This window comes from Meles meles, chromosome Y (assembly GCF_922984935.1).
Source record: "Meles meles chromosome Y, mMelMel3.1 paternal haplotype, whole genome shotgun sequence".
Taxonomy (NCBI): Eukaryota; Metazoa; Chordata; class Mammalia; order Carnivora; family Mustelidae; genus Meles; species Meles meles.
The window spans coordinates 9,219,677-9,291,765 of NC_060088.1; the positions used below are offsets into that span (position 1 = coordinate 9,219,677).

A 72,089-nucleotide genomic window follows, 5' to 3' on the forward strand; every position below is an offset into this window, starting at 1 on the left:
ACAGACTTTTTAATTTTTTATTATGATCATGTATTTTGTTTCTGTTTCAGCTATTTGATTTGATGGATTATACTAATTGACTATTCAATCCTGACATACCTGCTGCATATCTGACTTCGTTGTGGTGTATAATTCTTTGAATACATCATTACCAAAATTTTATTGAAGATATTGCACTAACAATTATGTGATATTTGGTCCAAAATTTTCTTGTAAGTACTTGGCTGTAGTATTAACATAGTGCTGTCCATGCAGCATGGGTTGAAAAGTATATCCTCTGATTCCATATTGTAAATAAGATTGTAGATAATTTGTATAATTTCTTCATTTAAAGGTTGGAAGCATTCATTTTTGAGCTCATTATAAGCTTGGTGTTATCTGTTTTAGAAAGTTATTATATATTGATTCAATTACTTTAATAATATTCATTAAGATTAATTCAATAAGATTCAATAAGATTAATAAGATACTTTAAAAAGATTCAAAATATCTATTCTTACGTGTTTTAGGCAGATGGTGACTTTCAAGGAATCAGTCCATTCAACTACTTTATCAGTTGTGGATATAGGATAGTTTATTATCCTTTACTTTCCTGTGGGATTTTTAGTGATAACCTCTATTTCATTTCTGATTTTAGTAATTGATGTCTTTTTATTTACCTTAGTAAGCTCAGGCTTATAACCGTCTGTTGACCTTTTCAAAGAATCAGCTTTTAGTATTGTTGATACTCTGTACTCATTCTTTACTCTAATTTTATAATAAAAGTGATAATTATTATTATTATTTTATTATTTTTAGATTGATTTAGAGAGTCTAACGTTGATTGATAAAGGAAACTACTGTTGGGCAAAAACAAGTTTTTGTGTTATTAAGCCATACAATGATAAATAAATATGATAACACACATAATTTTATATACATGGAGAAGTGCCCCAAATTTGAGAATTCAATAGCATTTTTTCAAATTGTTTAATCAAAATTTGTCAATTTCAACATCACTGTATAAAATACAGTTTTACTATAAATGAAGCATTTTAATTCCTGGTGTTAAAGGTTTTGATGAGTCCGAGTACTTAGCATTCATGGGAGGGGTTGGAAGTTAGATAGTCGATATACCAGTGGACAATGGCCAAATTATTCATGACCGTAAAATTCTGACCCAGAACTTCTGCAGCAACCAGTCAAGGAATACAAACTACAACCACAGCGATCAGCCTAGAAACAGCTAGAGTGGTCATTGCCTGTCATGTCCCTAAACTCTGCCCTGATTTTCAGGACAGCACTAATAATCAGAGAAACTCAAATATGTTTCCTAAACCAAGCACCTGAATGTCCTGACCCCCACTTCCAGCCTTCTCCATGCCAAGAACCTGTAATCAAAACACAGCTAAAACCTTCCCTCTTTAACTATAAAGTTGTCTCACTCTTCTACCTGCCTTAATCCTCTGTCAAATACAAGTGATGGATGACTTTTTTTTTTTTTTTTTTTGCAAGTTCTCAGTAAGTGGCTTCTGATTGTTTTCCTTTGGATGGTCTTTATTTTCACAAAATCAATGAGCAGATACTTTTAAATCAAATAAGTTAGACTCAAAAGCACAACAGCTTGGTTTAAAACATGATTCAACTATTTTTTTAATATTGTATTTATTTATTTGAGAGATAGAGCATGAGCACAGCAGAGGAAGCTATGGTGAGAGAGTAGAATGGAGAAGCAGACTCTCCCTGAGCAGGAAGCCCAATGTGGGGCTCAATCCCAGGCCCCTGGGATCATGACCTAAGCTGAAGGCAAACGCTTCACTGACTGAGCCACCCAGGTGCCCCAATTCAACTATTTTGTAGCAAGTTATGTGACTGTGTTTAAGAGAATCTAGTTATTAATTATTATTTTCATCATCACTTTATTTTATTTTTTATTTTTATTTATTTTATTTCAGATTGCTCCCCTTTTAATTTCCGAAGGTGGAAGTAAGATTATTGATTGTTTTTTTTTCTTTTCTTTTCTAATATACACATTGAAAATATCCCTTTAGGCATTCCTTTTGCTGCATTCCACACATGTTGCATTACTCTCAAAGTATCCATTTCTCATGACATTTTCTCCTTGACAGAAATGTAATTTTGTGTTTGGTTTAACCTTTATGTTTTGGGGTTTTTTCAAGTTTCCTCTCTGTTATGGATATCCAGATTAATTCCTTTGGATTGGGAGTAGGTATGACATTATTTCTATTCCTTTTGGGTCCCTTTTTTGTCTTATGGACAGAATTTGAAGTTGCCTATAGATGTCAAGTATACCTATTTCATTAATGGTGCTGCTGGGTTCAACTGTGGCTTTAGTGATTTCATGTCTGTTGGATCCATCCATCCATCTTTGACAGAGGGATGATGGAATCACCGATTATGATAGTGGCTTCAGAAGTCTACCACTTCTACCAGTCTTATCCTTTGTATTTTCAAGTCTTGTTAGAAGCACATACATTATCCCATTGTGTGTGCGTGTGTGTGTGTGTGTGTGTGTGTGTGTATGTGTGTGTGTGTGTATGGTGTATATATATATTGTGTATATATCCCATATATCATATATATATATATATGTGTGTGTGTCTGTGTGTGTATTTACACATATATATATGTACTGATTAGATGGATTGAATGAACATCTTTATGTGATATATATATACATATACATGTATATACACATATATATATACACACACACATACATATACATGTATATGTATATATATCACATAAAGATGTTGATCCATTCATCAACCCATGGACTTTTGGGCTGCTTCCATAGTTTGAATACTGTAAGTAATGCTGCCATTAGCAAAGGGGTGCATGTATCCCTTTACATTAGAATTTCTGTTTTATTCTTTGGGTGTTGAGTTTGCTAAGTTCCTTATAGATTTTGGATACTAGCCCTTTATCTGATATGTCGTTTGCAAATATCTTCTCCCATTCTGTCAGTTGTCTTTTGGTTGTTAGCTGTTTCCTTTGCTGTGCAAAAGCTTTTGATCTTGATGAAATCCCAATAGTTCATTTTTGCCCTTGCTTCCCTTGCCTTTGCCGTTGTTCCTAGGAAGATGTTGCTATGGCTGAGGTCGAAGAGGTTGCTGCCTGCATTCTCCTCAAGGATTTTGATGGATTCCTTTCTCACATTGAGGTCCTTCATCCATTTGGAATCTATTTTCGTGTGTGGTGTAAGGAAGTGGTCCAATTTCATTTTTCTGCATGTGGCTGTCCAATTTTCCCAGCACCATTTATTGAAGAGGCTGTCTTTTTTCCATTGGACATTCTTTCCTGCTTTGTCGAAGATTAGTTGACCATAGAGTTGAGGGTCGATTTCTGGGCTCTCTATTCTGTTCCACTGATCTATGTGTCTGTTTTTGTGCCAGTACCATGCTGTCTTGATGATGACAGCTTTGTAATAGAGCTTGAAGTCCGGAATTGTGATGCCACATGGGGGGGTAGGGGGATAGGAGAAGAATAAATGAAACAAGATGGGATTGGGAGGGAGACAAACCATAAATGACTCTTAATCTCACAAAACAAACTGGAGGTGGGATTGGGAGAGGGGGAGCGGGCTATGGACATTGGGGAGGGGAGGCGAACCATAAGAGACTATGGACTCTGAAAAACAACCTGAGGGTTTTGAAGGGTCAGGGGTGGGAGGTTGGGGCAACCTGAGGGTTTTGAAGGGTCAAGGGTGGGAGGTTGGGGGAACAGGTGGTGGGTAATGGGGAGGGCACATTTTGCATGGAGCACTGGGTGTTGTGCAAAAAGAATGAATACTGTTACGCTGAAAAAATAAATAAAATGGAAAAAAAAATTAAAAAAAAAAAAGAATTTCTGTTTTATTGGAGTAAATACTGTGTAGCACAATTATTGGACCTTAGGACAGTTCTACTTTTAACATCTTTGAGGAACCTCCATACTGTTACCACAATAGCTGCATAAGTTTGCAGTCCCACCAACAAAAGTTTCCTTTTTCTCTACATCCTCACCAACACTTTTTCCTTGTCTTGTTGATTTTGCTCTTCTGAAGTGTGAGATGATATCTCATTGTAGTCTTGATTTGCTTTTCCCTGATGATTAATGATGGTGACCATCTTTTCATGTATCTGTGGCCAAGTATGTCTTCTTTGGGAAAATGTCAGTTCATGCCTTCTGCCCATTTTTTAATTGGATTATTTGCAGATGGTGTTGAGTTACATCAGCTCTTCATATATTTTTGCTACTAACCATGTTCAGATATGTCATCTTCAGATATCTTCTCACATTCAGTAGGTTCCCTTTTTGTTGTATTGTTTCCTTAGCTGTGCAAAAGTTGTTCTTTTTTTCTTATTTGATATAGTCCCAATAGTTTATTTTTGCTTATTCCCTAGCCTCAGGATACAGATCTAGAAAAATGTTGCTACAGTCAATGTCACAGACATTTCTGCCTGTGTTTCTTCTCAGATTTTGAAGGTTTCCTGTCTCACATTTAGGTCTTCAGCCCATTTGGAGTTTACTTTTGTGTATGCTGTAAGAAAGTGGTCCAACTTCATTCCTTTGCATGTTGTTGTCCAGTTTTCTCAACACCATTCAATGAAAAGACTGTATTTTTCCCAATACCATATTCATTATTTCCTGCTTTATTAAAGATTAATGCACCGAATAATTGTGAGATCATTTCTGGGTGTTCTATTCTGTTCTATTGAGCTACATACCTTTTTGTGCTGGCACCATACTGTTTTGAACGACAGCTTTGTAATATAATTTGAAATCTAGAATTGTGATGCCTCCAGATTTGATTTTCTTTTTCAAGGTTACTCTAGCTGTTTGGGGTCTGTTGTGGTTCCCTACAAATTTTAGGATTTTTCATTCCAGTTCTGTGAAAAATGCAGTTGGTATTTGGTTAGGGATTGTATTAAATATGTAGATAGCATTCAGTAGTATGGTCACTTTAACAATATTTGTTCCTGCAGTTCATGAACATAGAATATCTTTCCATTCCTTTGTATGGTCTTCAATTTCTTTCATTCCTGTTTTCTGGTTTTCAGGGTGCTCGTCTTTCACCAATTTGGTTAGATTTATTTCTATGTATCTTACTGTGTTTGATGCAATTGCAAGTGGAATTATTTCCTTTACTTTTCTTTCTACTACTTCATTATTAGTGTACAGAAATGTAACAGATTTCTGCACATTGGTATTATATCCTGTGATACTGAATTCATCTATCAGTCCTGGGAGTTTTGTGGTGGCATCTTCTAGGTTTTCTATACAGTGTATCATGCTACCTGCAAACACTGAAAGTTTTATTTCTTCCCTACAAATTCAAATGTCTTTTTTTTTTTTTTGTCTGACTGCTACAGGTAGGACTTCTAGTACTAAGTTGACTTTAAGACATGAGAGTGAATATCCCTGACCTGTTCTTGATCTCTGAGGAAATATGTGTTCTCAGTTTTCATCATTAAGTATGGTAGCTGTGATTTTGTCACATATGGCCCTTATTATGTGGACATATATTCCCTCTAAATCTACTTTGCTGGGGGGTTTTGTCATGAGTGGATATTGTACTTTGTCAAACGCTTTTTCTGTGTCTATTGAAACAACCATATATATTTTAATCTTTCTCTTATTGATGTGGTGTATCATACTGATTGAATTGCAAGTATTGAACTACCCTTGCATCCTGGGAATAAGACCCACTTTACTGTGGTGAATGATTTTTTTTTATGTATTGTTGGATTTAGTTCACGAATATTTTGTTGAAGTTTCTTGCATTAAACATCATCATACATATTAGCTTCTAGTTCTCCATTTTTTGTTTTGTTTTATGGTGTCTTTATGTTGTTTAGGTATCAAGGTCATACTGGTCTCAGAAAATGAATTTAAAGGTCCTTCTTCTTTCTCTGGGGTTGGTTGGTAATAGACATGAACTCTGAATGTTTGGAAGAATTCACCTGTGGAGCCATCTGACCCTGGACTTTTTGTTTGTTGGGAGATTGTCATTTCAATCTCCTTGTGGAATATTGATCTCGTCAAATTTTTTTTTTTCTTCCTGATTCAGTTTTGGCAGGCTATATTTCTAGGAATTCATCAATTTCTTTTAGGTTAATTTGTTGGCATATTTTTTTCATAATATTCTCTTACAGTTGTATTTCTGTGATATTGGTTATTTCTCCACTTTATGATTTTGAGTCCCTTCTTTCCTTCTATCATTCTATCCTTCCTTCCTCACTCTCTTCCCCCCCCCCCCCTTGGCCTTTCTTTCCTTTCTCTTTCTTTTATGAGTCTTGCTGGAGATTTATCAATTTTGTTGATCTTTTCAAAGAAACTGTTCCTGATTTCAATGATCTTTTCTATTTTGTTTAGTATTTTTATCATTTATTTCTGCTCTAATTGTATTATTTATTTCCTTCTGCTGGTTTGGGTTTTGTTTGTTGTTCATTTTCTGAGAAATGAATGAATACATTTCTGAGAAATGTAGAAGGTTAGGTTGTTTATATGAGATTTGTTTTGCTTCTTAGGGTAGGTCTATATTACTATATACTTCACCCCTAGGACCACTTTTGTTGCATCTCAAAGGGTTTGGTTGTTTGCATTTTAATTTTTGCTTGTTTTCATATACTTTTCAATTTCTTCTTTGATATATTTGTTGACTCATTTATTGTTTATTAGCATGATATTTAACCTCCATGTACTTGTGGTCCTTCCAGATTTCTTCTTGTGTTTGATTTCTGGTTTCATTGCATTATGGTGGGGAAAAAAAAAAAAAACAACACGGTATGATTTCTATATATCTGAATTTGTTGAAGATGGCTTGTGACCCAGTATGTCATCTATTCTGGAGAATGCTCCATGTCCACCTGAAAAGAATGTGTATTATGCCTTTTCAGGATGGAATATTCACAGTATACCTCTTAAGTTCATTTGGTCCAATGTATCATTCAATGTCATTGTCCCCTTGTTGATTTTCTGTTTGGGTAATGTGTCCACCTAGATAAGTCAGGTGTTGAATTCCCCTACTACTATTGTACTATAAAGGGTTAGTTCCTTTATGTTTGTTATTAACTGCTTTTGTCTTGGGGGTGCTCCCATGTTGAGTGCATAAATATTTACAATTGTTCTATAAATTCTTGTTGAACTCTCTCCTTTATTATTACTTAGTGTCCTTTTTTGTCCCTGTTTAGAGTTTTTGTTTTAAAGTGTGCTTTGTCCAATGCAAGTATTGTTGCTCCAGCTATGTTTTGATGTTCTTTGCACAAATGTTTATCTACCCTGTCGCTTGCAATCTTCAGGCATCTGTGGGAGGCCGCAATAAGGCTTGGGATGAGGACCACACCAGGCCCTGACTTGCATCTCCTTTAAAGTCCAAATAGCCTAACAAAAGGCTTAGGATGAAATAACTGAGTAGCACTGAGAAAGGGTCTGTGCTATGTGTTGTGCGCTCACCTACATGACTTCCCACATGTAGTTAGCTTTAAACACAATTCAGACGGGGTTATAAATCCTTAACTGGTCCTTGACGTCCCAGTACAAGCTTGTAAATTACTCTCGGGTTTGTTGTTACTTCTTGAATCAATATTGAAACAATGTTTTAGCTCCAGCCTTTTGGCGTCATGAAGTCTGTGTGTAGTCATTTACGAGATTGATTAGGGGAACTGATTACGGGAACCTGTGGTTGTTTAGCTAGACACAGATGCATTGCTTCTCTTATTGTAGAACTACTATATATATATGGCCATAATGCCTCTAATAAACTCAGCACTGTTGGACATCCTCCTCAGTGCTCCTCCTGCCCCCATCTCTTTGTTTCTTTGTCTCTCTCTCACCATCCTCTTACCCTCTTGTTCCTGTTCGTGTTGTCACGCCGGCCGCGACAGGCGTCCTTAAGTCTAAAATAAGTCTCTTCTGGGCAGCATATTTTAGAGTCTTACTTTTGTATCTCACTGTCACCATATGTCTTTTGATTGGAGCAGTTTGTCCATTCACATTCAAAGTAACTATGGGTAGGTATTTATTGTTGTCATTTAAAACTATGGAGCTCTTCATAAATTTTGGTGTCATCCTTGTGTAGGGGTATGCTAATCTTCTCTGTATTTTCTAATTTTAGTGTGTGTGCTGCCAAAGCAATCACCATTTTGTTTCTTAAATGACTCATTTCTTCCCTTCCTTAGTATATTGCATTTTAACATATACTGTATTTCTCTATATATTACATATGGGATATAAAAATAGTGGTTTTATGTATATTTGCATACATGTTGTATATTGTTCTATTTTGTACTTTCTTTTGGGGTTTGCATTAGAGTCTGCAATATACATTGACAATTCATATGACTCTACTTTCAAATAATGTATTCACTTCACAGGTCTTACAAATTCTTTATGAAAAATTTCCCAATTCCTCCCTCTCATCTCTAGTACCAGTATTCTCCTTCATTTAACTTATACACTAGCTTACATAATCATATATACTATCACTATTATTATTTTGGCCAAACTGTTATCTGTTATACAGTTTTGAAAAATGAGTTATTTTACCCTCACTTATCCACTTCATATTATCTTCTAATACTCTTACTTTGTGTGTAACTGTTTCAGACATATATCATTTTTCATATTAAAAAAAAACTTCTTTTTTAAAAAATCATCCAAGGTAGATCTACTGAGAACTACTTTCAATTTTTAAGAAAATATTTCCCCTTTACTTTTGAAGAATTTCACATGGCACAAAATTCTAGTTTGGTGGGACTTCTTTATTCTTGCATGGTTGCTGAGAAGATGAATGTAATTCTTATATTACTCCTCTATCGTTAATTCTGCCCTCTGGCTTCTTCAATAATTTTTATCTTTAAATTTTTGCAGTTAAATATAATGGGCCTAGAATTAGGCTCAGGGCACTTTGGGACTTTTGGTCTTGTGTCTGGCATTAATGGGGGGGGGGTGCACAAGTTACATCGTAATTATTTCAAATATTGCTTGTGATCCTTTTCCCCAACCTGACCCTTTATCTGGTATTCCCTTTATACCTAAGTTATACCTTATCTGTTCACCTGTTTACTTATTGGTTTTCTAACCCTGTGTCATCCACACTGATTGTCCAGGAACTTTTTAACTGTAGTACAGTTTTTCCTACCTTAACACTGGTTTCCAAAGTAGTTTGTTTTTATGGGATTTACCCCAATAAGTTGTCATTTTCTGCATGTGCCTATTTCTAATGTTTTCCGTGGTAGACTGGTCTGTGACCTTGTTTCTCTGAGGGATCTATGAAGAGGTGATGGTTTTTCAGTCTGTCCAGTTTTTTATGTGTTGGCATGAAGTGGTGAGTAGAATTTTCCCTTTTTGGAGACTGAATATGAACAAAATATTTAAGCACAAATTCCTTGAAGAGGTTATAATGAGAGCCAGCCATATACTTACTAAGCTAATCCTTAATAGATTTCCAAGAACATAAATCAGAGGTCAACCATAAATGGCCACACCCAACCCACCACCTGATTTTTCTAAGTATAATCTTAGAGCAATGACGACATGCTGATTTTTACAACGTATGGTGGTGGTTGTTTTCACATTAACAAAGGCAGAGTTGAGCAGATATGACAGAGAGCCTTCATATGCCCTGTAAAAGATAACAGATAATTTCAATATGACCTTTTAGAGACAAAGGTCTCTGGACCCTTGATCAAAAATTTTAGTGATATACCCGGGAAATGATTGTGGAAAGGACAAGAAATGAGAGAAAATTACTTTTTCATCTTTACACGTTATTATCTTATATAAAGAAACATGATATTGACCCTTTAGTGGCACTCAGCTTTCCTATAATGTGTCAGATGATAACATAAAAATCTCTGAGACAAGTCTGTAGATACTGGTGGAATAACTCAATTTTGTATACATATACATGGATGTATTTATTTATTTATTTATTCCATTTTCACTTTTTTAAAATTTCTTTTCAGCATAACAGTACTCATTGTTTTTGCACCACACCCAGTGCTACATTCAATACGTGCCCTCCCTATTACCCACCACCTGGTTCACCAACATCCCACTCCCTGCCCCTTCAAAACACTCAGGTTGTTTTTCAGAGTCCATAGTCTCTCATGGTTCATCGCCCCTTCCAATTTCCCACAACTCCTTCTCCTCTCCATCTCCCCATGTCCTCCATGTTCTTTGTCATGCTCCACAAATAAGTGAAACCATATGATACTTGACTCTCTCTGCTTGACTTATTTCATTCAGCATACTCTCTTCCAGTCCCGCCCATATTGCTACAAAAGTTGGTTATCATCCTTTCTGATGGAGTCATAATACTCCATTCGTTTATATGGACCACATCTTCCTTATCCACTCGTCCGTTGAAGGGCACCATGGTTCTTTCCACAGTTTGGCAACCGTGGCCATTTCTGCTATAAACATTGGGGTACAGATGGCTCTTCTTTTCACTACATCTGTATCTTTGGGGTAAATACCCAGTAGTGCAATTGCAGGGTCATAGGAAAGCTCTATTTTTAATTTCTTGAGGAATATCCACACTGATCCATGGATGTATATACTTAAATACCATACATTTTTGTTTTTGGCAAATGACTGAGAAAACAAATTCATACGGATTTCTAAACAGTAAAACTAACGTCTTCCAAACTTCTCACTTTATTCAAATTCTGCCTTGTAATCATTTTTAAAAATACCTTATTGTACATAAAATATGCTAAATGTTTTATCTATGTAACACACTTTAAAACACTTTTCGCACTAGAAAGGATACTTGACAAATGTCTCCACTACCACAGATATATCTATGCTTACGAAGTTGGAACCTGGGAAAAACTGGATATGCTCCCTAAAAGAGAAACACAGTACTAGCCACACCACCTAAATCATGGCATTATAAATTTTGTCAATATTGAATCAGACTTTCCAAAATATCAAGTATTGTGCTAGTCTGCTGACTTAGCTGACCAAAACCCTTCCCAAACATGCAAAGCCTGGCAATATCTAAAATGAAAACATTAAATTTAAAAACAGATGATTATTCTAGAACATGTACTCCAGTGGGTACTATTTTCAAGTGGGAGTAACAAAGCTGACTGCATATCAATTATGACTACCAAATACAGAGAATGACTTCAAAATATACCAGAATTTGCATCAGATAATTTCTATTCTTTCAAAGCAGCTTAACTTTCAAATCACATTTGCTCTAATTACATGCCATGCAACATCTCTCTGGCCCTAGTTATTTTTTTCAATCATTAAACAGAATTAAGACTTGAGTATCATTAAAGTCTCTTCTATTCTGGATTCCATAATCTGCATTTGTTCAACATTTAAAATGGTTCTCTTTCAAATATGTAGAACCCATAATCCATTTCTTAATTACTCTACTTGCTGACCTTTTCAATAGTGCAGTATTTAGTATGGGGAGTACTTAATAGAGTCACAGTGTCAAATTAACAAATATAGAGAATAACCTAGGTTGTACGCATAGACTAACTTTTTAAAAAGTAACATAACAATTCAGTTGTTTACCAAGTGATGAATGGAAAAAATATTGCATATGTGTATAATAATGTTATTTAGCTGTAAAAATGAGAATTATCCATTTAGAATAGGAGTAAACCTTGAAAACATGCTAAGAGAAGTAGAACACAGAAGATTAAATATTATATAATTTCTTTCGTATGAATAACCCAAAATGGTCAAATCTGAAAGAGATAAAGTGATTGGTAGTTGACAGGGACCCAGGGCACACAGAAAAATGCAGAATTATTGGTTAATGACTATACGTTTTCTTTTTGAATTATACATTTCATTTGAAATGTTAAATGGGAGAACTGTATGTGGAGCATTTGTATACTTAAGAAAATTATGATGTCACTGTTATACTGACCCAGTTTTGAAACTATCATTATCTAAAATACATGGGTCATGCATAAATTATTTTGTGGTCCATTTCTTTAATCCTGTTTATTTCTGTTCTGAAACCCATTTGGTTCTTGCCATGAATGTAGGCAATTCAGAAAAAATCTAATAAATAGAGGGTCAAAATGGTGGGGAAGTAAGTGGAGGCGCCTTTTCAACCTGTACCCTAAAGTGAGCTGATTACCTACCAAAGAACTCCAATCACCCATTAAATCAGTCTGAGATCAGAATTATACACGTCTGGATCTCTACAGGAGCAGAAGACACCAGTGGCAGGTAAAGCAGAGTAGGAATGTTGGACTGATATAAGAAGATAAACAAAAGGGGGAGGGAGCCACCAGAGGCCACCGATTGGAAAGTAATACCCCAATACGAGAGTGCCCTGTGTCTGGGGACCAGCATTAGCTTGGAGTCTTGTTGAAAGCACTCAAAAAAAAAAAAAAAAGAGCAAAGGATTGCAGGGGGATATTGTGGGAATCTGGGCAGTTAGGGACAGGGGCTTAAGTCCCCAGACCCAGGACAGCCTCCCCTGCTGCTGAGCCAGAGAGAGTGCCGTGGAGAAAGCAGGTCTTGGTCCCTGAGCCTCCAGCATGCCTGAATCGGCAGCACCCCTGAGAATGCGTTGGGTCCAGTTCCCGAGAGACGCGGGGAGCCCAGCCAGATGGCATTCCCGAACCCGTGCGTCCCACACGCTCCCCTGGGAGATATGCACACAGGTATTAGCCTGGAGCTCTGGCATTCTGAAAAACAGGGATTACCTTCCTGGGACAGCAGGAAAATCTCAGGGTGTGATCACTGCTTGGAACCTCTCTGGAGGTCTGGAGCTGCCCAGACAGCCGCCACTGCCATGGTTTTGGGTACAAGGAGGAGATCCTGCATCCCCAGGGACAGTGACTCAGAACCTACTATGCCAGAAGCTCTGCAGAGCTTTCTGAGGCTTCTCTGTGAGATGGATGTCTGGGTGCCATTTGCTCTCCTCTAAACCTCCAAAAACCATCAAAAGCTGTCAAGATGAGAGAAAACAGATGAATGAACATAAAAACCTCCAGAGAACAAAAGCCTGAAAAAAACGGTTTCCTCATAGCCCAACCCCTTGAGGGGGACTGGAGGACCTAATTCAGAGAACATCATTGTCTGAAAATGCACGTGGCAGGCCCCTCCCCCAGAAAACCAACTGGGAAGGAAGAAAAAAAAAAAGATGACAAGAGAAAAACCACCACTACTTCATTAAAACAACTTTTATTTTTAACTCTTTACCAATATTCTGGTTCTTTTTATTTATACATAGAGATAATTTTTAACCTATTTACCATAACATTGAGATGTCCAGTACATCAAATTCCTTAATAACCTTCTAACCTGAACTTTTTATTACATACACCCGTGTTTTCCTTTTGCTTTTCTATTAATTTTATTTTTTTTTAAATTTCAATTTAGTTTGGTCTAGTTTATTCTTTTTAATTTTTATTTTCTAATATACATATAGAGTGAAACTTCAAGGTAATCCCCTTTCCCCAATCAATGCTACCCCTATAGGTAAACCAATTTTTAATCCCCCTTTATCTTAGGAAAGTTGAGTCCTTTAACAAAAACATCAAGATACCTCCAGAAAGAATCAAATAACCTTCCTCGCCCACACTGAGAATTTATAACCACTCTCCATCTTTTCCTTCTGCCAGTGTTTCTGTGTATTTGTGTTTGTCCTGATAGTATATAAATATTATACTTGGGTTCTTTCTGATGAGGTTCTTCCTTTTTTTTTCCTGCTTTTATATATATATTTTTTCTTGTCATATACTTTTAACAGTCTTTTTGTTTGCCTGTTTTTATTTGTATAATTCATAAATCTTACCTTGGGCCCATTTGGGCTGAGCCTTCTCCTTTATCTTCCCTTTTTTTCCTCTCTCTCTCTCCCTTTCTTCTTCTTTTTACTTTTCTTTCTTTTCTTTTTTTTTTTTCTGTCTCTCTCTTCTCTATTTCTTTTTCTTTTCTTTTTTCTCTCATTTGGGTGGGGAATCCTGATTGCACAGAAGCATTCCAGGGTGCACCTTGACTGCACCACAATCAATACATCCAGCTGCATCTGTTCAGTCATTTCTTATCAAAATGACTAGGAGGAGGAATGCCCAACAAAAGAAAAATACAGAGGATGGACCTTCTGCAACAGAGCTAATAGCTATCAACTTAGACAATATGTCAGAAAAAGAATTCAGGCTAACAATTATCCAAGCAATAGCTACATTGGAGAAAGCCATGGATGACCAAACAGAATTGATTAGGGCAGGACTGAAAGCCACCAGGGATGATGTTCACAAAGTTAGGGCAGAACTGAAAGCCACCAGGGATGATGTTCAAAAAGCTCTCAATGAATTCCAATCTAATCTAAATTCTCTAAAAGCTAGGGTAACTGAGACAGAAGATAGAATTAGTGATCTGGAGGACAAACAGATAGAGAGAAAGGATCAGCAGGAGGCCTGGAACAAACAGTTCAGAAGCCATGAAAACAGAATCAGGGGAATAAATGATGCCATGAAACATTCCAACATCAGAATTATTGGAATCTCTGAAGGGGAGGAAAAAGTAGAGGTCTAGAAGATAGAGTGGAAGAAGTTGTCTATGAAAATTTTCCCAATCTCACGAATGGAAACAATGTTCATGTACTAGAGGCAGAGTCGTTTTGCCCCAAGATATTAGATTCTCAAAAGTCCTCATGACACCTGATAGTTAGAATGAGGAATTAATGCTTCTAGACAGACCCTCTTAAAAGCAGCTAGGACAAAGAGTCTCCTTACATACAGTCGAAAGCCCATTAGAATAACGTTAGACCTGTCCACAGAGACCTGGCAAGCCAGGAAGAGTTGGCAAAATATATTCCGAGTACTAAATGAGAAGAACATGCAGCCAACAATACTCTACCCAGCAAGACTGACATTCAAAATGGATGGAGAGATAAAGAGTTTCCAAGACTGGCAAGGCTTAAAAGACTAGGCAACCACCAAGCTGACACTGCAGGAAATATTAAGGGAGGTTATATACAGGTGAAAAAATCCTAAGAATATCATTGAACAGAAATAGAGACAATCTACAGACAGAAAGACTTCAAAGGTAACACGATGTCAATCACAACCTATCTATCAAAAATCACTCTCAATGTGAATGGCCTAAACACACCCATAAAACAACACAGGGTTGCAGATTGGATAAAACGACAGGACCCATCCATATGTTGTCTACAAGAGACCCATTTGAACCTAAGGATACACACAGACTGAAAGTGAAGGGATAGAGAAGCATCTTTCATACCAATGGGCCTCAAAAGAAGGCCAGGGTATTGATTCTCATATCAGATAAATTATATTTTAAACTAAAGACTGTAGTCAGAGATACAGAAGGACACTACATCACTCTTACAGGGACTACCCACCAAGATGATCTAACAATTGTAAATACCTATGCCCCCAATATGGGAGCAGCCAATTACATAAGAAAACTATTAATCAAGATAAAGAGTCACATTGATATGAATACATTGATAGTAGGAGATCTTAATACGCCTCTCTCAGTAATATATAGATCATCGAAACAGAAAATCAATAAAGAATTAAGAGCATTGAATGAAACACTGGACCAGATGGACCTCATAGACATATAAGAACATTCCACCCTAAAACTACAGAATACTCACTCCTCTCAAGTGCACATGAAACCTTCTCCAGAATAGACCACATACTCGGTCACAAAGCAGAACTCAACTGATACCAAAAGACTGACATTATTCCCTGCATATTCTCAGATCACAATGCTTTGAAACTGGAGCTCAAACACAAGAAAAAGTTCGGAAGGAACTCAAACACCTGGAAGCTAAAGACCACCTTCCTTAAATATGCATGGATCAAGCAGGAGATCAGAGAAGAACTTAAACAATTCATGGAAACCAATGAGAATGAAGACACTTCGGTCCAAAACCTATGGGATACAGCAAAGGCGGTTCTAAGGGAGAAATACATACCATCCAAGCCTCCCTCAAAAACACTGAAAAATCCAGAATATACCAGCTCTCTCTACACCTTAAAGAACTGGAGAATCAACAACAAATCAAACCAACTCCACATGCAAGAAGGGAAACGATCAAGATTAGAGCAGAGATCAAGGAGGTAGACACCAGAGAAACAGTAGAACGTATCAATGAAACTAGAAGCTGGTTTTTTGAAAGAATCTATAAGATCGACAAACCATTGGCCACACTAATCCAGAAGTAAAGAGAGGAAGCCCAAATTAATAAAATTATGAATGAAAAGGGAGAGATCACAACTAACACCAAGGAAATAGAAACAATCATCAGATATTATTACCAACAGTTATATGCCAATAAGCTAAGCAACCTGATGAAATGGATACATTCCTGGAAAACTACAAACTCCCAAAATTGAACCAGGAAGAAATTGACAACCTGAATAGACTGATATCTAGTACCGAGATTGAAGCAGTGAACAAAAACCTCCCCAAAAACAAGAGCCCAGGACCTGACGGATTCCCTGGGGAATTCTACCAAACTTTCAAAGAAGAAATAGCACCAATTCTCCTGAAGATGTCTCAAAAAATTGAAGCAGAAGGAAAACTTCCAGACTCTTTTTATGAAGCCAGCATTACGCTGATCCCCAAAGCAGGCAAAGACACTACCAAAAAGGAGAATTTCAGACCAATATCAGTGATGAATATGGATGCTAAGATTCTCAACCAGATCCTAGCAAGCAGAATCCAGCAGCACATTCAAAAGATTATCCACCATGACCAGGTGGGATTCATCCCTGGGTTGCAAGGTTGGTTCAACATTCGCAAATCAATCAATGTGATAGAACACATCAATAAGAGAAGAGAGAAGAACCACATCGTCCTCTCAATTGATGCAGAAAAAGCATTCGACAAAAATCCAGCATCCGTTCCTGATTAAATCGCTTCAAAGTATAGGGATAGAGGGAACATTCCTGAACATCATCAAATCTATCTATGAAAGACGCACAGCAAATATCATCCTCAATGGGAAAAAGCTTGCAGCCTTCCCGTTGAGATCAGGAACAGACAAGGATGCCCACTCTCTCCACTCTTGTTAAACATAGTATTAGAACTCCTAGCAACAGCAATCAGACAACAAAAAGAAATAATGGTATCCTAATTGGCAATGAAGAAGTCAAACTCTCTCTCTTCACAGATGACATGATTCTTTATATGGAAAACCCCAAAGACTCCACCCCCAAACTACTAGGACTCATACAGCAATTCAGTAACGTGGCAGGAGACAAAGTCAATGTATAGAAATCAGTGGCTTTCTTATACACTAACAACGAAAATACAGAAAGGCAAATTTGAGAATCAATTCCATTTACTATAGCACCAAGAACTATAAGATAACTGCGAATTAACCTAACCAAAGTGGTAAAGGATCTGTACTCGAGGAACTACAGAACACTCATGAAAGAAATTGAAGAAGACACAAAAAATGGAAGACTGTTCCATGCTCTTGGATCGGAAGAATAAACATTGTTAAAATGTCTATACTGCCTAGCGCAATCTATACTTTTAATGCCATTCCGATCAAAATTCCACCGATATTTTTCAAAGAGCTAGAGCAAATAATCCTAAGATTGGTATGGAATCAGAAGAGACCCCAAATCGCTAAGGAAATGTTGAAAAACAAAAACAAAACTGGCGGCATCACGTTACCAAATTTCAAGCTTTACTACAAAGATGCGATCACCAAGACAGCCCAGTTCTGGCATAAAAACAGACACATAGACCAGTGGAACAGAGTGGAGAGCCCAGACATGGACCCTCATCTCTATGGTCAAATAATCTTCAACAAAACAGGAAAAAATATACAATGGAAAAAAGACATTCTCTTCAATAAATGGTGCTGGGAAAACTGGACTGCTATATGTAGAAGACTGAAACTCGACCCTTCCCTTACACCGTACCCAAAGATAAACTCGAAATGGATAAGAGACCTCAACGTGAGACAGGAATCTATCAGAATCCTAGAGGAGAACATAGGCAGTCACCTCTTCGATATCAGCCACAGCAACTTCTTTCAAGAGATGTCTCCAAAGGCCAAGGAAACAAAAGCAAAAATGACCTTTTCGGACTTCATCAAGATCAAAAGCTTCTGCACAGCAAAGGAAACAGTCAACAAAACAAAAAGGCAACCCACGGAATGGGAGAAGATATTTGCAAATGACAGTACAGACAAAAGGTTGATATCCAGGAACTATAAAGACCTCCTCAAACTCAACACACACAAAACAGATAATCATATCAAAAAATGGGCAGAAGATATGAACAGACACTTCTCCAATGAAGACATACAAATGGCTATCAGACACATGAAAAAGTGTTCATCATCACTAGCCATTAGGGAGATTCAAATTAAAACTACATTGAGATACCACCTGACACCAGTTAGAATGACCGAAAATATCAAGACTGCAAACAACATGTGTTGAAGTGGATGTGGAGAAAGATACAGATGTATCCCAAAAATACAGATGTCATGAAAAGAAGGGCCATCTGTACCCCAATGTTTATAGTAGCAATGGCCACAGTCGCCAAACTATGGAAAGAACCAAGATGCCCTTCAATGGATGAATGGATAAGGAAGATGTGGTCCATATACATGATGGAGTATTATGCCTCCATCAGAAAGGATGAATACCCAACTTTTGTAGCAACATGGACGTGACTGGAAGAGATTATGCTGAGCAAAATAAGTCAAGCAGAGAGAGTCAAGTATCATATGGTTTCACTTATTTGTGGAGCATAACAAAGAACATGGAGGACATGGGGAGATGGAGAGGAGAAGGGAGTTTGGGGGAGATGGAGAGGAGAAGGGAGTTGTGGGAAATTGAAAGGGAGATGAACCATGAGAGAATATGGACTCTGAAAAACAACCTGAGGGTTTTGAAGGGGCATGGGGTGGGAGGTTGGGGAACCAGGTGGAAGGCAATAGAGAGGGCACGTATTGCACGAACACTGGGTGTGGTGCAAAAACAATGAGTACTGTTACGATGAAAATAAATTAATTAATTAAAAAAATAAAAAAATATTAAAAGTTAAAAAAAAAAAGAAAAAAGAATATAAAGCAAAAGAAATACCCAAATCTGATGAAAATCCTCAATCTACACATCTGGCCAGCTAAACAAGCTCAAATTAAGGCAAAACTCAAAGGGGTCCACACAGATCCTGTGCATGTTATATTATCTAGCAAAAGGAATGTTACAAATATGATAAGATTAAGAGCCTTGAGATGAGGAAATTATATTGTGTTATTCGAGCAGTCTCGACATGTTCCTTGGAAGAGGAATGCAGGTGAAGTCATAGAAGAGAAAGACATAAAAAAGAAAAGAGCCATGGAGTGATGAAATTGAAGATAAAGAGGCCATGAGTGCATGAATACAGGAGGCTGCTAAATTGAAAGTGTCAAGAATATGTGTTATCCCAGCAGAGACTCTAGCTGAGCCAGCCCTGCTGACACCTTGATTTCAGCCCAGTAAAATGAGTTTTAAGTTTCTGATATTCAGAAGAGTTAAGAGAATAATTTGTGTTGTTTTACCCCTATCTATTTGTGGAAATTGGTTACAACAATAAGAGTGAATTAATGCAGTAATTATTTCTCTCTTATCTAATATGAACCCCTTGTGTACAGAGAAAAAAATTATAAATCCATGCTGGTGGGAATACAGTGTACAAAGATGTCATTTGTGATAACAAAAAAAGGTGAAGACACAAAGAATCAAAGTTTATACATATTTTTTAAATGAGGCTGGCATTAAATCAATCGAATATGTCAATTTTAATCTCCAAGGCAACTCCTAATAGAATGATCCTAAAATATTTAGTAATAAATCCAGAACTAAGACAACAAAAATGAACAAAAAAACCTAAGACATTTAAACAAACCCTTAGATATTTAAAATGGTTCACTAGGAAATATCCAGTTAAAAGACAGAGATTGCTTATTCTCACTGTTTTTATTCAACAGTGTACTGAAAGTCCTAGCCATAGCAATCCAACAAGAGAAAGAAATAAAACGCATCCAAGTTGGTAAAGAAGAAAAACTTCCACTATTTGCAGATGACATGATACTATGTAGCGAGAACTCAAAGACTCCCCCCAAAAGCTACTAAACTAATAAATGAATTCAGTAAAATTGCAGGATACAAAGTTAATATACAGAAATTAGTTGCATTTATATACACAAAGTAGCAGATAAGGAAATTAAGAAAATAATCCCCATTTGCAATCGCACTATACAGAATAAAATGCTTAGGAATGAATTTAAGCAAGAAGGTAAAAGACCCGTACCCTCAAAACTGTAGAACACTGATGAAAGAAATTGGAAGGCATGCGTCGCATGGAGCACTGCATGTTATATATAAACAATAAATCTGGAACACTGCATCAAAAACTAATGATATATTTTATGGTGACTATCATAGGACAATTAACAAAAAAAGAGAGAGAGAAATTGAAGGCAATACTAAACAAATGCAAAGATACTCCATGCTCATGGATAGGAAGAAATGATATTGTTAAAATGTCCATACTACCTATGGCAACCTACAGATTGAATATAATCCCTACCAATCCTTATCAAATCAAATCCCTATTAGCATTTTCACATGACTAGGATAATCCTAAAATTTTTATGGAACCATAAAAGATGCTGAATACGCAAACCAATCTTGAGAAGGAGAACGAGGATGGAGGTTTCACGATCTCAGATTTCATGGTACACTATGAAGTTATGGAAACAGTATGGTACTGGCACAAAACAATGCACACATAGGTCAGTGGGAAAGTTTAGAGATACCAAAACTAAACCCACAGTTGTATTGCCAATTTACCTACAAGGAAGGAGATGAGAATATGCAATAGAGAAAAGACAGTCTCTCCAGTGAATGCTGTTTGGAAGACTGGACAGCTTGTAAAAGAATGAAATTGGACCACTTTTTTACACCATACACAAAAATAAACTCAAAATGGATGAAAGGACAAATGCGAGACCTAACATCATAAAATTCTGAGAAAATAACATAGGGAGTAATCTCTTGGGCACAGACCTTAGCAATGTGATGTGTCCTTAGGCAAAGGAAACAACAGCAAAAATAAACCATTGGGACTACACCACACTAAACATTTTTGTTTCACAAAGGAACCCTCCAATAAAATGAAGAAGCAGCCGACAGAATGGGAGGGGACATTTTCAAATAATATATCTGGTAAGGGTTAATATCCAAAATGTACAGAGAACTCTTCCAACTCAACACCAAAAATACTACTCCTCCAAATAAAGAGACAGAGAGAGGAGCTGAATAGACATTTTCCCATAGAAGACATACAAATAGCCAACTGGCACAGGAAAAGATGCTCAACATCACTCATCATCACGGAAATACAAATCAAAACCACAATGAGATACCGCCTCCCGCTTGTCAGAATGGCTAAAATCAACAACACAGGAGACAACAAATGTTGGCTGAGATGTGGAGAAAAGGGAACACTTACGTACTGTTGGTGGAAACGAAAACTGGAAAATGGTATAGATGTGGAGGGCATTATGTTAAGGGAAATGAGTCAGAAAGAGAAAGACAAATGTCATATGATTTCCCTTATATGAGAAATCTAAAGAGAGCTAACTAACAAAAAACAGAAGAGAGTTGTAAGTACAGAGAACAAACTAATGGAGGCGATTTGGGCAGATGGGTAAAGCAGGTGAAGAGGATTAAGACATAGAAAAGTCCAATCATAAAATAAATATACCACAGGGATGAAAATTATAGCATAGGGAATGTAGTCCTTATTATAATAATTTTGTATGGTGATAGAGGGTAACTATGCTTATCTTGGTGAGTACTGTGCAATGTATAGAATTGCCAAATCACTGTATTACACACCTGAAACTAATATAATATTGTATGTCAATAATACTTCAATAAAATAAAGTAGGTATCTATTCAAGAGAAAAATTGTAAGTGAAAGTCTAAGCAGAATGGATGATCCAACTGTATGCTGTCTAAACCAAATGGCAGAGTCAGACTAACAGATTCAGCTCAAAAGATGTTATAAAAAGTTCCGCGCATGTAGTAACCAAAGGCATGCAGTGGTGGATATATTGTTAGCAGACAAAGCAGACTTTAAGTAAAATATTTTACTACAAAGAAGGACATTATATACTGGTAAGAAGGTCTACCTGTCAAAAGATACAAGAATTATAAACATGCCTACCTAACAACAGAGTTCCAAATATCTGAGTCAAAAACAGACAAAATTTGAGAGGGAAATGGTTAACTATATCCAAAGAGGGACACAAGAACAAAAGGTCACTGGTGAACTAGAAGATATAAACACTATTATAACCCACCAGGGCTAACAGGCATATACAGAACACTACCACCACCAATAGAATACACATTCTTCTGAAATGCACATTCAGTATTTCCCCAGATGGGCCATATGCTAGATCATACATAAATTTCAATAATTTAAATGGATTGAAATCATAGCAAATATGTTCTCTCGCCACAATGGAATGAATCTAGAATCAGTAATGGAAGGAAATTCTGGAAATTTAGAAATATGTGTAAATGAAACAACCCATCCTTAAATACTCAGTGGGCCAAAAAAGAATACACAAGGGAAATTAGAAAATACCTTGAAATAAATGAAAATGAAAACACAATATGTAAAACAGCATGGGGTGCAACAAAAGCAGTTTCAAAAAAAAAAAAAAAATTGTAGCTGTAAACGCCCACATGAGGAAAAAAGATCTCAAATCAATTACCCAAACTCACATCTCAAGAAACTAGGAGTAAGAAATTATAACCACAAGACAAAAAGAGATTAAAAAAGAAAAAAAAAAGAAAAAGAGGAGAATAACAAAGGCTAAGATGTAAATAAAAATTAGAGAGAGTAAACAGAGCAGAGAAAATCAACAAAAGTCAAAAGTTGGGTCTTTAAAAAAGTTAACAAAACTGACAAACATTAGGTTAGACGAAAAGGGGAAAAAATAGAGATGACTCCATTACTAAAACCAGAAGGAATAAGGACATCACTAGGAACTTTACTGAAAAAAAATTAAAAGACTATACTAGGTATACTTATATGTCCACAAATTACTTTTTAAAAATCTGATATGAGTTTAATATCCAAAATATATAAAAATCACTAAATATATCATCACTAATCAGGTCAATAACAACAACAAAAAAATAGCAGAGAATCTGAATAGACTTTTTTTTTCCCCCAAAGAAGATACATAGATATCCAACAGACACATGAAGAGATGCTCTACATCACTCATTGTCAGGAAAATAGAAATCAAAATGTCCACAGATTTCTTAACGTAGATAAAATATCCAAATTACTAGAAAAACACAAGCCACTGGAAACTTTTTTTTTAAACAGAAAATTTGAATAGATCTATGACAGATAAAGAGATTGCCTTGTTAATCAAAATTTCCACAGGAAAGGGGGCCGGGCAAGATGGTTTTTAGGGTTAATTTCATCAAATGATTCCCTAAGGTCCTTAATGGAAATATATTTTCGATACAGGGTTTGCCATCTTGTAGCAATCAGTCAATATGACATTTATTATTATTCATCAGAAATGCATTGGGTGCTTAACATGTGCCTTGAGTTTTGTCACATCCTGGTGCCTTTGATGATCTAGTTAGCATCTGTGTTTCTTGTTTAATGGGCACTGATAACATTGATCACTTTGCTTTCCAGTATCCCTCAGAAAGCGTGTTTCAAGGCCTTATAATGACACAATGCCTAGAAGCGAAGGTTTCTGAGATGACTGGGTACATCCTCACCATAAATAATCTTTGTTAGCATGAAAAAACTGAGTTTTACATAAATAAATATAAAAGTAACGTTTCATGGTATAAGGCGACGTTGTAAAGTTTTTAGGTAACAACGTTCTTTTCATTTTATTATGTTTTCACATACGTACTATTTCAAACTTCATGACTCATACTGAGGTAAAGTGACGGATGTTGTTATCACAGTTGCTCAGAAGGGGAAAGTGAGGCACTGGTCTGTAGTCAAGTGTGCAGTTCAGGGGTTGGAGTGGAAATCGGTCTGTTCTGACAGCGGATTTGAAATTGTAAAGGCTTAAATTCCATGGCTCAAAACCTACGAGTCATTGTGGGAACCTTTATCACGGCTTCAGTTTGTCGCCTGCTTGCTCGGTCCGTTTTTCGGCGCGGACTTGACCTGACTTCTGTGTTACACAGTGCCATGCATAATTCGTGAGCGTGAGCAAAACACGGGAGCTTTACGTGAACTTTGCTATTTTCCATGAGCTTTTCAGTGCCGGAATTATGTGTATACTAACTTATACCCATTTTACCCGAGGCAGCCACCAGACGGAGTGGCGCTCCTCCTGCCCACAGCCGGCGGCGTAATGAGTCGCACAAAGGCTGCTGACGTCATACGTGATTCACAATGAGGCGCGACGGGAGTAGCACCAAACGACTCTTTTCAACCTCGGGCTCCGCGGCTGCCATCTTGTTTCGGCGGTTGAGGTAAAGGAGGCCTCGTTCGTGGAAGGGACTGCCAGGAGAGGGGGAAGGCTGTGGCAGTGTGACTCTCCGCTAGCCAGTCCGCGGGGACGGAGGAGGACAAGGAGGGCGGCTGCTGGGCTTGCTTTGGCTGCGTGAGGAGTGGGCGGCGGGGCGATCCGTGGACGCAGCGCTGGTAACTAAGGGTCAGTGAAGGCGCCTCCCTGGCCCGGGGCGTGATGCTCTGGGACTTTGCTGGGGCCTGAGCTGGGTCTCTGTGGCGGCAGCCTATGGGCTGATCCTGGGGCGGGCCCCACGTTTGTTTTTAAGAATGTGACCTAGTGTTTCCCAAGGCCCCGTACCAGCTTTTAAGTAAGTTTCAGGTCAAACGTACCTAGGCACAAATCTCATTCCTTTGCAGACAGAGCGGCTAAAGTCAGCAGTTTGAACGTACCTAGCGAACATATGCCATCAAGGATTTTAAACCAAAATTATCCATTCGTCTGCCAGCACTTCTCACAGCCTCCAAGGGGACCAGACCGTGGTCTCGGAAGTTCTATTTGACTTCCATTTCCCCCAGAAAAGGTTTTTGAGGAACTTTGTTTTCAGACGGCCCATCGCTTGCTGACATCGTCTTCCTGGTCACCTTGCAAAGCTAAAAACACGGACCAGACTATGCAGAGCATCTAGGCCTGGCGCTCTGTCAGAGACTTCTTCCTCACATCTCTCATCATAGCTTCTTCTGCCAGAGATCCTCCGGATCCAGCGTTTCTATTCAGATATTTGTTGCTTTGTTTCTACGTTCGACTTCACTACCCAGTCCTAAAGACGTCTTTCTTTCTGCATCCCCTTCTAGACCCAGCATTTGTAATTAATGGCCCACCTCCCCTAACTCCTCAAGACCTTAGCCTCTTCCATGAGAAACTCCTTTGGGCCCCGCATTGCCCTTCAGTGACAAGCCCTCCGTATCTACTTTTGAAGAGTCTCTTTCTTTGTGGTCCCAGCATTCTTTCCAGATAACCCTGATCTATCTTCCCTGCGAGCCTCGTCACTGGCGAACATCACACAGGAACTGTTTGCACAAAGCTGTCCTCCATCAGAGGATTCTCCCAGTGCCGCCCTCACTTCCATAAGTATCTGCCCCTATCGATTTGGGTCCTAACCACCTCTGTCCGGTACAAGTCTTCCCAGCCTCATCCGAGGCCTGTCTGTGAATTCAAAAGTCAACAGCTGCCGTAGCTTCACTCAGTGTCCCTTGACTCCACGTCACACATTGTAGTCTTCCCTGAGAGCCTTTCAGGTGTTCCCTCAGGTGCCCTCACCTTCTGCTTTCTGCTTCGTGGGATTCCTTACCATTATCAGATATCCCCTTCCCCATGATTTCCACCAGAGTAGAGTGCTCTCCCAGCATCTACTGACTGTGTGCGCTCAGAGTTACCGACTGACCAGAGAACTTCAGATTCTAGCGAGCCTCTTCTCAGTCCTTTCGGCCTGAACCGTCTTGTCTGTCTGTCTTTCTTTCTTTCTTTCTTTTTTTTTTTTTTTTTTGCATTCCCTTGGAATGGGAAGTGAGGGAGGCATTCCAGAGGTTAGCAGGAATGGAGCTTAAAGAGTTAAACTGGCACTCTCTTACCATCCACCCTGCAGCTGCATCTGAGCTTAACCTCCTCTTTTCACTTCCTCACAGCAACCCCAACATGTAGCATCTCTTCTTTATCTTTCTCTTCTTTAAAAAGCGCTGCTAGTAGTTAAGGCCTTCCCTCCTCCAAACTTGCCACCAACAAGAAAGGCTACCCACCACAGAGGGCTCACCTCTAGCCCTTTTCTTTCAGATGTCCAGCTCGCCACTCTCCAAGAATCGCTGTGTGCCTGGGCCTGATCCAAAACCAAGTTGTGATTGCCCTTCTACCTGTTCAGCAATGTTTAACGTGCCCTCGGGACCGACCAACGTGAGTATCTTCTCCTTAAAGACTCATAGGTGGGGTGCAGGGTGTAAGAGAGTGCAGTTTGTTAACTATTTAAGTTCCTTTCTTGCTAAGCCCCGGAACGTGTTTTCCCCTCTTCATTCCTAGGGAATGCCAAAAAAAGAGAGGGAAACAGACATAGATGAGGGTCTTTACTCCCGACAGCTGTAAGTCTGGCTAAGTATGGGGATGTGGAGTGGGAAGGGGCACAGAAAAGATGGTATTGATTCCGTCAAGTCCTGACCCAGACTCTCTCCCAACCTGGCAGGTATGTGCTTGGCCATGAGGCAATGAAGCATCTCCAGTCATCCAGTGTACTGGTATCAGGCCTCCGGGGCCTAGGGGTGGAAATTGCCAAGAATATCATCCTTGGTGGGGTCAAAGCTGTCACCCTGCACGACCAGGGCACTGCCCAATGGGCTGACCTCTCCTCCCAGGTACCTTCCTCTTCCTGGCTCCTTTACTACCTTTGCCAAGATACCACCCCCCCCTTGAGCTTTGCATTTACTTCTCTTCCTATACCCTGTTGTAGTTCTACCTGCGGGAGGAGGACATTGGTAAAAACCGGGCTGAGGTATCACAGCCCCGCCTTGCTGAGCTCAACAGCTATGTGCCAGTCACCGCTTTTACTGGTACCCTCACTGAGGACTTCCTTAGTGGTTTCCAGGTACCTTGCTGCATCGTGCTTCTTGCCTAATTTTCCCAGATTCTGTTTCTGCTTGGTCATTTGAGGAGTTACTAAATAGACTGTCCCAGTGTTTAGGTTTCATGGGGGGAGCCTCAGAGATGTAGGCAGGAATTAGATCCTGGATACTGTCCGGTGGGGGGGGCGGGGTGGGTGGATCTCACAGCTTTTCAGAAGGGAAGGAATGGCCAAATTCTGTGATGCAGTGTTTGTGAACACTGAACTCTGAAGCAAAATACCTTGGTGGGTGGGTATCTCGCTCTTGCCGTTGCCTGGCAGTGAACAAGATACTTAGTTTATCTGCCTTTATTTTTGTATCTGTAGAATGGAAATAATAGCAATAATGACTTCAAAGTTTTTGTGATGGTTAAATACTTAGAAGAGCAGTTGGCACAATGGAAGTTCCAAATGTGTGTTTGTTAAACAGCTAGACTGGAAAGAGGGGACTGTGGGTACTGATATACTTGTGTAGGGTTTCCCAGAGGAAATGGATAGTGAAATTCCTGGTGTAGGACTAGGGAACAACAGACACAAATCCCCACAGACCAGATCTGAGCAGGTATTTTATTTATTTTTGAATTGAAGCAATTGAGGGTGGAATATGGGGGCATAAACTTGGACTTTGGGACCAGAGTATGATTCATTTTTGTCTCCCCTGATACTGTTAGGTGGTGGGAAGGCAGGGTTTTGTGTTTGTCAAATAAAAGAGTTTGTTGGTCTTTTCAGGACCTCTTTACCTTTCTTATCTGAGTCTGGGGAATCCTGTTTCCCATCAGTGAGCTTGCTCTCACTGAGCGTGACACAGATAGATACTTTATAAATAGAAGAAGACTGAGCCAGCAAAGTTTACATTCCTGACACCCCACCAGTGCTGGACTGCGTGACACTTCACCCACCCCAGTCCGCGTTTCTCCTTTATTTTCTTAACTCTCCTGCACCCCACTGCCAAGCCTTGTGTCTGAGCCTCCTTCTCTGTATAGGTGGTGGTCCTCACCAACACTCCCTTGGAGGACCAGCTGCAGGTGGGTGAGTTCTGTCATGGCCATGGAATCAAGCTGGTCGTGGCAGACACACGTGGCCTGTTTGGGTGAGTGCCTGCCTCTCACTTTCTCCCAAGCACCTGCCAGGCCCAGGCAAGATCCTTTTGCTCCCACTGAACTCATACTTCTCCCAGCCAACCCAAGCCTAGGTTTTGATTTTGTATATTTAGCTTTCCTTATTTGGCATGAGTGCCGTCTCATCGCCAGAAGAAAGGGGCTGAGTTTGCTTAGCAGCTACTCACTGCATCTTGAAGGGCTCATAGAGTACCTGGATGCACAGGTTTTGGGCTCTAGCCCTGTTGTCTCCTACAGGCAGTTGTTCTGTGACTTTGGAGAGGAAATGATCCTTACAGATTCCAATGGGGAGCAGCCTCTCAGTGCTATGGTATCTATGGTTACAAAGGTAAGGAGATCCACCCCAAGGGTTCTGGCAGGAAGGTGGGCAGCAGTAATTCTCCCTGTCTCCTCATGGTACCCGGAGCCTACCCCTGAGGCTTACTTTTCTTTGAACTAGGATAGCCCAGGTGTTGTCACCTGCCTAGATGAGGCCCGGCATGGATTTGAGAGCGGTGACTTTGTCTCCTTCACAGAAGTCCAGGGCATGGATGAACTCAATGACACCTACCCCATGGAGATCCAAGTCCTGGGTATGTCAGGGCTGGGCACAAGAAATGATTGCCTGAACCAAAGGGAGTGCCGTGGGCTGATTGAGAGGCCAAAATGTGACACACAACTGTAGCATGAATTAGACCAAAGGCCAAGAAGAGATGCCTTTCGAAACCTGAGCTAACATTTAGGAGAGATGTGTCCTTGGGACCTTACCAAATAGATGTGAGCTGAACTATAGAGGCAAGCTTATGCCACTAGTGTTTGATTTTATTTCCTGCTTAGTTGTTCACTGTATCTCTTTTTGCTTGTTTGCCTTAGAATTTATAATACAGAACTTTATATATATTTAGTGTATAGTCTCTAAGTAACACTTTATCACCTCATGTAAAAAAAAAAAAAAAAAAAAAAGCCTTACAACAGAATATTCCCAGTTCCTGGTTCCCCATGTGTATTTTCTCTCTGTCATAAACTCCTCAATACGTTTGCTTGGATTTAAAACCTATTGCTTTAAAGAGAGTTGAGAGGCGTCTGGGTGGCTCAGAGGGTTAAGCCTCTGCCCCCAGCTCAGGTCATGATCTCAGAGTCCTGGGATTGAGCCCCCATTGGACTCTGCTTTCCCCCCTCTCTCTGCCTGGCTCTCTGCCTACTTTTGATCTCTCTCTCTATCAAATACATAAAGAAAATCTTAAAAAAAGAGAGAGGGACTTGAAAGAATTAAGAAAATAAGGTTTTTTTGTGTTTTTTTTAAATCCATTTTTTATTTTCTGTCGATCCAGATTTTACATCTAGTATAGTTTTCTTTCTACCTGAGGGATGTCCTTTACCATTTGTTGTACTCATGAGATTTGCTGGTGGTGATTCGTTTAGTGTTTTAGAGATTTAAATGTTCTTTACTTGCCTATGTTCTTGAAAGCCATTTATGTGGACATTGGAATTCTGATTTGACAGTTTTTCTTTTCTTTTAGAAGATGTTGCTGTATTGTCTTGCTTCCATTATTTTCCACCAGAAGTATGCTTTCATTCTTTTCTTCGTTCCTTATGTATGTCATGTGCTCTTTTTCTCTACCACTGATGATTAACAATGTATGTGATCATGACAATGTACCTTAGTGCATTTTTCTCCAATTTCTTTTGTTTGGGTTTATTTAACTATGTTATTTGTCGGCTTACAGTTGTATTGGGTTTGGAAAATTACTGGCCACAATTTTTTTCAAAATATCACTCCTTCTTCTTGCCTCCCCTTTCTATCCCTCCCGTCCCTTCCCTTCTCTCCTCATCCTCTACGACTTCCAGAACTCCAATTAGGTGCATATTAAGCTACTTGACTTATTTTGTGTTTGTTTGTTTTCCCTCCCTGTTGTATTTTGAATAGTTTGTTTTAGCGTAGACTGGGTCAAGATCGATTTTCATTCTTGTTTTGATGGTGCTGTTGGTTCTCTGTGGTGGGGTAGGAGGAATGGTGGTTGAAGTAACAGACACTCCGTTCTTTTCCTCCCTTAGGTCCCTATACCTTTAGTATCTGTGACACTTCCAGCTTCTCTGAGTATACCCGGGGAGGCATTGTCAGTCAGGTTAAAGTACCTAAGAAGATCAGCTTTGTAAGTATGTGTGGAGGTGGGCTGTAGGGTTCTATACCTCTAGGATTTTCACTTCTCTGGTGCTGATATCCCACTCTCCACAGAAATCCTTGCTAGCCTCACTGGCAGAGCCAGACTTTGTGATAACGGATTTTGCCAAGTTTCCTCGCCCTGGTCAGCTGCACATTGGCTTCCAGGCCCTGCACCGCTTCTGTGCTCAGCATGGCCGGTCTCCTCGGCCCCACAATGAGGTAGATGAGTGGGCAAGCCAGCCGGCATCTTTGGCCCAAAGCCTCACCTGCTCTCCCATCTACTGTCTCTCTGTCTCATTCCCACAGTTGGCCTGACTGGTCCTCTCTTGGCCCTGTTTGCCTTTCCAGGAGGATGCTACAGCTCTGGTGGCCTTAGCCCAGGCTGTGAATGCCCAAGCCCTGCCAGTGGTGCAGCAGGACTCCCTGGATGAGGACCTTATTAGAAAACTCGCATATGTGGCTGCTGGGGATCTGGCACCCATAAACGCCTTTATTGGGGGCTTGGCTGCCCAGGAAGTTGTGAAGGTCAGTGTGGGTAAAGAGGGCAGAGCTGAGCACAGACCAGGTACCCTCCTGATTCCATCCCTGGCTGTCCTTCTGGGTCCGATTTTCATTAAGCACTGATGACCTCCCATTTCTTACCATCTCCTCAGGCCTGCTCTGGGAAGTTTATGCCTCTTATGCAATGGCTGTACTTTGATGCACTTGAGTGTCTCCCCGAGGACAGGCAGGCCCTCACAGAGGACAGATGTCGCCCGGTATGTGAGGGGGTCCCCATGGGGAGCGTATTATTTGGGGTCTCTGCAAGGCAGCTCGTCTCTGATCCTCCTCCCTTCACGTGACACAGTGCCAGAACCGTTATGATGGGCAGGTGGCTGTATTTGGCTCAGACCTGCAAGAGAAGCTGGGCAAGCAAAATTACTTCTTGGTGAGTGATGCCATGGTGGACCAGCCAAGTCATCTTTACTTGCCTCTGGCCAATCTTTTCTAGAGTCTCCTGCCTCACAAGGGAGGGTAATTGGTTTTGTGCCCTCATCTCCTCCCTTTCTCCATTTTCCTCACACACAGGAAAGCCTGATAATGTGCCTTTATTCTGCCATCCGGGGCCTTCTTTCTTAGATGACAGTCTAAGAAATCCTCTAGGATTTCTAGCCACCTAAGAGATTACATAACTTAAAACATTCAAATCCTCTAGGATTTGAATATGTAATACAGGACCCCCTTACCCTTTCTCAGTATCTTCAGGGGAAGTGAGGACTAACAGGTTTCTTTGCTTTGCTTTCACTCTTTGTGTCTCTCTTCTTGGCAACCTCTCAGGTAGGTGCAGGGGCCATTGGCTGTGAACTCCTCAAGAACTTTGCCATGATTGGTCTAGGCTGTGGGGAGAATGGGGCAATCACTGTTACAGACATGGATACCATTGAGAAGTCCAATCTCAATCGACAGTTTTTGTTCCGGCCCTGGGATGTCACGGTGAGTAGTTACACCTGGTAACTGGATGAGCTGCTTCTCTCTCTTTTCTCCTATATTTCTTGTCCTTAATCTTAGTAGCTTAGGTCTTTTTGTCTCTATTTTTCTTTCTGCTTTTCTCTTCTCTCTTTTTTTCTACCACTCATTCTTTCTGCAGATAATTGAATACTTACCATGTCTTTACATTTCATTCATCATTTTATACATACCCCCACTTTTTTTTTCCTCCCTCAATCTTGGAGGATCAGTATGAGAAGTCTTCTGTGTTATTTCTGGCTACTCAGAGTCTTTTGTTTCATTTTGTCATCCTGCTATTCTGCACTGCCCTAGATATTTGGAATGCATAACATAGCAAAGGAGAGCTTTCTGCCTTTGTCTAGTGAGAAAAGACTGGAGGTCCACAACACTTTTCATCAAGTCCCCAAGGTCATAATTGTTTTAAGACTACCAAGACATCATTTGACATTTTACTCTTACTTTGTCAGGTAAAATTTCGATGGTACTTTAGGAAGACTTCCCTAACTCAGAAACTCCCCCCTCCCAACTGAAGAAATGCAGAATGGTACAAGAGAGAGCAGTACCTAAGGATCCATTCAAAGCGCAAATCAAACCAGTAGATAGTGGTACAGATTGAAGATCTTACCTTGCATCTCCACTTTAAAACACTGTTATTCTCAGGTTTTGATTTTTTTTCAATATCAACAGTTATCTGAAAATGCTATTAAAATATTATGTAAAACTGAGTATTTCCTCTGTTATACATTTAACAGATTGAAATGTGGTAGAGAAGAGAATCCAGCTGCCTCCTAAGAGATTACATAACTTAAAACATTCGTAAAAATGTACATATAATTTGGATTTTGTGACTGACGTTTTTGTATTGGAAAACATTTTTCATATTTATATTTCTACTGTGTAATGGAATCATTCCATTTTCAAATCAACGAATAACAAAATTTTACCAGTTTAAATTTTTTTTTTTTTTTTAAAGATTTTATTTATTTAATTGACAGAGAGAGAGATCACAAGTAGGCAGAGAGGCAGGCAGAGAGAGAGGAGGAAGCAGGCTCCCCGCGGAGCAGAGAGCCCGACGCGGGGCTCGATCCCAGGACCCTGAGATCATGACCTGAGCCGAAGGCAGCGGCTTAATCCACTGAGCCACCCAGGCGCCCACCAGTTTAAATTTTTTTAAAAGATTTTATTTATTTATGACAAGTAGGCAGAGAGGCAGGCAGAGAGAGAGAGAGAGAGGAGGAAGCAGGCTCCCTGCCGAGCAGAGAGTCCATTGCCGGACTCGATCCCAGGACCCTGAGATCATGACCTGAGCCGAAGGCAGAGGATTAACCCACTGAGCCACCCAGGCGCCCTTAAATTTTCTTTTTAAATTATGTTAGTCACGGGGCGCCTGGGTGGCTCAGTGGGTTAAGCCGCTGCCTTCGGCTCAGGTCATGATCTCAGGGTCCTGGGATTGAGTCCCACATCGGGCTCTCTGCTCAGCAGGGAGCCTGCTTCCTCCTCTCTCTCTCTGCCTGCCTCTCTGTCTACTTGTGATCTCTCTCTCTGTCAAATAAATAAATAAATAATAAAATCTTTAAAAATAAATAAACTATGTTAGTCACCATACAGTACGTCATTAGTTTTTGATGTAGTTTAAATTCCTAGCACAGGGAATTCTTGTAGCTGTAGCCGCACATAGAAGATGCTCTTCTTAAGATCCTTATTTTGAGGATGGATGCAATAAACAGTAATTTACAATAGCCAAGTACATGGCTGATGTTAAGATGGTGCAAAGTACAATGAAACATGAAAAACCAGGATGAGAGGGAAGTGCCATGGAGAGTGGTTTGCAGTGTGGTAAAGGAAGTCCTCAGTGGAAGGGTCGCATTTCCTCAAGACTTGGATGATAGAGAATGAGAAAGTAATTTAGGAAGCAATGTGTTGGGTAAAGGTAACAGCCTGAGCAAAATTCTGATGTTGGAATAATAGCTCATTGGAACAGAGAGGTCATTCAGAAGGGACCATGGTAGGAGATGAGGCTGTAGAAGTAATATGGGCCAATTCATACCCTAAGTGAAAGTGGGAGCTAGTGGAGGGTTTTGAGCAAAAGAAGAATGTGACCTGACTGACTTGGGCTTTCAGAGTATACTGTTTATATTTGTACAAGGACCTTGGCTTTATCTGGGTAACGGCATCCCAGTTCTGGATGTTGTTAAGTCAAAAGCAGTGAATGTTGCAGATACTTGATCCGTTGTCTCCTACTTGGTTTATTGTTCCTTTTCTGCTCCCCCTCGGGCCTGTTTGTCACAGCCTCAGCCATGTGACACTTGTCAGGCTGCTGCTAAAGAAGGGAGCCTACTGAACTCAGAGTGTAGATCTTGCCCACCATTAGATAAACCAGTTGTCAGAACAACTCTCTAAAGGTTTATAGGGTGAACATATGAATGACAGCTCCTCCTCCACCCCTACCCAGAAACTGAAATCTGAAACAGCTGCTGCAGCTGTGCGCCAGATAAATCCGTACATCCGGGTAATGAGCCATCAGAATCGTGTTGGCCCTGACACAGAGCATATCTATGACGACAGCTTCTTCCAGAACCTTGATGGTATTGCCAGCGCCCTGGACAATATGGATGCTCGTGAGTTTGGGGAGGGGGTTAAGGACAAGGGCAGAGTAGTATGTGTGTGTTTGGGGGTGTATCTGTCCTCCTGTCCCATCCTAATGTTACCACCCCGCGTCGTCTTCCCACAGGCATGTATGTAGACCGCCGCTGTGTGTACTACCGTAAACCACTGCTGGAGTCAGGCACACTGGGCACCAAGGGCAGCGTGCAGGTGGTTATCCCCTTCCTGACAGAGTCGTACAGCTCCAGCCAGGACCCTCCTGAGAAGTCCATCCCTATCTGCACACTGAAGAACTTCCCCAATGCCATCGAACACACACTGCAGGTGATCACTTTTGGAGGGAGGGAGAGGTGGAAGGGACAGGCACCTAACAGCCTCTCAGCCACCTGACTTGTCATTCAGGTGATGTAAGTGCCAGTGTAACATGTACCTTTTCTTCAAATCTCTTTCTCTCGTTTTACACCCTTCAGTCTAAGCCTTACTAAATGATTCATTTAACTTAAAAATGTTTAGTTTGTAGACCCAGAGATGGGTATTCATATAATATGTAATGTATTTTACGGAACTTCCATTTGAGAAAAGAAAGTGTGATCTTATATAAACAGATTATATTCTGGCTAAAAACTAAATTCTTAGCATTATCTCTGCTAGTTCTTTATTACTTGTAATATTTAGCCCACTTTTGGATTCCCCTTCCTGTTGCACACCATATGTTTAAGAATCGGCATGTCAGGATGATTCTGTGTCTATAACGTACATACACAACAGTGTACGTATTGTCTAAATGGACAAAGTAAACATACCTATTTAACCAATACCCAGAACCTAACTCAAATTCCACTGTTCTCTGAACCCGAGGATGACCACTGTATTATGAATTATGTATTATGTATTAATTATGTGTTATGATTCTTAATGCAGCCCTTAAAGACCGTATTTCAGAGTATGGGAGTAGGAGGAAGATAAGGAGAAACAGAACTACTTGCTTCACCTACTTGCTTCCAACCCAGCAGTTACCAATAACTGTACCATGGATGTATTTAAACTGATATATTCACTGCAGTGTACCTGTGTCTCCATCTCAGCCTGTGTGTATGCATATGTACATGTACACACGTGTATGTTTGCAGACATATATGTGCGTTTGTGTGTGTCCATACCTGTAACCTTTATTAGATGTTACTCTATTGCCTTGCCGCCCATGCAGAAGGACTATAAAACAAGCTCTTAAAATAAATTCCCTATGTGACTCTTTAAGGACTTAACCTCCTCACATCTCAGATTCCTTATGTGAAAAAAGGGAGGAGAGAAGTACTTCTCTCAAGGGTTTGTAAAGTATTTACCATTTAGTGAGTACTTGGGCACTGTTTTAAGTAAGCTTTTCATACGTACATGTATAGTCATTTCAACATATCAACCCATGAGTTATAGATCCTTCATTTACGGAATATGTTTTCAGAATAAGGATACATAGATAAAGGCATTACCTTGTATGCCACAGCACTGTGGCTGAGCTGGCCTTTGAACCTGGATCTCTAGGTTACAGATCACTTCACCAGTGGCTGTATTTACTGACCTTGTAATTTGCAGAGGGCAAAATTTGTATCTTATTTTATGTCCAGTCCCCCTGACCTGTATGGATCATTCATGTATTATTTTTGGTGTGAGCTTTGTTCTTTCATCTTGAAACACACCACATCTAGAGGAGGGTGTACCTATCTTAAGAATAAGTTTTCTATATATATATATACATCTATATATATATGTGTATGTATATTTTGTGTAACCACTGCCCAGATCAAGGCCATTGGTTTTTAAATTGCGAGGGTAGGACTTTGTAGTTTGAGGGGCACTTTTGAGGGGCTTTCTTCCTTAGTTATCTTGTGATAGCCATATTGTTCCCAATTGCTTCACTCACTAATGGTCTTTTTTTTTTAAATGTATTTTATTTATTTATTTGCCAGAGAGAGAGCAGGCAGAGGGAGGGAGAGCAGGCAGAGGGAGAAGCAAGCTCCGCTGAGCAGAGAACCTGGTATGGGACTTGATCCCAGGACCCTGGAATCATGACCTGAGCCAGAGGCAGAAGCTCAACTGACTGAGCCACCCAGGCATCCAAGCGGATGGTCTTTTAGTGCCTACAGAAGCGCATTTTGTGTCTCAGCCCCATGTAATGTCTTTGCTTTGTCTGCAGTGGGCTCGCGATGAGTTTGAAGGTCTCTTTAAGCACGCAGCAGAAAATGTCAACCAGTATCTCACGTGAGTAATCCTGTCCAAATGTTCTCTCACTTCTGCTCTACATACACGCCAGCCGAGCATACTGTATCCACTGTATGGCTCAGCACCAGCCACATGTTCTGAATCAATTAATGAATGTATAGGCCTCCTGCCACTGGAAAGTCGGGGCCAGCTCTCCATGTAGTTGAGCCCACTCCTGGGGCCTCTGTGTAATCTTGCCCATTTTTCCTCTGATTCCTGTCAGAGACTCCAAGTTTGTGGAACGGACACTGCGCCTGGCAGGCACCCAACCCCTGGAAATGCTGGAAGCCGTGCAGCGTAGCTTGGTACTACAGCGGCCACAGACCTGGGCTGACTGTGTGACCTGGGCTTACCACCACTGGCACACTCAGTACTCCAGCAACATTTGCCAGCTTTTGCACAACTTTCCTCCTGACCAGGTATTACATACTTGCTGAGTTCATTTGGCAGAATGCATTTTCTAGAAGCAGGTAGTGTTCTAAGAGCTCTTGTTACAGCGAATTCAGCTATGGTAGGCACACCAAGACCATTTTAGAAGACCTCAAGAAAAACTGAGCCAGTGCTTTGGGATACCTGGGTGGCTCAGTCGGTTAAGTGTTTGTCTGCAGCTCAGGTCATGATCTCAAGGTCCTGGGATGGAGTTCCGCATCAGGGTCCCTGCTCCACTGGGAATCCTTCTCAACCTACACCCACACTGTCACTCCCCCTGCTTGTGTGTTCTCTCATTCAAATAATATCTTAAAAAAAAAAAGTTTCTCCCTCTGCCCCTCCCCACTCTAAAATGAATAAATCTTTTTTTTTTAAGATTTTATTTAAATTCCAGTTAGTTTTATCATACAGTTTGGTATTAGTTTCAAGAGCATAATATAGTGAGTAATTCAGCACTTCCACGTGATACCCACTACTCATCATAAGTGCACTCCTTTATCCCTGTTACCTGTTTTTTTGTTTTTTTTTTAACTTGGTTCTTTTTTTTTTTTAATTTTTTTTTAATTTGTTTATTTACAGCATAACAGTGTTCATTGTTTTGGCATCACACCCAGTGCTCCATGCAGTATGTGCCCTCCCTATTACCCACCACCTGGTTCCTCAACCTCCCACCCCCCAGCCCCTTCAAAACCCTCTGGTTGTTTTTCAGAGTCCGTAGTCTCTCGTGGTTCATACTCCACTTCCAGTTTCCCTCAACTCCCTATTACCTGTTTTACCCATCCCCCTCCACGTTGCTACTGCTAATCATCAGTTTGTTCTCTGAGTTAAGAGGCTGTTTCTTGGTTGTCTCTCTCTCTCTCTCTCTCTCTCTCTCTCTCTACCCCTTTGCTCATCTGCTAAATTCCACATATGTGTGAAATCATATGGTATTTGTCTTTCTCTGACTTACTCAGTTAGCCTAACAGTCTCTAGTTCTATGCATGCCATTACAAATGGCAAGACTTCATTCCTTTTTTATGGTCAGGTAATATTCTGTTGTATAGATATACCATATCTTCTATCTATGCAGTTATCATTAAATGACTTTGGGGCTGTTTCCATAATGTTGTGATAAACATCAGGGTGCAGGTATCCCTGTGAATTAGTATTTTTGTATTCTTTGGGTAAATAGCCAGTAGTGCAATTGCTAGGTTATAGGGTAGTTCCCTTTTTAACTTTTTGAGGAAACTCCATACTGTTTTCCACAGTGGTGGCACCACTTTCCATTTCCACCAACAGTGCATGACTGTTCCTTTTTCTCCACATCCTTACCAACAGTTGTCGTTTCTTATTTTGTTGATTTTAGCCATTCTAATGGGTGTGAGATTATATCTCATTGTAGTTTTGATTTGCATTTCCCTGATGATGGGTGGTGGTGAACTTTTTTTCATGTGTCTGTTGGTCATCTGTATGTTTACTTTGGAAAAATATCTATTCGTGTGTTCTGCCCATTTTTAGTTGGGTTATTTGTTTTTTGGTGTTGAGTTTTACATTTTTTTAAGATTTTGATTTATTTATACTTAACATTTTTTATTATATTATGTTAGTCACCATACAATACATCATTGGTTTTTGATGGAGTGGTGCATGATTCATTGTTTGTGTATAACACCCAGTGCTCCGTGCAGTGCATTCCCTCCGTAATACCCATCACTGGCAAGGCCACCCCCACCCTCTGAAACCCTGTTTGTTTCCTGGAATCCACAGTCTCTCATGGTTCGTCTCCTCCTCTGATTTACCCCCTTCATTTTTCCCTTTCTTCTCCTCCTAATGTCATCCATGCTATTCCTTATGTTCCACATATAAGTGAAACCACGTGATAATTGTCTTTCTCTGCTTGACTTACTGTACTTAGCCTAAGACTGTTTCTCCCTCTCCCTCTACCCCCGCTCCTCTCCTCAAAAGAAGTAAATAAATCTTAAAAAAAGAAAAAAAAAGAGTACAATCTGTTCACATTCTAGCTTCATTTGACTTACAGCTAGTCATATATTTTTTCTCTGCATATTAGTATCCTCATCTCTGAATAATGATGACCTAGATCTTGGGAGTTTTTTGAGGATTAATTTGTACTTACTAAGTTATTTAAGTTGGTTTAATGCCTGAAAATTCGTAAGATACTGATAAATAGCTCTGCATATATATCACAAAGTCAATGTCCAGGGATAGTGAGCTGGGACATCTAGGTCTGAGATAAGGAGTCAGGATTGTCTCCTCTCAGGCCCTGCTCCCCAACCCTTTCTATCCTCTTAGCTTACAAGCTCTGGAGCCCTATTCTGGTCTGGGCCCAAACGCTGTCCACACCCGCTCATCTTTGATGTCAACAATGTAAGTCTCCCCTTCCCTCCCTCTATTGTTAACCATTTTATCCTTGGTTGGGGTGGATAGTGGTGGCTGGGAAGAAGGCCTGAGTTTCCAGGGTGAGGACCGATCTGCTCACTAGTCCATATCTTGCCTTCTAGCCCCTGCATCTGGATTATGTGATGGCTGCTGCCAATCTCTTTGCCCAGACCTATGGGCTGATGGGGTCTCAGGACCGAGCTGCTGTGGCCATACTTCTGCAGTCTATGGACATCCCTGAATTCGCCCCCAAGTCTGGTGTCAGGATCCACATCTCTGACAGGGAGCTTCAAAACGCCAGTGCTTCTGTTGGTGAGGGTGCTTAATCCAGTTGGCTCAGAGCACTGTTCCATTTATCTTATGTCCACATTTCTACACTAGTTGTCCTGGTTTCTCTGCTCTGAGTTCCCAGGCCTGAGTTTGACCCATGCTTTCCTGTGGTCTTTGTTTCCTCCAGTGTTAAGATGGGTGATTGAAGAAAATTCTTTCATGTATTCCTCCTTTCTCTTCCCATTTTTCTTTTTCCCATTCTGGCTCTCAGGATTAATTGTACATCTTCTTTCTGTGTGTGTGTTTGTATTTTTGTTCTCCTTTCCTCCATTTTATTCTTCCTCTGTTTTTCAGACTGTTGGCAAATAGTTTTCTTTGATGTCTTCCCCGGGTCAACTCCTTCCTGATCTCCATCCATATCCCCAAGTTCCATCTGTATGTATTTTCAATGTATGTTTTGACCTCCATGTCTTTCTTCATTTCCTCACCAAGGTCTTCCTCCTCATCTTACCATTTATAACTACCCTCCAACTTCCAGCTTCAATCTCCTGTTAGCTGTCCCATATCTGTTGGATACTCTCTAAGTCCCTCTCTATTTTGTATATTTTCTGTATATATCTTTCCATTTTTTCCTCTGTATATTTGTCCCGATCCTGCTCTTTTCCAACTAACTCGTCTCTCTTGTTCCTCTCTGTATATTTCTTTGTGTGTATCTCTAGAGTTGTCAACACTGCATGTATTTCCTTCTAGCCCATCCTCCATACGTAATTTATATCTCTGCCATTCCTATTATTCATTTCACATTTTGATTTTATCCTGTTCACATTTCTCTTCTCTTCCCATTTTTCCCTACTGCTGCTGCTCATATTTTCTTCCCCTCTATTTCTGTTGTGTTACCATTTCTCTCTCCTCCAAGTATCTCCCATGTATGTCTGTGGAACTCTTTAAAATCTCCTATCTCGGGGCGCCTGGGTGGCTCAGTGGGTTAAAGCCTCTGCCTTCGGCTCAGGTCATGATCCCAGAGTCCTGGGATCGAGCCCCGCATGGGGCTTTCTGCTCAGCAGGGAGCCTGCTTCCTCCTCTCTCTCTCTGCCTGCCTCTGCCTGCTTGTGATCTCTCTCTCTCTCTGTCAAATAAATAAATACAATCTTTAAAAAAAAAAATCTCCTATCTCTGTATCGTAACCTACATTCTTAAAGTGTTACAGTAGAAACACCTAAGATTTATAGTGTTAAGCACTTAAAAAAAAGGTTTAAATGTATTTATTCAACAGAGAGAGATCATGTACAGGCACAAGCAGGGGGAGTAGCAGATAAGGGGGAGGGAGAAGGAGCCTCCCTTTGGGGCTTAATCCCAGGACTCTGATCCAAATGTGGACACTTAACCGGCGGAGCCACCCAAGTGTTAACCATTTTTAAGTGTTCTGTTTAGCAGCATTAAAATAAAATCAATGCTGTTGTGAAACATCTCCAGGACTTTCTCACCTTTAAATTATGAAATTCTGTCCACGCTAAAGTAATTCCCCAGTCTCCTGCCCAGGCCCTGGCAACTACTGTTCAGTCTTCTGTGTCTATGAAGTTGGATTCTTAGAGATAAATATCTCATGTCAGTGGCATCTTAAAGTAGTTGTCTTTCTGTCTCTAACATAAAGCACTCTGGCTTTTTGATAGCTGCGTAATAGCCCATTGTGTGGACATGTGACTTCTTTAGCCATTCATTCATGAATGGACGCTTGGACTGCTTCCATCCCTTACATGTTCTGAATAGTGTTACTGTCTACATCCATTGTTATTGCTATTATCTTTGTTCAGCATCTCCATTTATATCTCTTTCTTATGGTCCTACTCCTGTCTACATCTTTCTTTCTTGTGTGGGTGTTTTCTGTTCCACATTTCCCTGCACCCTCAGCACTTTCCCGCAGTGTGTCTCCATGATCTGTCTGATCCTTGAGCTGTCTGAAATCTCTGCCCCATTCTAGTCTCCTTTCTCCTCATACCCGGGCCTGGAATGTAAAGGACTAACATGCCCCTCTCTTCCTACAGATGATAGCCGCCTACAGGAGCTCAAAGCCATGCTTCCCAGCCCAGAGAAACTCCCTGGTTTCAAGATGTACCCTATCAACTTTGAAAAGGTGCTGGGGAGGGTTGGGACCGTCAACAGGGTGGGAACACAGGCTGAGGCATCATAGGCTTCTGTGGGATTAGGCCTGCCAGATTCTTTGGCTGGTCTGCAGTGTGTTGAGGTGCAAATATAGTTGAATCCTTAGTAGCCAAGAAACCTTGTTTTCTTCTCACTCCCTCCCTCTTCCATACTGGTCCTCTCTTCTCATTCACAACAGGATGATAATACCAACTTTCATATGGATTTCATTGTGGCTGCATCCAACCTCCGAGCAGAAAATTATAATATTCCCCCTGCAGATCGGCATAAGGTAATGGTAGTATTTAGAGCTTAAGCTTTCACCCTTTCCCAAGGGTGAGTCTCCCACATTTATCCTCCTCTGTAGACCCTGAACCTCTCTAATGATGGCCTCTGCTGGTCATCTTCTCTCTGGCAGAGCAAGCTGATTGCAGGGAAAATCATCCCTGCAATTGCCACAACCACAGCAGCTATAGTTGGCCTCGTGTGTCTGGAGCTATATAAAGTGGTGCAGGGACACCGGCAGCTTGAATCTTATAAGAACAGCTTTATGAACTTGGCCCTGCCCTTCTTCAGCTTCTCTGAACCTCTTGCCCCACCCCGGCACCAGGTAGGGGCCTGCTTATATGAAAACCTTTGGTTTTGCCCATCAGTGAGTGAGTCTTTATGTATGTGGTGGGTAGGGTGTGCGTGCACCTGTATCCCTGGACAGCTGACTCATAGCAGATGATGCTCTTTGCATGTTTGGGTACCATACTCTTTGTATACCATCTGTCCGTTCATTATACAGTTCTTTGCATTGTGCCAAGTACAAATGTGACTGGCATCTTTGAGAAGTAATGAGAAGGTCAGGATAGTTAGATATTAAATGGGAAGGTCAAGGAAGTAGAAGATTAGTGAAGAAGATAACAGGATCGCCTTGTTGGTAGACACATTGGTCAGAATAAGATTATCACTTGCTTGCACACTGATATGGGGCCCCAGGTGGCTTAGGATGAAAGAAGGTTGTGATTGATCTATCTTAAAAACTCAAGTTCAGTGGTTACGCTAGGATCATCTGGGTTAGCCCATATTAGACTCCCCTGTGTTTGTCCTACAGTACTATAACCAAGAGTGGACCTTGTGGGATCGCTTTGAGGTGCAGGGGCTGCAGCCTAATGGTGAAGAGATGACTCTCAAACAGTTCCTTGACTACTTTAAGGTGAGGTTTTCTACACTCACTCCACCTAGGGGTGGTGATTGTGCAGGTGATTCGTATTCTCCTTTTCTGTGACACTGTTGTCTGTCCTCCGTCCCACCCTCTCCAGATAGAGCACAAATTAGAGATTACCATGCTGTCCCGAGGTGTATCCATGCTGTACTCCTTTTTCATGCCAGCTACCAAACTCCAGGAACGGTTGGATCAGCCGTGAGTTGGCCACTGGGCAGGATGAGGAAGGCCCTGTGTGGGGTGGAGAGCCTTACTACTTGTGGTCATGGCTTTCCCTACCTTCTTCAGCCCCATATGTGTCTCCTCTCTTGCTATGTCCCTGACCCTCTCCTCTCTCTCCCCAGGATGACAGAAATTGTGAGCCATGTGTCGAAGCGAAAGCTGGGTCACCATGTGAGGGCACTGGTGCTTGAGCTGTGCTGCAACGATGATACTGGCGAGGATGTCGAGGTTCCCTATGTACGCTACACCATCCGCTGACTCCCCAGACCCCAGATAGTTTACTTTCAGATGCCTTCTAGTTGTGCCCAAACATGTGCTGGCCAGGCACATAAACTTTACATCCTGTTGAGAACTTTTTTTGTGGTTGCTTTCTCCTATTTAGAGTTGGAACTGTTAATAAAGGCTTATTAACGCAGATGTGGCATGTCCTGGTTTTGGCAATGGCCCATGGCCTGTTTCGTCTGGGAAATGATGGGCTACCTATACCTTTGTTCAGGACATAATTCAAAGAGTTCAGTCCCATCCCAGAAACATGGAATGGGTCCCAAATCCAAGGTTATGAGACAGAGAAGATTAAGTGCAGCTCATCTAATAAATATGAGGTGTGATGATTCCTTTTCCTCCTGTCCTGCCTCCTCAAACAAGAGAGAGGCAGTTTTAGGCTACAGAGCAGGTCTTCCTTTGCCCTATGTTAAATTTCACTCACTTTCTAATCCTATCTTTGCTACCTCCAGCCACCTGCCATACTATTTTGAGATATAGTAGACACCCTGGACCCAGACTGTGGGTCTGAATACTAAGCCTTGCCAATGTGTGTTGCGTTCTCACATACCTTAACTGCTTTGTGTCTCAGTTCCACGTGTGAAAAAAATAAAGGAATAAAGGGTTGTTATGAGGGATAACGGCATTTAATGTCTATAACGTGGCGTATGGTACGTGTTGTGCCTATGTATACTGTTATCATTTGAGAATGTACTTTCGCTACTCCATAAACTTTTTTTCCTGTAAGAACATGGTCCCATCCCACCTCACTTGATGCATGGAGACCATCCACAAATTGGCTCCATAAGCTCTCCTGGACTGTGATGCCAGGGCCTTAAGATACATTATACACTTACTAATGAAATTATTTTGCAGAGCACATCAACAGAACAAAGGCTTTTCTTGCTCCAGCCCAACCCCTTTCCCTAGGACTCCTTGTTCTTTTCCTCAAAAGCCTTCAGGCCTCCTACCATTGAGGAAAGGGCTTGCTTCTGAGACTGAGGGGGTTTCGTATGTTAAATCTGACAGCAGGAGTCTCCCAGCTGTCCCTACAGATAATGGAAGGCACACACGTCTCCACATAGCAGAAGGCACAGTCTTCTGCTGGCACATCCATACCTGTGTCTTCTTCATTGGTACCACTTGGGTGGTGAAGGATACCACCCAAACCTCACCCAGGACTGTTCAACATTCTGCCCTCTGGAGGATTTTCTTTCACCCCCAGCCCAGGGATGTGCCAGAGAGGGGCTGTGCTGTTGCAGCTGTCTACTTTTAGGTGGTGTCTATGTATAGCGTAGAACTGTCTGAGACCAGGCCTGAGTCTTTCTCAGTCAACCGATCGTAGGAACCCCCTGCGGCAAGCAGTTCAGGCTTTCAGAAGGCAGTGTAGCAAGAGTGGGGATCACAGGCATTTGGGCCACGAGGTCATCTAATTTCCTTGTGCTTTTACAACTTCCTTGGGCCTGATCTCAGGTATACCACTTCCATTTGATGATGCAATGTTGCTGTGCATGCCCAACTTTATGGCCTAATGGGTCAGATAACTCCCCGTTCATAATGGGCATATGAGGTTCCATCATTATTCCACGGTCCAGTTCCTATATGGTAGTCTCTGCTAATGCCCAGTAACAGACCAAAGGCTGGTTCTCAAAGGCGGAGTAAGCATGGCAGGGGTTTACTAAAACATTCTAAGGGACTGTGCTACAGGTCACATGTACAACCCTATCAAAGGCTCCAAAGAGTATCCCTAGCTGCCACAGACCAAGCCCCATTGAGTCTGCTAGATTGTACGTCTCACATACACAGAGCACTTTGCAGGGGTGTCTGGAACTGTTGCAGAATTTTCTGCTGCTGTGGGCTCCTAAAACCAGCAACTTCTTGGGCCACCCAACAAATTGATCAGAGTAACACACCCAAAAGAGTAATTGGCCCTTCAAATTCAGACTCAATAAACATTATGTATCCTTTTTTAGTTAAAAGACAGACCACGTGCAACTATTACTCATCTTAGGAGAGATATATCAACAAGCTTCATTCACATAAACTTGTGAAGGCTGAGAAATCCAAGCTCTGTAGTCCAGATCTGCAAAGACAAGACTCTAGATGGCCAACAGTTTAGTGTAAGTCCAAAGGCTTGAGAAGCAAGAAAGTTATTCCAGTTGGAGTCTGAGTCCAAAGCAGGGCGAGACCCATGACCCAGCTTGAATATAGGCTGAGCCAATTCTTTAAGCCCAGCGTTTTTGTTCAATTCAGGTCATCGACAAGTTGGCTGAGGCCTACCTGTGTTTTAAAAAAAAAAAAAAAAAAAAGACAATCTGCCTCTTTTAGTCTAGAAATTCAAATGGTAAACTCATCCAGAAACACCTTCTCAAACACCTCCGAAAATCATGTTTAACGAAATCTCTAGGCATCCTGTGGCCCACTTAAGATGACACATAAAATCCAACATCTTGATAACTGCTCAGGGTTGCAGGAGAGGCTTGATCAGGTTGAGATTTAAAAGGTTGGGTGAGCCTGCTGTTGGGTGTTATGGAGGGCACATATTGCATGGAAAACTGGGTATGGTGTATAAGCAATGAATTCTGGAACACTGGTAAAAAATTTTAAAAATGAATAAAAGTTAAAAATAAACAAAAGAAGATTGTGCTCTTGGATTTTGACACCTGAGTGAAGGTGAGTCCTTTGCTCAAAATTTTGGCATGGCCTCCCTTCTTAATGATGTAATTACCAGAATCCTTGCTGAATCATCCAAACCTGATAATCATATTCCACTTATCCTTCTGACCTAACTTCTGCTACTTCCTCCTTTACTCATTCTTTTTAACTTTTTACACATTCCTTGCGAGGTGAAAAAGCTGTACATGAACAGGCATTAGGAGATGCGGTGCTCAAAACTTGGTTTGAAAGTGGGTTCTCTTGTTCCTAACATAGATTTGACAGTAATGAGGTCATCCTCACTAATTTGCTTCCCGGGACAATTAGGCTTCTATGGGCAAATAAACCCAAGTTCGGTCTGGGGTGGGGATAAAAGTGTATGATGGGTAAGTGTACAACGACTTCCCTCCTACACTCATTTCAGGTTGCAGTTATATCTCTGTAGATTCCATGAAACATGTGTCCTCAGTTTAAAGGAATAAATTCACATCCTTCTGGACAATGATTGAAACTAGGGAATTAGAAGGCCAGTGGGAAACTGGGAGGATGTGTCTGTTACAGACAATTTGTAGATTGTATCAGGCTCAACATAAGCAGGTGCTTCTGGTTTCATATATTGATTTTGATGTTGTAGGAAATTATGTCTAATATACAGGGTTTTTGTTTTTTTTTTTAATTAATTTATTTATTTTTATTTGCTTATTTACAGCATAACAGTGTTCATTGTTCTGGCATCACACCCAGTGCTCCATGCAGTACGTGCCCTCCCTATTACCCACCACCTGGTTCCTCAACCTCCCACCCCACCCCCACCCCCTCCCGCCGCCCCTTCATTACCCTCTGGTTGTTTTTCAGAGTCCATAGTCTCTCATGGTTCATCTCCCCTTCCAGTTTCCCTCAACTCCCTCTCCTCTCCATCTCCCCATGTCCTCCATGTTATTTGTTATGCTCCACAAATAAGTGAGACGATATGATACTTGACTCTCTCTGCTTGACTTATTTCGCTCAGCATAATTTCTTCCAGTCCCGTCCATGTTGCTACAAGTTGGGTATTCGTCCTTTCTGATGGAGGCATAATACTCCATTGTGTATATGGACCACATCTTCCTTATCCATTCATCCGTTGAAGGGCATCTTGGTTCTTTCCACAGTTTGGCGACCGTAGCCATTGCTGCAATAAACATTGGGGGTACAAATGGCCCTTCTTTTCACTACATCTGTATCTTTGGGGTAAATACCCAGCAGTGCAATTGCAGGGTCATAGGGAAACTCTATTCTTAATTTCTTCAGGAATCTCCACACTGTTCTCCAAAGTGGCTGCACTAACTTGCATTCCCACCAACAGTGTAAGAGGGTTCCCCTTTCTCCACATCCTCTCCAGCACACGTTGTTTCCTGTCTTGCTAATTTTGGCCATTCTAACTGGTGTTAGGTGGTATCTCAATGTTGTTTTAATTTGAATCTCCCTGATGGCTAGTGATGATGAACATTTTTTCATGTGTCTGATAGCCATTTGTATGTCTTCATTGGAGAAGTGTCTGTTCATATCTTCTGCCCATTTTTTGATATGATTATCTGTTTTGTGTGTGTTGAGTTTGAGAAGTTCTTTATAGATCCTGGATATCAACCTTTTGTCTGTACTGTCATTTGCAAATATCTTCTCCCATTCCGTGGGTTGCCTCTTTGTTTTGTTGACTGTTAGCTTTGCTGTGCAGAAGCTTTTGATCTTGATGAAGTCCCAAAAGTTCATTTTTGCTTTTGTTTCCTTGGCCTTTGGAGACATATCTTGAAAGAAGTTGCTGTGGCTGATATCGAAGAGGTTACTGCCTATGTTCTCCTCTAGGATTCTGAGAGATTCCTGTCTCACCTTGAGGTCTTTTATCCATTTCGAGTTTATCTTTGTATACGGTGTAAGAGAATGGTTGAGTTTCATTCTTCTACATATCGCTGTCCAGTTTTCCCAGCACCATTTATTGAAGAGACTGTCTTTTTTCCATTGGATATTTTTTCCTGTTTTGTCGAAGATTATTTGACCATAGAGTTGCGGGTCCATATCTGGGCTCTCCACTCTGTTCCACTGGTCTATGTGTCTGTTTTTATGCCAGTACCACGCTGTCTTGGTGATCACAGCTTTGTAGTAAAGCTTGAAATCGGGTACCGTGATGCCGCCAGTTTTGTTTTTGTTTTTCAACATTTCCTTAGCAATTCGGGGTCTCTTCTGGCTCCATACAAATTTTAGGATTATTTGCTCCAGCTCTTTGAAAAATATCGGTGGAATTTGGATCGGAATGGCATTAAAAGTATAGATTGCTCTAGGCAGTATAGACATTTTAACAATGTTTATTCTTCCAATCCAAGAGCATGGAACAGTCTTCCATCTTTTTGTGTCTTCTTCAATTTCTTTCATGAGTGTTCTGTAGTTCCTCGAGTACAGGTCCTTTACTTCTTTGGTTAGGTTTATGCCCAGGTATCTTATGGTTCTTGGTGCTATAGTAAATGGAATCGATTCTCTAATTTCCCTTTCTGTATTTTCATTGTTGGTGTATAAGAAAGCCACTGATTTCTGTACATTGACTTTGTATCCTGCCACGTTACTGAATTGCTGTATGAGTTCTAGTAGTTTGGGGGTGGAGTCTTTGGGGTTTTCCATATAAAGAATCATGTCATCTGCGAAGAGAGAGAGTTTGACTTCTTCCTTGCCAATTTGGATACCTTTTATTTCTCTTTGTTGCCTGATTGCCGTTGCTAGAACTTCTAATACGATGTTGAACAAGAGTGGTGAGAGTGGGCATCCTTGTCGTGTTCCTGAACTCAACGGGAAGGCTGCAAGCTTTTTCCCATTGAAGATGATATTTGCTGTGGGTCTTTCATAGATAGATTTTAGGAAGTTCAAGAATGTTCCCTCTATCCCTATACTTTGAAGCGTTTTCATCAGGAACGGATGCTGGATTTTGTCAAATGCTTTTTCTGCATCAATGGAGAGGACCATGTGGTTCTTCTCTCTTCTCTTATTGATGTGTTCTATCACACTGATTGATTTGCGAATGTTGAACCAACCTTGCAACCCAGGGATGAATCCCACCTGGTCATGGTGGATAATCTTTTGAATGTGCTGCTGGATCCTGTTTGCTAGGATCTTGTTGAGAATCTTTGCATCCATATTCATCAGTGATATTGGTGTGCAATTCTCCTTTTTGGTAGGGTCTTTGCCTGGTTTGGGGATCAGGGTAATGCTGGGTTCACAAAAAGAGTCTGGAAGTTTTCCTTCTGCTTCAATTTTTTGGAACAGCTTCAGGAGAATTGGTGTTATTTCTTCCTTGGAAGTTTGGTAGAATTCCCCAGGGAATCCGTCAGGTCCTGGGCTCTTGTTTTTTGGGAGGTTTTTGATCACTGCTTCAATCTCATTACTAGATATCGGTCTATTCAGGTTGTCAATTTCTTCCTGGTTCAATTTTGGGAGTTTGTAGCTTTCCAGGAATGCATCCATTTCATCTAGGTTGCTTAGCTTATTGGCATATACCTGTTGGTAATAATTTCTGATGATTGTTTCTATTTCCTTGGTGTTAGTTGTGATCTCTCCCTTTTCATTCATAATTTTATTAATTTGGGCTTTCTCTCTTTTCTTTTGGATTAGTGTGGCCAATGGTTTATCGATCTTATTGATTCTTTCAAAAAACCAGCTTCTAGTTTCGTTGATACGTTCTACTGTATCTCTCGTTTCTACCTCATTGATCTCTGCTCTAATCTTGATTATTTCCCTTCTTGCATGTGGAGTTGGTTTGATTTGTTGTTGATTCTCCAGTTCTTTAAGGTGTAGAGACAGCTGGTGTATTCTGGATTTTTCAATGTTTTTGAGGGAGGCTTGGATGGCTATGTATTTCCCCCTTAGAACCGCCTTTGCTGTATCCCATAGGTTTTGGACTGAGGTGTCTTCATTCTCATTGGTTTCCATGAATTGTTTAAGTTCATCTTTGATCTCCTGGTTGATCCAAGCATTCTTAAGCAAGGTGGTCTTTAGCTTCCAGGTGTTTGAGTTCCTTCTGAACTTTTCCTTGTGATTGAGCTCCAGTTTCAAAGCATTGTGATCTGAGAATATGAAGGGAATAATGTCAGTCTTTTGGTATCGGTTGAGTCCTGCTTTGTGACCCAGTATGTGGTCTATTCTGGAGAAGGTTCCATGTGCACTTGAGAAGAATGAGTATTCTGTTGTTTTCGGGTGGAATGTTCTGTATACGTCGATGAGGTCCATCTGGTCCAATGTTTCATTCAATGCTCTTATTTCTTTATTAATTTTCTGCTTCGATGATCTGTCTATTTCTGAGAGAGGCGTATTAAGATCTCCTACTATTATTGTATTCATATCAATATGGCTCTTTATCTTGATTAATAGTTTTCTTATGTAATTGGGTGCTCCCATATTGGGGGCATAGATATTCACAATTGTTAGATCGTCTTGGCGGATAGTCCCTTTAAGAATTATGTAGTGTCCTTCTGTATCTCTGACTACAGTCCTTAGTTTAAAATCTAATTTATATGATATGAGAATTGCTACTCCGGCCTTCTTTTGAGGCCCATTGGCATGAAAGATGCTTCTCCATCCCTTCACTTTCAGTCTGGGTGTATCCTTAGGTTCAAAATGGGTCTCTTGTAGACAACATATGGATGGGTCCTGTCGTTTTATCCAATCTGCAACCCTGTGCCGTTATATGGGCGCATTTAGGCCATTCACATTGAGAGTGATTATATAGAGATAGGTTTTTATTGACATCGTGTTGCCTTTGAAGTCTTTCTGTCTATAGATTGTTTCTATATTTCTGTTCAATGATGTTCTTAGGATTTTTCCTCTCTTATAGGACCCCCCTTAATATTTCCTGCAGTGTCGGCTTGGTGGTTGCATAGTCTTTTAAGCCTTGCCGGTCTTGGAAACTCTTTATCTCTCCATCCATTTTAAATGTCAGTCTTGCTGGATAGAGTATTCTTGGTTGCATGTTCTCATTTAGTACTCTGAATATATTTTGCCAGCCCTTCCTGGCTTTCCAGGTCTCTGTGGAAAGGTCTGACGTTATTCTAATGGGCTTTCCTCTGTATGTAAGAAGCTTCTTTGTCCTAGCTGCTTTTAAGAGGGTCTCTCTTGAAACAAAATTCCCCATGCTAACGATAAGGTGCCGTGAGGACTTTCGAGAATCTAAAATCTTGGGAAGAAATCTTTCTGCCTCTAGTACATGACCGTTGTTTCCATTCGTGAGATTGGGAAAATTTTCATAGACAACTTCTTCCACTATATCTTCTAGACGTCTTTCTTTTTCTTCCCCTTCAGGGATTCCAATAATTCTGACGTTGGAACGTTTCATGGCATCGTTTATTTCCCTGAATCTGTTTTCGTGGCTTCTGAGCTGTTTGTTCCAGGCTTCCTCCTGATCCTTTCTCTCTATCTGTTTGTCCTCCAGATCACTAATTCTATCTTCTGTCTCAGTTACCCTAGCTTTTAGAGAATTTAGATTGGACTGGAACTCATTGAGAGCATTTTGAACATCATCCCTGGTGGCTTTCAGTTCTGCCCTAACATTGTGAACATCATCCCTGGTGGCTTTCAGTTCTGCCCTAATCAATTCTGTTTGGTCATCCATGGCTTTCTCCAACCTAGCTATTGCCTGGATAATTGTTAGTCTGAATTCCTTTTCTGACATATTGTCTATGTCGATAGCCATTAGCTCTGTTGCAGAAGGCCCATCCTCTATATTTTTCTTCTGTTGGGTATTCCTCCTCCTAGTCATTTTGGTAAGAGATGACTAAACAGATGCAGCTGGACTTATCGATTGTGGTGCAGTCAATGTGCACCCTGGAACGCTTCTGTGCAATCAGGATTCCCCACCCAAATGAGAGAAAAAGAAAAGAAAAAGAAATAGAGAAGAAGAAAGAAAAAAAGGGGGGAAAGAAAAAAGGAAGAAAAAAAAAAGAGAGAGAGAGAGATAGGAAAAAAAGGGAAGATACAAGAGAAGGCTCAGCCCAAATGGGCCACAAGGTAAGATTTGTGGAGTATACAAACAAAAACAGACAGACAAAAAGAGTGATTAAAGTATATGACAAGAGAAAAAAATATGTATATATAAGCAAAAAGAAGGGAAAAACCTCCTCAGAAAGAACCCCAAGTATAAGATTTATATATTGTCAGGACAGACACAATTTCACAGAAACACTGACAGAAGGAAAAATTGGGAGAATGGTTATAGATTCTCAGTGTGGGTGAGGAAGGTTATTTTGATTCTTCCTGAAGGTATCTTGATGTTTTTGTTAAGGGACTCAACTTTCCTAAGTTACAGGGGGATTAGAAACTGGTTTGCCTATAGGGGTAGCATTGATTGGGGAAAGGGGATTACCTTGAAGTTTAACTCTATATGTATAGTAGAAAATAAAAATTAAAAAAGAATAAACTAGACTAAACTAAGTTAAAATTAAAAAAAATAGAAAAACAAAAGAAAAACACGGGTGTATGTATCAAAAAGTTCAGGTTAGAAGGTTATTAAAGAATTTGATGTACTGGACATCTCAGTGTGATGGTAAATAGGTTAAAAAATTATCTGTATGTATAAAAAAAAGAACCAGAATATTGGTAAAGAGTTAAAAATAAAAGTTGTATTTATGAAGTGGTGGTGGTGGTTCTCTTGTAGTCTTTTTTTTTTTTTCCTTCCTTCCTGGTTGGTTTTCTGGGGGAGGGGCCTGCCACGTGGGTTTTCAGACAATGATGTTCCCTGAGTTAGGTCCTCCCACTCCCCTCAAGGGGGTGAGCTCTTTTTTTTTCAGGAAACTGTTTTTTTTTTTTTTTCAGTCTTTTGTTCTCTGGGGGTTTTTATGTTCTTTCATCTGCTTTCTCTCACCTTGACACCTTTTGATGGTTTTCGGAGGTTTAGAGGAGAGCAAACAGCACCCCAACCTCCCTCTCAAAGAGAAGCCTCAGACTGTTTTTGCAAAAGCTGCTGGCAGAGTTGGTTCTGGGTCACTGTCCCTGGGGATGAAGGAGCTCCTCGTTGTTCCCAAAACCAGGGCAGCGGTGGCTGTCTAGGCAGCTCCAGACCACCAGAGAGGTTCTGAGCAGAGATTGCGCACTGAGATTTTCCCGCTGTCCCGGGCTGGGAATGTCTGGTTTTTCCTGCTGCCAGAGCTCCAGGCTAGCGCCTATGAGCACCTATCCCAAGGGAGGGTGTGGGACGCGCGTGTTTCAGGATTACCGTCAGGCCAGGCTCCCAGCCCCTCACGGGAGACAGACCCCACTCGTTCTCAGGCGCTCTAGCGTTCAGGTGCACTCGCGGCTCAGGGACGGGACCTGATTTCTCCACCGCACACTCTCTGGCTCCGCGCCAGGGGAGGCTGTCCTGGGTCCGGGCACTTAGGTCCCTGACCCTAACCGCCCAGGTTCCCACTATTACCCCCCCCACCGCGATCCTTTGCTGTTTGTTTTTTGAGTGCTTTCAACCAGACTCCAAGTTAATGCTGGTCCCCAGACGCAGAGCACTCTCGTGTTGGGGTGTTACTTTCCGATCGGTCACCTCTGGTGGCTCCCTCCCCCTTTTGTTTATCTTCCGATATCAGTCGGACGCTCCCAGTCTGCTTTACCTGCCACTGGCGTCTTCTGCTCCTGTAGAGATCCAGACGTGTATGATTCTGATCTCAGGCTGATTTCATGGGTGGTCGGAGTTCTTTGGTAGGTAATCAGCTCACTTTAGGGTACAGGTTGAAATGGTGCCTCCTCCTACTTCCCCGCCATCTTGCTCCCCCCCTAATATACAGGGTTTTTAAATTTGGATTTTAACTATAAAATTTTATTATGAATATTTTCATGCACTCTGAACAACCCATTATACATTATTTTTTCTTTTTAGTAAAATTGTGATAAAATATATGTAACATAAATTTACCATTTTAATTATGTTTAAGTGTGTGGCTCATTGGCATTAACTGTATTCATATTTGTGGCAAACATCACCATCATCCATATCTGGAACTTTAGTACTCTTCAAATTGGCCTTGCTCCAGTCCCTGGCAACCACTATTCTACTCTCTATGAATCTGACTACTTCAAACTCATATAAGTGGAATTGTACAATTGCATTTGTTCAAACTTCCTTTCCATTTAAGATTGGAGAGTAGTCCTTTGTGTACCAATTTTGTCCATTTATCTATGATGGACACTTACTCATTACTTCTTAAGAAAACGTGAACCATGTTGTTAATTCCTCAAAACATAAAAATGAAAACAAACATAAAAGTACTGCTTGAAGAATTCTTATAAAGGTCTAAATAAAATTTACTGTGGAACCAAAAAAAAAAAAAAGAATTCTTATAAAGATAATACACTCATGCATCAGGATTGGAATACACCATAGCCATCTTTCCAGAAGATCTTTTGATGCTCCTTTCTGGATGCTAAATCCTTAGAGTTTAGATGTAAAGTTTTGCCTGTTTCTGACCAATAAGTAAATTGCAACACAACGTACTTTTTTTAAGTTTATTTTTTTAGACCTTATTTAAATTCTAGTTAACACATCTGGTAATACTGGTTTCAGGTGTAGAATTTAGTGATTCATCATTTACATATAACACCCAGTGCTCATCATAACAAGTGTCTTCCTTAACATTTATCACAAATTTAGCCCATCCCTGCCTACATCCCATAGATTATTTTTACTCAACTTATTAAAAAAAATGTTTGGGCATCATGGTGTTCTCGTTCATTAAGAGTCTGCCTTCGGCTCAGGTCATGATCCCTGGGGCCTGGTATTGTGCCATGCACCGGGCTCCCTCCTAGACAAGAAGGCTGCTTCTCCCTCTCCCACCTCCCTTACTTGTGCTCCCTCTCTCACTGTGTATCTCTCTGTTAATAAATCTTTAAAAACAATGTGGGACACATGGCTGACTCAGTTGATGGAACATGCTACTCTTGATCTGGGGGTTGTGGGTTTGAGCCCCATGTTGTGAGGAGAGATTAATTATTTTTTTGTAAATTTAAACAATAAAAAATTATGGGCATTTATAAGAATTATTATTAACAACCATAGTACAATGAGCTTCATGTATCCATCAGGGAGGTTCAATAACCTTAAAGTCATGGCCAGTTTGGTTAATAGCACTGTATGACATTGAAATCAAGTTGGAACACTATATGATATTTTTTTTATTTGTTTATTTACAGCATAACAGTGTTCATTGTTTTGGCATCACACCCAGTGCTCCATGCAGTACGTGCCCTCCCTATTACCCACCACCTGGTTCCTCAACCTCCCACCCCACCCCCACCCCCCTGCCGCCCCTTCATAACCCTCTGGTTGTTTTTCAGAGTCCATAGTCTCTCATGGTTCATCTCCCCTTCCAGTTTCCCTCAACTCCCTCTCCTCTCCATCTCCCCATGTCCTCCATGTTATTTGTTATGCTCCACAAATAAGTGAGACGATATGATACTTGACTCTCTCTGCTTGACTTATTTCGCTCAGCATAATTTCTTCCAGTCCCGTCCATGTTGCTACAAGTTGGGTATTCGTCCTTTCTGATGGAGGCATAATACTCCATTGTGTATATGGACCACATCTTCCTTATCCATTCATCCATTGAAGGGCATCTTGGTTCTTTCCACAGTTTGGCGACCGTAGCCATTGCTGCAATAAACATTGGGGGTACAAATGGCCCTTCTTTTCACTACATCTGTATCTTTGGGGTAAATACCCAGCAGTGCAATTGCAGGGTCATAGGGAAGCTCTATTTTTAATTTCTTCAGGAATCTCCACACTGTTCTCCAAAGTGGCTGCACTAACTTGAATTCCCACCAACAGTGTAAGAGGGTTCCCCTTTCTCCACATCCTCTCCAGCACACGTTGTTTCCTGTCTTGCTAATTTTGGCCATTCTAACTGGTGTTAGGTGGTATCTCAATGTTGTTTTAATTTGAATCTCCCTGATGGCTAGTGATGATGAACATTTATTCATGTGTCTGATAGCCATTTGTATGTCTTCATTGGAGAAGTGTCTGTTCATATCTTCTGCCCATTTTTTGATATGATTATCTGTTTTGTGTGTGTTGAGTTTGAGAAGTTCTTTATAGATCCTGGATATCAAACTTTTGTCTGTACTGTCATTTGCAAATATCTTCTCCCATTCCGTGGGTTGCCTCTTTGTTTTGTTGACTGTTTCCTTTGCTGTGCAGAAGCTTTTGATCTTGATGAAGTCCCAAAAGTTCATTTTTGCTTTTGTTTCCTTGGCCTTTGGAGACATATCTTGAAAGAAGTTGCTGTGGCTGATATCGAAGAGGTTACTGCCTATGTTCTCCTCTAGGATTCTGAGAGATTCCTGTCTCACGTTGAGGTCTTTTATCCATTTCGAGTTTATCTTTGTGTACAGTGTAAGAGAATGGTCGAGTTTCATTCTTCTACATATCGCTGTCCAGTTTTCCCAGCACCATTTATTGAATAGACTGTCTTTTTTCCATTGGATATTTTTTCCTGTTTTTTCGAAGATTATTTGACCATAGAGTTGCGGGTCCATATCTGGGCTCTCCACTCTGTTCCACTGGTCTATGTGTCTGTTTTTATGCCAGTACCACGCTGTCTTGGTGATCACAGCTTTGTAGTAAAGCTTGAAATCGGGTACCGTGATGCCGCCAGTTTTGTTTTTGTTTTTCAACATTTCCTTAGCAATTCGGGGTCTCTTCTGGCTCCATACAAATTTTAGGATTATTTGCTCCAGCTCTTTGAAAAATATCGGTGGAATTTGGATCGGAATGGCATTAAAAGTATAGATTGCTCTAGGCAGTATAGACATTTTAACAATGTTTATTCTTCCAATCCAAGAGCATGGAACAGTCTTCCATCTTTTTGTGTCTTCTTCAATTTCTTTCATGAGTGTTCTGTAGTTCCTCGAGTACAGGTCCTTTACTTCTTTGGTTAGGTTTATGCCCAGGTATCTTATGGTTCTTGGTGCTATAGTAAATGGAATCGATTCTCTAATTTCCCTTTCTGTATTTTCATTGTTGGTGTATAAGAAAGCCACTGATTTCTGTACATTGACTTTGTATCCTGCCACGTTACTGAATTGCTGTATGAGTTCTAGTAGTTTGGGGGTGGAGTCTTTGGGGTTTTCCATATAAAGAATCATGTCATCTGCGAAGAGAGAGAGTTTGACTTCTTCCTTGCCAATTTGGATACCTTTTATTTCTCTTTGTTGTCTGATTGCCGTTGCTAGAACTTCTAATACGATGTTGAACAAGAGTGGTGAGAGTGGGCATCCTTGTCGTGTTCCTGAACTCAACGGGAAGGCTGCAAGCTTTTTCCCATTGAAGATGATATTTGCTGTGGGTCTTTCATAGATAGATTTTAGGAAGTTCAAGAATGTTCCCTCTATCCCTATACTTTGAAGCGTTTTCATCAGGAACGGATGCTGGATTTTGTCAAATGCTTTTTCTGCATCAATGGAGAGGACCATGTGGTTCTTCTCTCTTCTCTTATTGATGTGTTCTATCACACTGATTGATTTGCGAATGTTGAACCAACCTTGCAACCCAGGGATGAATCCCACCTGGTCATGGTGGATAATCTTTTGAATGTGCTGCTGGATCCTGTTTGCTAGGATCTTGTTGAGAATCTTTGCATCCATATTCATCAGTGATATTGGTGTGCAATTCTCCTTTTTGGTAGGGTCTTTGCCTGGTTTGGGGATCAGGGTAATGCTGGGTTCACAAAAAGAGTCTGGAAGTTTTCCTTCTGCTTCAATTTTTTGGAACAGCTTCAGGAGAATTGGTGTTATTTCTTCCTTGGAAGTTTGGTAGAATTCCCCAGGGAATCCGTCAGGTCCTGGGCTCTTGTTTTTTGGGAGGTTTTTGATCACTGCTTCAATCTCATTACTAGATATCGGTCTATTCAGGTTGTCAATTTCTTCCTGGTTCAATTTTGGGAGTTTGTAGCTTTCCAGGAATGCATCCATTTCATCTAGGTTGCTTAGCTTATTGGCATATACATGTTGGTAATAATTTCTGATGATTGTTTCTATTTCCTTGGTGTTAGTTGTGATCTCTCCCTTTTCATTCATAATTTTATTAATTTGGGCTTTCTCTCTTTTCTTTTGGATTAGTGTGGCCAATGGTTTATCGATCTTATTGATTCTTTCAAAAAACCAGCTTCTAGTTTCGTTGATACGTTCTACTGTATCTCTCGTTTCTACCTCATTGATCTCTGCTCTAATCTTGATTATTTCCCTTCTTGCATGTGGAGTTGGTTTGATTTGTTGTTGATTCTCCAGTTCTTTAAGGTGTAGAGACAGCTGGTGTATTCTGGATTTTTCAATGTTTTTGAGGGAGGCTTGGATGGCTATGTATTTCCCCCTTAGAACCGCCTTTGCTGTATCCCATAGGTTTGGACCGAGGTGTCTTCATTCTCATTGGTTTCCATGAATTGTTTAAGTTCATCTTTGATCTCCTGGTTGATCCAAGCATTCTTAAGCAAGGTGGTCTTTAGCTTCCAGGTGTTTGAGTTCCTTCTGAACTTTTCCTTGTGATTGAGCTCCAGTTTCAAAGCATTGTGATCTGAGAATATGAAGGGAATAATGTCAGTCTTTTGGTATCGGTTGAGTCCTGCTTTGTGACCCAGTATGTGGTCTATTCTGGAGAAGGTTCCATGTGCACTTGAGAAGAATGTGTATTCTGTTGTTTTCGGGTGGAATGTTCTGTATACGTCGATGAGGTCCATCTGGTCCAATGTTTCATTCAATGCTCTTATTTCTTTATTAATTTTCTGCTTCGATGATCTGTCTATTTCTGAGAGAGGCATATTAAGATCTCCTACTATTATTGTATTCATATCAATATGACTCTTTATCTTGATTAATAGTTTTCTTATGTAATTGGGTGCTCCCATATTGGGGGCATAGATATTCACAATTGTTAGATCGTCTTGGCGGATAGTCCCTTTAAGAATTATGTAGTGTCTTTCTGTATCTCTGACTACAGTCTTTAGTTTAAAATCTAATTTATATGATATGAGAATTGCTACTCCGGCCTTCTTTTGAGGCCCATTGGCATGAAAGATGCTTCTCCATCCCTTCACTTTCAGTCTGGGTGTATCCTTAGGTTCAAAATGGGTCTCTTGTAGACAACATATGGATGGGTCCTGTCGTTTTATCCAATCTGCAACCCTGTGTCGTTTTATGGGCGCATTTAGGCCATTCACATTGAGAGTGATTATTGAGAGATAGGTTTTTATTGACATCGTGTTGCCTTTGATGTCTTTCTGTCTATAGATTGTTTCTGTATTTCTGTTCAATGATATTCTTAGGATTTTTCCTCTCTTATAGGACCCCCCTTAATATTTCCTGCAGTGTCGGCTTGGTGGTTGCATAGTCTTTTAAGCCTTGCCGGTCTTGGAAACTCTTTATCTCTCCATCCATTTTAAATGTCAGTCTTGCTGGATAGAGTATTCTTGGTTGCATGTTCTTCTCATTTAGTACTCTGAATATATTTTGCCAGCCCTTCCTGGCTTTCCAGGTCTCTGTGGAAAGGTCTGACGTTATTCTAATGGGCTTTCCTCTGTATGTAAGAAGCTTCTTTGTCCTAGCTGCTTTTAAGAGGGTCTCTCTTGATACAAAATTCCCCATTCTAACGATAAGATGCTGTGAGGACTTTCGAGAATCTAAAATCTTGGGAGGAAATCTGTCTGCCTCTAGTACATGAACGTTGTTTCCATTCGTGAGATTGGGAAAATTTTCATAGACAACTTCTTCCACTATATCTTCTAGACTTCTTTCTTTTTCTTCCCCTTCAGGGATTCCAATAATTCTGACGTTGGAACGTTTCATGGCATCGTTTATTTCCCTGAATCTGTTTTCGTGGCTTCTGAGCTGTTTGTTCCAGGCTTCCTCCTGATCCTTTCTCTCTATCTGTTTGTACTCCAGATCACTAATTCTATCTTCTGTCTCAGTTACCCTAGCTTTTAGAGAATTTAGATTGGACTGGAACTCATTGAGAGCATTTTGAACATCATCCCTGGTGGCTTTCGGTTCTGCCCTAACATTGTGAACATCATCCCTGGTGGCTTTCAGTTCTGCCCTAATCAATTCTGTTTGGTCATCCATGGCTTTCTCCAACCTAGCTATTGCCTGGATAATTGTTAGTCTGAATTCCTTTTCTGACATATTGTCTATGTCGATAGCCATTAGCTCTGTTGCAGAAGGCCCATCCTCTGTATTTTTCTTCTGTTGGGTATTCCTCCTCCTAGTCATTTTGGTAAGAGATGACTAAACAGATGCAGCTGGACTTATCGATTGTGGTGCAGTCAATGTGCACCCTGGAATGCTTCTGTGCAATCAGGATTCCCCACCCAAATGAGAGAAAAAAGAAACGAAAAAGAAATAGAGAAGAAGAAAGAAAAAAAAGGGGAAAGAAAAAAGGAAAAAAAAAAAGAGGGAGAGATAGGAAAAAAAGGGAAGATACAAGAGAAGGCTCAGCCCAAATGGGCCACAAGGTAAGATTTGTGGAATATACAAACAAAAACAGACAGACAAAAAGAGTGATAAAAGTATATGACAAGAGAAAAAAATATGTATATATAAGCAAAAAATAAAAGGAAAGAACCTCATCAGAAAGAACCCCAAGTATAAGGTTTATATATTATTAGGACAAACACAAATTCACAGAAACACTGACAGAAGGAATAATTGGGAGAATGGTTATAGATTCTCAGTGTGGGTGAGGAAGGTTATTTTGATTCTTCCTGAGGGTATCTTGATGTTTTTGTTAAGAGACTCAACTTTCCTAAGTTACAGGGGGATTAGAAACTGGTTTGCCTATAGGGGTAGCATTGATTGGGGAAAGGGGGTTACCTTGAAGTTTAACTCTATATGTATAGTACAAAATAAAAATTAAAAAAGAACAAACTAGACTAAACTAAGTTAAAATTAAGAAAGAATTAAAAAAAATAGAAAAACACGGGTGTATGTATCAAAAAGTTCAGGTTAGAAGGTTATTAAAGAATTTGATGTACTGGACAACTCGGTATGATGGTAAATAGGTTAAAAAATTATCTGTATGTATATAAAAAAAAGAACCAGAATATTGGTAAAGAGTTAAAAATAAAAGTTGTATTTATGAAGTAGTGGTGGTTGTTCTCTTGTAGTCTTTTTTTTTTTTTCTTCCTTCCTGGTTGATTTTCTGGGGGAGGGGCCTGCCACGTGGGTTTTCAGACAATGATGTTCCCTGAGTTAGGTCCTCCAGCTTCCCTCAAGGGGGTGAGCTCTTTCTTTTTTTTTTTTTTTTTTTTTCAGGAAACTGTTTTTTTCAGCCTTTTGTTCTCTGGGGGTTTTTATGTTCTTTCATCTGCTTTCTCTCGCCTTGACAGCTTTTGATGGTTTTCGGAGGTTTAGAGGAGAGCAAATGGCACCCCGACCTCCCTCTCAGAGAGAAGCCTCAGACTGTTTTGCAAAAGCTGCTGGCAGAGTCGGTTCTGAGTCACTGTCCCTGGGGATTCAGGAGCTCCTCGTTGTACCCAAAACCAGGGCAGCGGTGGCTGTCTGGGCAGCTCCAGACCGCCAGAGAGGTTCGGAGCAGAGATCACACACTGAGATTTTCCCACTGTCCCGGGCTGGGAATGTCTGGTTTTTCCCGCTGCCAGAGCTCCAGGCTAGCGCCTATGAGCACCTATCCCAAGGGAGGGTGTGGTACGCGCGCATTTCAGGATTGCCGTCTGGCTGGGCTCCCAGGCCCTCACAGGAGCCAGATCCCATTTCTCGGGCGCGCTGGGTTCAGGTGCACTGGCTGCTCAGGGACGGAGACCTGATTTCTCCGCTGCACTCTCTCTGGCTCCGCGCCAGGGGAGGCTGTTCTGGGTCCGGGGACTTAGGTCCCTGACCCTAACTGCCCAGGTTCCCACTATTACCCCCCGCGATCCTTTGCTGTTTGTTTTTTGAGTGCTTTCAACCAGACTCCAAGTTATTGCTGGTCCCCAGACGCAGAGCACTCTCGTGTTGGGGTGTTACTTTCCGATCGGTCACCTCTGGTGGCTCCCTCCCCCTTTTGTTTATCTTCCGATATCAGTCGGATGTTCCCAGTCTGCTTTACCTGCCACTGGTGTCTTCTGCTCCTGTAGAGATCCAGACGTGTATAATTCTGATCTCGGGCTGATTTCATGGGTGATCAGAGTTCTTTGGTAGGTAATCAGCTCACTTTAGGGTACAGGTTGAAATGGTGCCTCCTCCTACTTCCCCGCCATCTTGGCTCCCCCCCTATACGATATTTTTAAGTTCTTCAATATATTTCTCTAAAACAAAGGACTGTACATCCACAAAACAATACCATCACTATCACAACTATTTTTTAAAAAGTTTAAAAACCCTCCTTTCATTCATTTACGTGCATTTAAATAATTAAACTTACGTTAATATTTTGTCATATTTGTATTTTTTTTCCTTTCCCTCTGGAATAGCTTTAAACAATGTGACATATAACACAATGCTTATACCGCTTTTATTTGAATCTGTAAAGAATAACCCTGTTACAGAGCTGTAATTCTATCATTACACTTAAATTTAACGTCTGGGTTTCATGAGGTAGACTGTGTTTTATTTTCCTAAATTGCAGCCACCCTCTCTTTGAAATTGTTTGGCAGGTGAAATGCAAGTCTCTCAAAGAAAGAATAGATTTTCTTCCCAAAAGGGGCTACACATGGAGTGACACTGAATAGTTGCATTGGTTATTTCTCACCTCTCCAATACTCATAGATACTTTTGTATTTGTGCGAATCCAAATTTGGCTATGAAAGGGATTCATCAATGGTCTCCATTAATAGGTCACTCAGCTGTGTTTCCTGACCCGCATCACTGCCCGTTCTACCAAACTTCTTGCCTACCAAAAAACCACCTGCATGTTTGCTGGACGTTAGGCTGGCTTTTTACATGAAAAAAGAAACTGATTATAGGCATAGAATCAGCAGAAGATGCCATAGTCCTTGCAATGCAGCTGGAACTTTAATTCAGTAGAGGCAGTGATTGTACCCTGAGTATGACATCTCAACTGCCCTTTAAGCATGATATAATATCCTTATGTATTTCTAACCACAGTCTTTAGCTTAAAATCTAATTTGCCCGATATGAAAATTGCTACCCCAGCTTTCTTTTGAGGTCTGTTGGCATGAAAAATTGTTCTCCCATCCCCTCACTTTTAGTATCTTTAGGTTCAAAATGAGTCTCTTGTAGACAGCATATGGATAGGCCCTTTCTTTCATCCAATCTGCAACCCTGTTCCATTTCATGGGAGCATTTAGGACCTTCATATTGAGAGTGATCATTGAAAAATATGATTTTTTTTTTGTCATCAAGTTGCCTGTGAAGCCCTTGTTTCTACAGACTGTAATTTTCTGTTTTATATCTTCCTCCATTTTAGTGTCCTGCCCCTTAATATTCCTTGCAGGATGGCTCAATGGTCAGATATTATTTCAGCTTCTGCCCATCTTAGAAGCTCTCTCCATCCATTCTGAATGACAGCCTTGCTGGATAAAATATTCTTGGCCACATGTTCTTCTCATTCAGTACCCTGAATATGTCTTGCCAGCCCTTCCTGGTTTGCCAGGTTTCTGTGGACAGGTCTGACTTATTCTGATGTTCCTCCCTCTGTATGTAAGAAATGTTTTCCCTCTCACTGCTTTCAAGATTGTTTCCTTGGATCTAAGATTTGAGAATTGCATTATTATATGTTGTCGTGTCGGTGTATGCTCATTGATCTTGGGAGGGGTCCTCTCTGTCTCGTGGCACAAATGCTTATTTCCTTCTCCAGATTAGGGGAGTTCTTAGCTAAGATGTGCTGAAATATATATTTGAGACCTCTCTCTCTCCACCCCTTCACAGATCCCAATAATTCTGATATTGGAATGTTTCATTCTGTCACTAAACTCTGTTTGATTGCTTGGGTTTTAATTTGTTTTTCCCATGCCAACTCGAGTCCCATCATTTCTATCATCTTTTTTTTTAATTTATTTGTTTTTTCAGCGTAACAATATTTATTGTTTTTGCACAACACCCAGTGCTCCATGCAATATGTGCCCTCCCTATTACCCACCACCTGGTTCCCCAACCTCCCACCCCCACCCCTTCAAAACCCTCAGGTTATCTTTCAGAGTCCATAGTCTCTTATGGTTCGCCTCCCCTTCCAATGTCCCTCAAGTTCCTTCTCCTCTCCATCTCCCAATGTCCTCCATGTCATTTATTATGCTCCACAAATAAGTGAAACCATATGATACTTGACTCTCTCTGCTTGACTTATTTCACTCAGCATAATCACTTCCAGTCCCATCCATGTTGCTACAAAAGTTGGGTATTCATCTTTTCTTTCTTTCTTTTTTTTTTTTTTTTTTTTTTTGGTAAACATATAATGTACTTTTATCCCCAGGGCTACAGGTCTGTGAATCACCAGGTTTACACACTTCACAGCACTCTCGATAGCACACATCTTTTCCTCTATCTCTCTAATTCATTCTTCTGCCTACATTACCGTGGCCATCAGCATAGCCAACTGAGGCTGAATTTCATTCATTGAATTTTATGCTTGGGCTGATTAGATCCCCTTTCTGCCCTTAGAGATTCTATATTGTCAGTATTTTTCTCAAGCCTAGATATTTCCTTGATAATTGTTACTCTGAAATCGGTTTCTGACATCTTGGTTATAACCATATTCAGTAGTTTTGTGTCAGAGGTCCCTTTGCCTGGTTCTTCCCTTTGTTGGGGGTTCCTCTTCTAAGTCATTCTGTTGGGGGGTGATTGAGGGAATGCACAGAGCCCAAAGTACTGACCACAACCCAAGCAAGATGCTCCTGTTTTATTGGGACCTTAGAGTTGTCGGCCTCTTGTTCTTCCAGCCTGTCTCCAGGGAGAGGCTTCTACCATGCCATTACTCCTGCAACCCTGTTTGGGAAGATTTACCCTACCCCCTGTGGGGAGGAGGGATGGGCTCTGTGAAAACTGGTTTTAGGGGGCTTTTGTTCTCTTGGGGCTTTCCCCAGTTGCTTTCTGCTTCTCTTCTGAGAGTCAGAGCAAAAGTGATTGCTCAAACCTCTGCTCAGAACAGAGATAGCAGTCTGACGCTCCATGAGCTGTCACCATCTTTGTCTGTGCAGCTAAAAACTTCAGTGTCCTGGGTTGTGCACCTCCACAGCAGCACTCTCACCCCTTGCTTCCAGGTCCAGACATACCTCTGCCCTTTGTGCTTCTAAAATTGTAAGCCACCCCCAGTTCACACGTGTGGTCCCGAAACTCCAAGTTTCAGTCTGGGGGTTGCACTAACATCATTTTCCCTCCACTGCCAGACTGCAAGTCTGTGCCCATTCCCCAGAGCAAATGTTTTTACGATCCTGTGTTATTTCACCTTCCCAGCTGATGACAGTCCCCTCCCATTTCCATTCATCTTCCAAAACCTGCCTGATGAATCACAGCTCCTTGCTTCATATCTTAAGACCAACCGCCAGAGATATTTTGTTAGTAGAGATACAGATACATAGAGATACATCTTCTTACACTGCAGGCTGATTTTGTTGGTGTTCAGAATGATCTGATAGATATCTAATTCAGGGGACTGGTTGGAATAGGGACCCCTACTGCTCTGCCATATCATCTGCATTCGTGCATTGTATCATGGAGACTTCTCAATGTTTCATTTATTAGTACTATGTTTATAAATTTTTACTTTTAGTGAGTATAGTATTTTTAATACTACATCATTGCATAAGGACTGGGAAGACCCAACTTTCTCTATAAATCTTCACCCTTGACAACTGGCCCCAGCAGTCTGAATATGTTTAGTAGGAAACCGCAGCATCACTGTGGTTTCTCCCTAAGAAATGGATAGAACAAGTGAATGTGTGCATTAGGTGTGGTAATGTCCACCCACCTATGGCAATCCTCCTTCATAGGCCAATCTCCACACAGCCCTCTTTTCCATTAAAAAACCCAGCCATCTTTCCAGCAAAAGGGCTGGGGACAGACTGAATTGAGGAGCCAATGTACATGCCTCTGTGAGCAGGAATGGACTACTCAGCCATACGTTACTCTGAGAACACTTTTAAGGCAGGGCTGTGGAGGTCACCATCTAGTGCATACAGCTGGAACAGTTTTAAAGGTATATAATCATAATGAAAAAAAAAATCTTAAGTGAAAAACTTGTTTCCCATATATTGAACCATCCTTGCATCCCTGCAACAAATCCTACATGATTATAGTGAATGTTCCTTTTAATGCATTGTTGAATTTGGTTAGCTACTATCTTCCTGAGGATTTTTGCATCTATATTCATCAGCAATATTGGTCTCCAAATTTCCTCTTTTCCTTCCTTTTTCTCCTTCTCCCATTCCTTCCCGTCCTTTCCCTTCCCTTCCCTTTCTCTCCATAATGTCTCTGTCTAGTTTGGGAATCAGTGTAATGCTGGCCTCATCGAATAAATCTGTTTGCATTTCTTCCTCTTTAATTTTTTGGAATATTTTTAGAAGTATAAATACGAGCTGATTTCTAAATATTTGGTGGAGCTCACATGTAAAGCCCTCTAGCCCTGGGCTTTTCTTTATTGGAAGATGTGTTGATTCCAAATTTAATTTTGCTTTAGTCTGTTCAGATTTTATATTTCTTCTGGATTCAGTTTTGGAAGATTCTGTGTTTCTAGGATATATCCAATTGGCTGTCCAATTTCCTGACACAAAGTTTTTCATAATATTCTCTTCGTTTCTTTTTTTTTCCCACATGTTCAACTCCACTCTAAGGAGTAAGCTCTTAATTTAAAGTCAATTTAGTTAACATATACTTTATTATTTGTTTCAGGGGTGGAATGTAGTGATTTATCAGTTGTATATAATACCCAGTGCTCATTACATCATGTGCCCTCCTTAAGGCCCATCAACCAGTTACCGTAGCACCTCACCCACCTCCTCTCCAGCAACCTTTGGTTTATTCTCTATAGTTAAGAGTCTCTTACAGTTTATCTTATTCTCTAATTTCATTTTATTTTATTTTTCCTTCACTTCCCCTATCCTCATCTGTTTTGCTTCTTAAATTCCACATATGAGTGAAACCCTATAATTTTTATCTTTCTCTGACTCACATTGCTTAGCATAATACCCTCTAGTCCCATCCACATTGTTGCAAACAGCAAAATCGCATTCTTTGGATGGCTGAATGATATTCCATTGTACATATACACCACATGCTCCATATCCATTCAACTTTTCATGGATATCTGGACTCTTTCAATAGTTCAGCTATTGTGGACATTGCTGCTATAAACATTGGGGTGTTTGTGCCCCTTTAAATCATTGTGTTTGTATCCTTTGGTTAAATACCTAACAGTGCAATCGAGGAAACTCCATACTGTTTTTGAGAGTGACTGCAACAGTCTGCATTCCCACCAACACGATAAGAGGGTTCCCCTTTCTCCAAATCCTCACTAATATCTGTTTTTTCCTGAGTTGTTCATTTGAGCCTCTTGTGTCTATTGGCTATCTGTATAACTTCTATGGAGAAATAAATGTCTCTTCCTGTTTTCTACTTGCCTGGATTATTTGGTTTGGAGTGTTGAATTTGGTAACTTCTGTATATATTTTGGATACTGTCTCTTTATCTGATACAACATTTGCAAATATCTTCACCCATTGTGTAGGTTGTCTTTTATTTTCTCAACTCTTTCCTTTTCTGGACAAAAGCTTTTTATCCTGGTGAAGTCCCAATAGATTGTTTTTGCTTTTGTTACTCTTGCCCTTTGATACATATCTATCAAGAAGATGCTGTGGCTGAAGTCAAAGAGGGTGCTTCCTCTATTCTCCTCTAGGATGTTGATTGGTTCCTATCTCACATTTAAGTCTTTGAGTTCATCTTTTATATGGTGTAAGAAAATGATCCATTTATATTCTTCTGCATATGGCTGTCCCATTTTCCCAACACCATTTGTTGAAGAGATGGTCTCTTTTCCATGGGACATTCTTTCCTGCTTTGTCAAAGATTAAGTGGACTATAGGGTTCTGGGTACATTTCTGAGTCTCTATTCCATCCCATTGATCTATTGTGTCTGTTTCTGTGCCAGTAGTATACAGTCTTGATGATTACAGCTTATTGTAATACAGCTCAAAGTCCAGAATTGTGAGGCCTCCATGACTGGTTTTCTTTTTCAACATGCTTTGTCTATTCAGGGTCTTTCCTGGGTTCCATACCAATTTTAGGATTATTTGTTCCAGCTCTGTGATAAATGCTGGTGTTTTCTTGATAGCATTTGCATTGAATGTGTAGATTACTCTGGATATCACAGCTGTTTTAACAATATTTGTTCTTCCAGTCCATAAGCATTGGATATTTTTCCACTTCTTCGTGTCTTCTTCAGCTTCTGATATAAGTGTACCATAGTTTTCAAAATACAGATTCTTTACCTCTCTGGTTAGATTTATTCCTAGGTATTTTATGGTTTTAGGTGCAATTATAAATGGGATCAATTCCTTAATTTCCCTTTCTTCTGCCTCATTGGTTGTGCGTAGAAATGCAACTGACTTCTGTGCATTGATGTTATATCCTGGGATTTTACTGAATTCTTCTATGATTCTAGAAATTGTCAGGTGGAGTCTCGGGTTTTCAATAGAGAATCATGTCATCAGCAAGGAGTCATCTTATTTGACAAATTTGATTCCTTTCTTTTTTTTTTCTTAATGTCCTCTTCCTTTTTTTTTTTTTTTTTAAATTCTGATTGCTGAGGCTAGGGCTTTGTCCTATGTACTATCCTGTACTATGCTGAATAATAGTGGTGAGGGTTGACATCTTTGTCATGTTCCTGACCTTAGGGGAAATGCTCTCACTTTTTCCCAGTTGAGAATGATATTTGCTAAGGCTAGACCTTTTTCCTATGAGCTATCCAATACTATGTTGAACAACAGTGGTGAGAGTGGACATCACTGTCATGATCCTGACCTTAGGGGAAACACTCTCAGCTTTTCCCCATTGAGAAAGATATTCATTGTGGGCTTTTTATAGATGGGCTTTTATGATATTGAAGTATGTTCTCTCTATCTCTACACTACAAAGCGTTATACAGGATGCTGTAGTTTGCCAAATGCTTTTTCTGTGTCTATTGAGAGGATCATCTGCGCCTTGTACTTTCTTTTATTAATGTCCCATATTTCAGTGTTTGATATGCTGGTGTTGAAGCACCCTGCAGCCCAGGAATGAATCCCACCTGGTCCTCGTGAGAAATCCTTTAAATGGACCATTGGATCCTGTGGCCTAGTACCTTGTTAAGAATTTCTACATCCATGTTTATCAGGGATATTGGTCTGTTATTTTACTTTTTGGTGGTGTCTTTCTCTGGTTTAGGGATCAAGGTAATGTTAACTTCATAGAAAGAGCTTGGAAGTTTTGGAAGTTTTCTTTCCATTTTTTTTTCTTAATTTTTTGAAACAGTTTCGGAAGAATAGGTATTAAATTATTTAATCTTTGATAGAATTCTTCTGGGAAGCCATCCAGGTCTGGGATCTTGACATTTTTTATTACTGATTCAATTTCTTTGTTAGGGTCTGATCAGGCTTTCTATTTCTTCCTGGTTTAGTTTTGGTAGTTTATATGTTTCTAGGAAGGGATCCATTTCCTTGTTGGAATGATATTGCTCCCAATACTCTCTTATGATTGTTTGTATTTCTGTCATATTGGTTCTGATTTCTTTGCTTTCATTCATGATTATATTTATTTGAGTCCTTTTTCTTTTCTGTTTGAAAAGTCTAGCTAGGGCTTTATTGACTTTATTAATCCTGTCAAAGAACCAGCTCCTAGTTTGATTGCGCTGTTCTACTGTTCTTTTGATTTTTATTTCATTGAGTTGCTCTAATCTTTGTTATTTCTTTTCTCCTTCTGCATTTAGGCTTCATTTGCTGTTCTTTTTCCAGCTCCTTTTCATGTAAGGTTAGATGTATATTTGAGACTTTTCTTGTTTGTTGGGAAAGACCTATATTGTAATATACTTCCCCTTAGGACTGCTCTTGCTGCATCCCAAAAATACTGAGGTGTTGTCTTTTCATGTTCATACATTTCCATGGATTTTTAAAAATTCTTCTTTAATTTCCTGGTTAACCCACTATTTCTTTAGTGGGATATTCTTTAACTTCCATATATTTGTGTTCCTTCCAATATTTCTCTTATGATTGAGCTCAATTTTTAAAACATTGTAGTCTGAAAATATTCACGAAATGATTTCAGTCTTATGGTACTGGTGAGACCTGACTTGTGACCCTGTATGTGACCTATTCTGAAGAATGTTCCATGTGCACTCAAGAAGAATGTCTATTCTGTTGCCTTTGAATGAAATGCTCTGAATATATGTGTTATATACAATGATATATTGTAATATATGTGAATATATACCAGTCCATCTGGTCCAGTGTGTCATTCAAAGCTCTAGTTTCCTTGTTGATCTTCTGTGCATTGCTTTGCATAGGGTGTTAAAGTCTCCTACTGTTATCATATTATTATCAATGAGATATTTTAAGTTTGTTATTAATTGGTTTATATAATTGGTGGGTCTCAAGCTGGGGTATAAATATTTACAATTGTTAATCTTCTTGTTGGACAGATGATGATATAATGTTTTTGATGATTTTTTTGTTTTTAATGTTTTTATGATGATATAATATTCTTGTTCATCTCTTATCACAGTTTTCCTTTAAAATCTAGTTAGTTTGATATAAGGATGGTTTTTCCAGCTTTTGATGTCCACTAGCATGATAAATGGTTTTCCACCCCCTCACTTTCAATCTAGATGTGTCTTTTGGTGTCTTAGAGACAGCATATCAGTCAGTCCTACGTTTTTTTTTTTAATCCAACCTGACACCCTGTGTCTTTCGATTGAAGTAGTAAGTCCACTTACATTCAGCATTATTATTAAAAGATAAGAACTTATATGATCAAATATCACTAGCCATTGTAAACAATGAAAGGGAGTATATACATAATCAGCTCAATTACAAGAGAAGTACACAGATAAAAAACTGGAAGGATAGGGGCACCTGGGTGGCTCAGTGGGTTAAAGCCTCTGTCTTCAGCTCAGGTCATGATCCATGATCCCAGAGTCCTGGGATCAAGCCCTGCCAAGCAGAGAGCCTGCTTCCTCCTCTCTCTCTGCCTGCCTCTCTGCCTGCTTGTGATTTCTGTCAAATAAATAAATAAAATCTTTAAAAAAACCTGGAAGGATAAACAAAACAATTTTAGAAGTCTTTAACTTAGAGTTAGATTGTAAATATATTTTAATGCAGTTATTCTTTCTAAAAGGATTTTATATACTTATTTGAAAGAGAGAGTAAAAGAGTGTGAATCAGGGAGTGGCCAGGGGAGTTTGAGAAGCAGACTCTCTACTGAGCAGGCTGGTAGTTATTAAGTTATTAAGGTGAGCAATTATTATATGGGTGTTCATTGTATTATTTTGTTTACTTGTATTTATGTGTCATATATTCCATAACAAAAAGTTGAAAGGAAAAACAGAAGAAGAAAATAGGAACTTGGTGTCATTGTATTATGAAACTCACTGCTCCTCTCAATTTTTCTCTGCTCCTTTCTCATCGTTGTTGCTTTTTGGCTCTGTCTTTGCTCCCATTTCTTGCAGAGATGGTTTAGTGTTCACAAATCCCTTTAGTTTCTGTTTGTCCTGGAAACTCTTTGGTTTCTATTCTTAACGACAGCTTTGCTGGATCAAGGTTCTTGGCCACATATGTTTCCCATTTATCAGTTGAGTTTCTAATGCCAGTTCTTTCTGGTCTTCCAGATCTCTGTGAACA

The 72,089-nt window shown here is 40.3% G+C and overlaps 1 protein-coding gene and 1 non-coding gene across 2 annotated transcripts; one reads left to right on the forward strand and one right to left on the reverse strand.

The window, feature by feature from the left end:
• Positions 1-8,020: 8,020 nt before the first annotated feature.
• LOC123935963 lies at positions 8,021-8,125 on the reverse strand. Its single transcript, XR_006817043.1, has one exon. It is a non-coding gene; the product is annotated as a U6 spliceosomal RNA (small nuclear RNA).
• Positions 8,126-24,570: 16,445 nt separating this feature from the next.
• Positions 24,571-43,760, forward strand: LOC123935867 (ubiquitin-like modifier-activating enzyme 1). Its single transcript, XM_045996704.1, has 26 exons — positions 24,571-24,682; positions 26,309-26,425; positions 26,549-26,607; positions 26,709-26,877; positions 26,973-27,107; positions 28,106-28,212; positions 28,478-28,568; positions 28,680-28,812; positions 30,275-30,372; positions 30,456-30,602; positions 30,732-30,908; positions 31,037-31,141; positions 31,231-31,311; positions 31,701-31,856; positions 34,324-34,489; positions 34,603-34,799; positions 36,667-36,731; positions 36,955-37,150; positions 39,450-39,524; positions 39,659-39,848; positions 41,849-41,937; positions 42,145-42,237; positions 42,364-42,555; positions 43,045-43,146; positions 43,253-43,353; positions 43,500-43,760. The coding sequence occupies exons 2-26, from the start codon at positions 26,309-26,311 to the stop codon at positions 43,633-43,635; spliced, it is 3,177 nt and encodes a 1,058-aa protein (XP_045852660.1). The 5' UTR covers positions 24,571-24,682; the 3' UTR covers positions 43,636-43,760.
• The last annotated feature ends 28,329 nt before the right edge of the window (positions 43,761-72,089 follow it).

Excerpts from the sequence above, each read along its gene's own strand:
- LOC123935867 (XM_045996704.1), top strand. The coding sequence starts at position 26,309 with ATGTCCAGCTCGCCACTCTCCAAGAATCGCTGTGTGCCTGGGCCTGAT. Across the intron at positions 26,878-26,972 it reads GGGCTGACCTCTCCTCCCAG|TTCTACCTGCGGGAGGAGGA; the intron begins GTACCTTCCTCT and ends ACCCTGTTGTAG. Across the intron at positions 34,800-36,666 it reads CCATCGAACACACACTGCAG|TGGGCTCGCGATGAGTTTGA; the intron begins GTGATCACTTTT and ends CTTTGTCTGCAG.